Source organism: Lycium ferocissimum, chromosome 1 (assembly GCF_029784015.1).
Source record: "Lycium ferocissimum isolate CSIRO_LF1 chromosome 1, AGI_CSIRO_Lferr_CH_V1, whole genome shotgun sequence".
In the NCBI taxonomy this organism is placed as follows: domain Eukaryota; kingdom Viridiplantae; phylum Streptophyta; class Magnoliopsida; order Solanales; family Solanaceae; genus Lycium; species Lycium ferocissimum.
In genome coordinates, this window is record NC_081342.1 from 4,730,302 (window position 1) to 4,802,390 (window position 72,089).

The 72,089-nt window shown below is 33.0% G+C and overlaps 4 protein-coding genes and 1 pseudogene across 6 annotated transcripts; 3 read left to right on the forward strand and 2 right to left on the reverse strand.

Moving 5' to 3' along the window:
- Positions 1 to 18,029: 18,029 nt before the first annotated feature.
- LOC132067869 (protein WVD2-like 3) lies at positions 18,030 to 23,670 on the reverse strand. Of its 2 annotated transcripts, none has more exons than XM_059461365.1 (7): positions 23,387 to 23,670; positions 20,344 to 20,897; positions 19,815 to 19,903; positions 19,632 to 19,719; positions 19,396 to 19,467; positions 19,155 to 19,265; positions 18,030 to 18,584 (listed from the first exon to the last, which is right to left on the reverse strand). In XM_059461365.1, exons 2-7 carry the CDS (start codon positions 20,890 to 20,892, stop codon positions 18,291 to 18,293), a joined length of 1,203 nt encoding a protein of 400 aa, XP_059317348.1. In that variant the 5' UTR covers positions 20,893 to 20,897; positions 23,387 to 23,670; the 3' UTR covers positions 18,030 to 18,290. The 2 variants fall into 2 exon arrangements, with proteins under 2 accessions (XP_059317348.1, XP_059317272.1); XM_059461289.1 differs by having other exon boundaries at positions 23,476 to 23,669.
- Positions 23,671 to 30,612: 6,942 nt separating this feature from the next.
- Positions 30,613 to 36,345, reverse strand: LOC132061260 (ureidoglycolate hydrolase; the record flags this gene model as incomplete). Its single annotated transcript, XM_059454106.1, has 12 exons — positions 30,613 to 30,926; positions 31,507 to 31,547; positions 31,734 to 31,974; positions 32,194 to 32,256; positions 32,463 to 32,554; positions 33,265 to 33,367; positions 33,472 to 33,674; positions 33,764 to 33,850; positions 34,017 to 34,145; positions 34,643 to 34,717; positions 35,089 to 35,174; positions 36,040 to 36,345. Coding segments are annotated over 12 exons (1,524 nt in total), but the record flags the coding sequence as incomplete, so codon positions are not given.
- Positions 36,346 to 39,493: 3,148 nt separating this feature from the next.
- LOC132067985 (uncharacterized) lies at positions 39,494 to 47,990 on the forward strand. 2 transcript variants are annotated; one of them, XM_059461539.1, is made up of 11 exons: positions 39,494 to 39,578; positions 42,388 to 42,474; positions 42,716 to 43,100; positions 43,206 to 43,357; positions 43,801 to 44,004; positions 44,068 to 44,235; positions 44,558 to 44,926; positions 45,363 to 45,442; positions 45,561 to 45,924; positions 46,309 to 46,521; positions 47,332 to 47,990. In XM_059461539.1, exons 2-11 carry the CDS (start codon positions 42,430 to 42,432, stop codon positions 47,656 to 47,658), a joined length of 2,307 nt encoding a protein of 768 aa, XP_059317522.1. In that variant the 5' UTR covers positions 39,494 to 39,578; positions 42,388 to 42,429; the 3' UTR covers positions 47,659 to 47,990. The 2 variants fall into 2 exon arrangements, with proteins under 2 accessions (XP_059317522.1, XP_059317453.1); XM_059461470.1 differs by lacking the exon at positions 39,494 to 39,578 and having other exon boundaries at positions 42,325 to 42,474.
- Positions 47,991 to 51,967: 3,977 nt separating this feature from the next.
- On the forward strand, positions 51,968 to 54,890 carry LOC132061265 (wound-induced proteinase inhibitor 1-like). Its single transcript, XM_059454111.1, has 4 exons — positions 51,968 to 51,987; positions 52,059 to 52,126; positions 53,043 to 53,165; positions 54,564 to 54,890. Exons 1-4 carry the CDS (start codon positions 51,968 to 51,970, stop codon positions 54,758 to 54,760), a joined length of 408 nt encoding a protein of 135 aa, XP_059310094.1. The 3' UTR covers positions 54,761 to 54,890.
- Positions 54,891 to 62,440: 7,550 nt separating this feature from the next.
- Positions 62,441 to 65,385, forward strand: LOC132068456 (proteinase inhibitor I-B-like; annotated as a pseudogene).
- Positions 65,386 to 72,089: the final 6,704 nt, after the last annotated feature.

Below are 72,089 nucleotides of genomic sequence, written 5' to 3' on the forward strand. Positions count from 1 at the left end.
TAAGTAAAACTATAGATAAAAACATGTATGATTAAGTCTGGTGTACTGTTTTGATGACACTATATATTGTTGAAAAACTCTTAGAGTTGAGGGGAATGAAGCCTGGTCCGAAATAACTCATTATAAAATAATTGTTTGATCGACTTTGATCTGTGACAGATCTAGAATTTAAGTTCTAAAATATATATATGTACTTGTTTTTCGTACATATACAGGGTTCAACGACCCTGAAACTCATGGTTGAATCCGCCACTGACTCTTTTATAGAATGATTTCGAACCAGACAACATTCTCCCCAACAAAATCTCGGTTTTTCCATCATGTTTCACTTTGGAGTAAAGAAGAAAAAGAAGAAGAGGAGGAATATGAATATATAATATTGGAGTTGAGACTCAGAAAGAGAGATATCTTGATTTTGGTTTAAAGGACCATATGCATGACATACATATAGGGCCCTTAATATATATACGTGAAGAATGACTATTTTGCCCTTTTGCTTTTCTAGCTATTATTTTTATAGTTCTTTTCTATTTTTAAGAATTCGTGTTAATTTCGAACGGTAAAAAAAGATTAGGTAATTGAATAATTAATTTTATTAAGATTTGGTATAGTTTTAGTTAGGGGAAGTAATGGCCAGTTGCCTCTTACCAATTGGTCTATAAGTATGGTAAGGGAGAGTCAAAGATCATTTGACTTCACAATTAATTAAAATGAATCTTAATAACAAAACAATACATAGTCAAATAGACAATGGAGTATATATCTTCGCACAAATTAATTCTACACATCAAGGATAAGCTTGGTTAATTAGGGGGAGTTGACTACTTGAGTTAGACCATTTGCCTCTTACAAATTAATTTAGTTGGAGTTAAGACCATTTGCCTCTTAATTACAATTTAATAAAGTCCAAATTACAATTTCTTAACAAGTACGTGGACCATGGTAGAAATAGAGAATCAAGGCTTTTAGCCCTCCTTACCCTGCCCACCCTACAAACCCATGTTCTAAAATGACCCGATTATCATTAGTAAAAAGTGTAGAAAATGAAAAAAAAAAAAAAATGGTCTGGTATGTTTGGTGTAGGCTTAAAATAGTCTCTTGAATATATTTTTAAGCAGTTTTGGTCCTTTAAGTTGTCAAAAAGATTTAATTTCCATCAAGTACTTTAACAAACTATGTCTTAGATTTAAGGGAACCGTGAAAAAAATAAATCACTAGAAATACTGATAAAGTTCCGTTAAATTCTATAGATTGCAACATAAAATACTGCACTGGACACTAAAAAATAGCAAAAGGCTCACCGAACTCTAGAAATAGACCAAGAATTAGCATTAACTATAAAAACTACACGTCAAAATATGAGTTTTCGCTAAAAAAGAAAATTCACAATTCCCCTGATCAATTTTAAACAAAATTTATTACGTAAATATTTGATTGACACCAAAAATGTTCACTTTTAGCAAATTTAAAGAATCAAAATTGATCAAAAGTATATTTAAGGGATTACTTTTGAACCTACCCAAACATAAGGGACCATTTTTATTATTCTCTGGAGAGAGTGTAGCTATAACTATTATCTCTCTCTAATATAACTGTCCAATCAAGAATCATTATCGGCTAATATGAATATTTTTCACTGTTTGGAAATAGAGCGCAACAATTACCATTAAGCACACACGTGTATATATATATAAAGTTAGACATAAACAAGGTGATATGACACATCTCTATGACAAACGCAAATGTATTTATCTTTTATCTCCTTTTTTTTTTTTTGCCTTTTTTAATTTCCTTTTATACTAAAAAACAACACTATAGAAGAGGATAAAAAGAAGAAAATAATGACCCGCTTGGTGACTTTTTAAAGTTGCAGTTATGACATTCTTAATACCTGCATTTATAAATGAAAGAATTAAAGACACGCAAAGAAAGGAGAGCAAAAGCTAGCAGTTCTATTTACAATATCAATCCAAAGGGCAATAATATGTAAAGTCAAGCAGAGAATCACAAAGCATTTCAAAAGGTATAGTAGAAGTTATTCACTACCTAATATTGATGTGTTTATTCTCAACGGAGCACTAAAAATCTGGCGATTTGATCGTGCTTTTTTTTTTCCCGGTCTTCCATTTCTTTTTACGGGTGCGTTTCCACATTTCTGTTTTCTCCCTTTTTGTTCTTTGCAATTTTCAGGCACAACAAACAATTGAGAAGAAAATTCTACAGAGCACAACATGATTTGGAACAGAATGAGTGTATCCTTCACTATTGTAGCAACATGTCACGTACTGATATTGCTCCTCCTTATGGTCTCTCTTAAATGCTTCATGCCTCGACTTTTCATTGGAATGGGGTTGTCTTTTACGGGGGAAAGTAGAAAGGAATTATTTGAAATTAAGTAGAAGAAATATGACTTCCTAAAAATCACTTGACAACCGTTGGACGCGGTAAAGTGGAACGATGTGGTCAACGATAATTGGACGATGACCGGACGACTTTTTTGAAAAGCTTGGGTCATTTGGACTTTGATGTAAGGTTTTGAGGGACTAAGGGGTGCGACTCTGTCAATCATTGGGACATGGTAAAGTGATTTTTAGGAATGACATGGTCGATGATAATTGGACGATGACCGGACGATTTTCTGAAAAACTTGGAATGTAAGATTTCGAGGACCTAAGGGGTGATTTTAGATGGACTTTGGGGTGAACTTTGGAAAGTCTTGGTAAGGCTTGACTATTGAGTTTTGTGTGCTTAATGACATTCTAAGATTTTGAAACCAAATAATGGACCATTCATGTTCGGAGCAACACAGACATATTTAAACACATAAATCAAGTAGGCACGGAGAAAGCATATTATATAGCACATAACATGTAAACAACATATATCGCGTCCTAACATACATGTGACCTTTTATGCCACAGGTAAGCCTATCGATTTGAAGGATGTAGATCTTAGTTAAGTCGTTCCGTTTGCCCCCAAAATTTATACAAAACTTATAAATAAATCAAGTGGGGATATATAATAAGGGAAAAGGGGAGTACCAAAAGGTCAGTCCCACGCAAGGGTACAAATCCTAAACTATGCCACCATGGGAGGTCTTCTAACGCCTCTGAAACTTTCCGAGCTCCTCTCGGATGAAGTTTACAATATGAAGAAAATAATAAAAACTCCCAACCCCGAGAAAAATCGATTCGTATAACTGGCATATACATCCCTCAATTTTTTCACATATTTGGATGTGGTGTCTTTTAGGTCATAGACCGTTTAGACACAAAAGGTAGTCTTGTAATAGATTTAAATACGTCTCAAATATTTAAGCCATCCTAGTTAAGTATGCGCTAAATATAGGGATTTGACTTCGCTCTGTCCCAGGCAAACTAGAGTGGGCTTTGCAAATGACTCGAACTCGAGCGGACTACTCGAGTTAAACCGTTGTTGACTATTGGACGACCGCGAACCAACTGAGTCTTCAACATGCGCCAAAGAAAATATTTGGTTATTTAGTGAAGGATCGACCACGACCCCCGTAGTCACCTTTGAAATCATGCAAATTTTTGCCGTTTGGCGGAGTTTTATGATATGGATGCCATGACAATTATATATACAAAAATTAAACACTTAAGCAAATAATTACAAATAAAGCCACACATATTAAACACTTATGGTTAGAACCTATTTGAAATCCCGCCATCTGTTACGGTTCACTTTTATGCGAGACATAAAAGCTACTTCATAGTTGTGGACTCTTTTTGAATTTACTTATTTTTAGAGTCGCCACCTAATTTATTTATGGAAATTAGGAAACCAATTTAAAAGAGTTTACTCAAACAAAAGATAAAACCTTTAAATACCAGAGTTCGGTTAAGGGCTCAGGTGATTCCCCGGGGAAGATGTTAGGCAACCCCCGTAAGAATCTGTAGAATGCAGGGGACCTTCGAACTACAAAGTGTGGTTTTAGTAATTATTTGCTTAAGATGTGTTTAAAATTGAATATATCAAGTCATGGCATATCAAAAAATGATTTTCATAAAGTCCCTTGTATTTCTTTTGAGTTTTTTCAAAAATACGAATAAGGCTTCAAACGGTTTACTTCACAAAACACATTTAAAGTTTCCCTTATAATATATTTGTCCTTATAAGTTTTGAAAATGTTTCAAGTGTATGTTCTTTGAAACGTGTCATATATTTATATAAAGTTTTGGCAAATTCCCACTTTTGTTTACAAGTTAGGAGAAATCCCATCTTTATCCCTTTTTTGTTTAAATGAAGGTCAACCACACTCTTTATTCCAAATCCCCTTTCCTTAACCTTGTATTTAGGCAAAAATCCTTTGTTTATTTGATTTAAAGTAGGCTAGCCAAAAGACTTTATCCTTTAAAAAAAAAATCATTTAAAAACCACTTGGATCCTTTTCCAATAAAACCCCTTTTTTAAAATGAATTTTTCCTTTGAGTTCCCATGTTCCAAAAATCCTTTAAGTTAACAAAAGAATTGATTTTCCTAAGGAAAACATATTGCAACTGTTCTCCCCTTTTTCTGTTTTTCTTACAAGAAAGAAAACACTACTTTTTTTTTTTTCCAGTTTTTAAGGAAAAGGTATTCATTATCTTTTCATTGGGCCCGGTTTGAAAATACGTTCGGGTTCCTATCGGTCCTAACAATATCACGCATCGTTTGCCTAATCCCAGTTCATTTAGGTTCTAGTTTAAGGGTTTCAATAATACGAGCATCCACATACACTTATGTATACACAATGATACAAACATAAATGGGCTGGTGAGTTTACAGAGCCCACCAATCATAATTTATTCCATTTTCACCCATGGCTGGGCCTTCAATGTATTTGGTCCGACTCGATTGAGTGTAATGTTGGGGTTTGGCCCAATAGAAGTGACGTTCACGGGTTTAGGCCCAATTGGTCCCACGCGAGGGGTGTTCATGCAAAGAAAATAAAGGATAAGGAATTAGCATAGGTAGGGATGTGTAATCATTCAAACAAAGCCAAAATTGAAAATACTTAAACGAGAACATTATGTTAGTTTGCTTATATTTGTTAATAGAACAAAAACACATAAATACCAATAGATCCCTTAATACCAAACAAATTGAAATCAAGTAAGATCGTAGGCTGAATGTCAACTCTTTAGTCTCAAAGATTTTTCAAATCAAACCCTTAACGAACTGCAAACACATGTGTTAATTCTAGACAGGCTGACTTATTCACAAAATCCCTTTCTAGCCCTATTCCTCCTTCATGTTTGGGCAAGTTGGGGGTTCTATCCGGCCCCTCCAACTCGAAGAGTGATGTTGATATAAGTATAGAGCTTGCCAAAGAAGATGGACATGGGAGAAATGAGAAAGAACCTCAGTTGTGTTCGACAAAATCAAAGAGTAAAGAAGCTTGTCAGGAAGGTTCTTGTTCGATAGAATCTAAGAAGAAGATGGGCCTATTTAGTTTTGGGCCAAATAATTCGTTTGGACCATCAATTTTGCCACATCCGTACCCAAGTACACTGAAGGCTATTTTGCCATATTGACATGGAGATATTTTTCCATCTTTTCCTTAGCTGTACAAAAATCAGAATATTCTTTCCTAGTTTGTTATTTGTACTCCAATAATATTTAGCTAGTTGTAGCTAGTTTGTTAGAAATTTCCATTAGCTCTTGTATAAGTATACATGTACAGTGCACAAAATAATCAATCAATCAACATAAATTTTTCCATTTCTCTCTCATTTTTATAAGTCAATGGATGATTGGCTGAACGATAAGGGGAAAAATGTGGAGAATGAATCGTAAAAGGGATTTAATCCTCCGATTTGGACAACAATCCCAAGAAGTCTTTTAGTAAGGTTTTTATACCTACGTTCTAAGATTACACTGAGTATGTTGTTTCTATTGACACATAATTCTCAGTTCCCTATTATTGTGCATATGTTGTTTTACTGCTGCTATGTTTTCCTTAAGGGAAAAGGGTAAAAAATATCCGACTACTTTGAGAAAAGCGCTAAAAATATCCTCCGAACTTATTTTGGGTTAAAAATGTCCTTCCCGTCACGAAACTTTTCACCTATGCTCCTCTGTTAACAGAACTGTCCAATGCCCCAAAAAAACCCATTTTTTGACCCGACCCTAACAGTACCTGACCCAAATAAAATAAGAACCCCTTAGGCTACCAAACACGACTCAAACTTCAAATCCTCTTCATCGAACATCAAAGAGAGAGAGAGAACATTATAGAGAGAGCAAAGTGGCGGTTCCATCTTTCTATTAGGGTTCCACCGATTTGCCTTATTACAACACTATAAAGGTATGATTCTTAACTACCCACCTTCTATTAAGTGTATTTGTCTTCATTTGCTGTAAGTTTTTGAAGTTTTGATGAGGTAGGGTTTTTTAAATGGGTTCTTGAGTTATTGTTCAATTAATGGTTTATATTTTTTGTTAAATCTTGTAAATATGTCTTTGAAAACACTAATAGGGTATAAGGTTGATGATTTAGGGTTTTGATTTCTTGATAAATATGATCATTATGTGTTAATACTTGCATTTATTAGTTGAATATTGTCTTTTGTTGTTAAAAATTATCCATGGATATGTAGAAAAACAATAGAACTCTACATATCCATGGATAATTTTTAACAGTAAAAGACAATAATCAACTAATAAATGCAAGTATTAACACATAATGATCATATTTATCAAGAAATCAAAACCCTAAATCATCAACCTTATACCCTATTAGTGTTTTCAGCACATATTTACACGATTTAACAAAAGATAGAAAATATTAATCGAACAATAACTCAGGAACCCATTTAGAAAAAATCCTAACTCATCAAAACTTCAAAAACTTACAGCAAATGAAGAGAAATACACTTAATAGAAGAGGGGTAGTTAAGAATCATACCTTTATAGCGTTGTAATAGGGCAAATCGGCGGAACCCTAATAGAAAGATGGAACCGCCACTTTTCTCTCTCTACAATGTTCTCTCTCTCTGATGTTCGATGAAGAGGATTTGAAGTTTGAGTCGTGTTTGGTAGCCTAAGGGGTTCTTATTTATTTGGGTCGGGTCAAAAAATTAGTTTTTGGGGCATTGGACGGTTCTGTTAACAGAGGGGCATAGGTGAAAAGTTTCATAACGGGAAGGACATTTTTAACCCAAAATAAGTTTGGAGGATAATTTTTAGCCCTTTTCCCAAAGTAGAGGGATATGTTTTACCCTTTTTCATTTCCTCATCGGTTAACTTACAGTAAAGTAGGAATACTCCTCCTATAATATAGGAGTTATTGTTGGGTGCATCTCTGCTCATCTCTTCAGACTTTTTTTTTTAACTCCCAGTTCCCTATTATTGTCCATATGTTGTTTTACTGCTGCTATGTTTTCCTTAAATTGTGCAGATATTATTTTATTAGTTAGTTATCTGCAGGCTATAGCTCATAGGATTAGTATTGTCATCTGCTAACTTATAGTAAAGTAGGAATAATTCTCCTATAATATAGGAGTTATTGTGGGGATCCATCTCTTGTATATAACTGCTTTTGCACATCATGAATAATAAAGAAATTTTCACATTCTCTCTGCTGCGTATCTGTAGTTTCTTGTTGTAGTAAGTGTGTTGTTATTCTTAGCGTATGTTTTTTTTTTTTTTTGGATCTTTTTATTCTTCTTTTGGTATTTAGTCAAATAGTTTTTTTCAATCTTTTTATTCTTCTTTTGATATTCAGTCAAATTGGGATAGGGATGGAAGCAATCAATCTCCTTGGTGTCGTTCATGAAAATCTGGTTGAATATGACCAAAAAGGAGAAGTCAAAGGTACTGAGGGAGTCATGCTTTGTAGCGATGGTAAGCCTAGGGTTTGTAACTTTATCTACGACGAACCATCTGATGGAACTGATGAAACCGATGCCAGTGCGCCAAAACGACTCAAAGTCGATGAAGGCTCTGGTGCGAAAATTTAGTGGTTTTAGTTTGTCTCGTTGTGTCTACTATATCATTTTTGACTTTCTAATTCGAATTGTTCATGCAGAAATGATCCGCCGTCTGCAAAAAGATTTGGATGATTTTGAAAGCCTAGTTCGTTTAGCCTATAATAAGCATCCACCCCGTTGTTCTTTTCTTTGGAGGTTTAGACAATGAATATCTATTGTTTCTTGAGTTGTTCACCTAGTACGACAGACATGGATATGTTAGGTAATCAAATATTTGATTTTTTTCCGTTACCTTTTTATTGCGAACATAATCTCTTATATTTGATTGTTTTCAGGGAATTTGTTGAAAATGTGTCTAGGTGGATGTACCGTGCAAGTGCATTTTGGAACAAAACTAAAGTTAGTTTGTTCTTTGAAATGTTTAATGAGCTGTTGGATTCCAATGACACTGGAACTGCAAAGTTAAAACTTCCTTGACGAAGAATTCAAAGACTTACAGACAAAAATCATGGTCAGAGATGTACTATCTGAAATGCAGGACTGTCTTAAGTTTGTGTCTAAAGCAAGTACTATGAAACGTAATCCAACTTTCCTCTATAAGTTTCCCCTTGGAATCATAAGATTCATAAGGAATTATAAAACTCATCATAATCAGAATTATGATACTAAAGATTCCAGGCATTATAGTGTTGATAGAGCTTTACAGGAAGTTTTGGAGGTCTTTCCTAGTTTGCTTGGCTCTTATTATGGCGAGCTTTTCTTAGTCCTTAAGAACATAAAACTTTCTGAGAAGAAAGGACCCATGGAGCATCGAGGGATGCCGTAAGATATTGCAATCACTATTTTTAATGTTTTGGACTTATATGGACCTTTTTCTAATGTGTATTTTTTTTTTCATTTCAGTGTTCTTTGATTATTTTTGTAGGAACCCCTCGATTTTTGAGCTTGTAACTCTTCTCCATAATGTTCTTTTTTGTTTTTACACTAATCTAAATCCTAATATACCTCTATGTGATTTTGCAGGATAAACCTTGAAAATGGTTGAATGGTGAATTACTTCCATTATGTGCAAGGGAAGTGGGTTGCTCCAATTAAATCACTTTTTTTTTTTTTTTTTTTTTTTTTTTTTTTTTTATCTATGGTCTTGGCCGGTTGATATTACTTATGAGCACATGCGGATAACTTTAAGCCTATTCTAACAACATTAACACCTATATTTTTATGGACGTCATGAAAGAGTCGACACATTCAAATTAAGATATACAAGATACATAGATCCAGCATCTCAACTATCAATTCATTAGTTGCATAAAATTCAGTCCTCGGAAAGAATGTTTTAAATCATTCTCATTGTGAAACGAGTTTAAGATAATTTTACCTATTAAGACAATTAATTTAAATCAACATATGTTTAAGAATCAAGTATTAATTCAAGAAGGGCAAAGGATACTTCGGTGCACAAAACATAAGTATTATTTTGAATTCTACGACTTTGTTTGGCTGTGAATACAAATTGGATTTGTTTTCGAATTTTTGTGACCAATTTGGAGTGAAAAAAGTGAAACAACCTTTTGGTGTTTTTGAATTTCGAAAAATTCCGGAATTCAACTTGAATTATGAAATTTTATGGCCAAAATGATTTTCAAAATTCAATCACGCTTAAAAATAAAAAAAAATCATGGCCAATCGACCACTATATGTACAAGATTTAAATCAATGAGATCATTCAATTCTTTTTTTTTTTGTCCCTAAAAAACACCAAACCTTTCGTTAATTATGTGAAAAGGGCAAAAGTGATCTCGCCAGGACATGTAACAGGCATAAACCTAGACACTAGTTGACCTTAAAATTGTTGGCGCATTCATGTTGGATCTCCAAAAATGCAAGTCACTTTAAAATCTTGAAAGTGACATTGTGATAAACTGCTAATTTGTATCTACTGGGTCAAATTCGATACTTTAAGTTTCATGTTACTCAAACCCTTCAAAAATGTTGTCGTATTCGTATCAAATCCTTCAAAAATACATAGTTTTTGAAGAATTCGGCACACATTCACAATATTTTTGAATAGTCTGAGCATCATAACTTAAACTTCACTCAATCCGACCCCCAACCTCGACTCCATTGATACGTTAACACAAAAAAAGTTCAGAAAGTAAAAAGTGAATAATGTGGTCCACAATAGCAATGTCTTTAGAGATATTAATCTTGACTATGAGATTGTCATTAACAGTAATTACCTAACCTTTTCCTGTTCATGCTTCTTTTAGAAGCTTAATTATTGAGTGATCACTTCAGGAAAAACTATTGAGGGCTAAGCTCCAAACTTGGGTGCTTAGAGAAACCAATCATAGCCAATAATAGACAATTTAACACTTTGATTGGAGCTACCTAGCATTAAGCAATAATTCTCCTTTCTATGGTTGGTGTTAATTGTCAAATGTCACACATTGGTTGAGAGAATCAACAATTGTCTCCTAATATGATAAATTCGGGTAATTCTTGTCTCATGAATTAATTCTTTGGATATAAGTTAGGTCAAAAATCTACTTTTCTTAACGTGGTGTCAAAAATTTCTTGGACACGAAAAAGAAAGGTGGCACAATTGACTTAACTAGAAAGCTTTCCCTTTCTTTCCCGTCCGTGCTTTCCTCCCACATCATGAGCAAGCTATCGGATTTGAGTTAGACCAAGGTTTAATTTCTCAACATGGTATCAAAAATAGATCCTTTCCTAGTTTTGGTTATTCAATATTGGGCTTCCATGTTATACTATTCAGGAAATTGGGCGTGCAGAGGCGTTAAGTGTCCCACATTAGTTGAAAGAATGGATTGTTGTCTTCTCATATGATCTTAAACAATTCTTTTTTTTTTAAAATCAGTCATCCAACTCTATTGAGAGTGGATGCCTTTTATTAATCAGCAAAAATGTACAGATCAGAGGAGGAGGACCTTCTTGTACCTACTCAGAATAGGACAGTCCCCATTCCATGATAAAGTAGGATTTCTATGTTAGCTCACAAAAATTCTAATGAGGTAGAATCCTCATCTATACAATTTCTTCAAGGGATATCAAAAGAGTAAAATGTATACAAGTCTCTTTCCATAGAGAATGAATTCCTTTTAGTCATCACTCTAAAAGAAGGCATGCCCATCTTGGGGTAATCATTCTAAAAAAAGGCATGCCCTTTTTGGTTCAAGGTCACTTCTCTTCTAGCTTCCCTTGGCAGTTGTTGGTGTTGTGTGATCCAAGTTCTGTTAGTGCATTGAAGTCCCCAGTTGTCTAAACAATCGACTACTTTATTTCCTTCTCTAAAATAATTTTGTATACTCCAATTGTCCATCTGATGCAGTAGATTTCTGATTTTGTTCATCTTATCCCATAAGCTCCATGGTGTGCCTATGTTATTGAGAGTCCAGTCCATCAACACTTAGAATCAACCTCAACTTCTATATTCCTGATACCATTGTTGACACACCATTTTAAACTTATTTCCAGAACCTGTGCCTCTGCCATGTTGTTGGTGATGCAACCAAAAGCTTCGTCATATGCTATTTTCATATTACTGCAACCAAAAGCTATGTCATATGCTATTTTCATATTACCATCTTCATCTCTAATAATGCCCCCTCCTGCACTTGGTCCTGGATGTCCTTTGGTGCAACCATCAGTGTTGAGATTATAGAAACCATGACTAGGTCTTGACCAAGTGACAGTAACATACATCTTCTTGTCTTTTGCCTTCTCAGAGATGTTATAGAAATGCTACCAATGCATAAAAAGGATCAATGTTTTTGAACTGCTTATGAGCAACCATCACTGTTTGTGCATTGATGTGGAAAATGATGCCCCTAGTGTTCATTTTGATGTCTTCAAATCTATGCTTGCACCTGGCCTTCCATATTTTCCAAGCAATAATACTTGGTAGAATATGTAAAATGAGCTTTTGGACATGATTTTTCTCTTTTGATATTCACTAGTTCATCAGTATCAATCTCAAGCAGTTGTGGTTCTGGTTTACTCCAAAAAGCCAGTTGTAGTGCTTCCAGATATATTGAGCAGTTTGTCCAGTGTAGAAAAGGTGTTCAGCATTCTCCTGTTCAAAATTCCTGCAACAAGAACATCTAGAAGGCAGGTGAACTTTGAATCTAGTGAGGTTTAGATCCACTACCACCTTGTTATGCAATACTTTCCATAAAAAGAAACAAATTTTAAAGGGGTTCTTGTTATGACAAATCATTATATTCGCAACAGTGTTGTGTCCTTTTTTCTTAAGAAGATCCCAAGCTGATTTACTAGTAAATTTCCCATCTGAGTTGATTTTCCATATTGGAATATCTTCCAGAGTTGAAAATTTTATAGTAATTCCTTGGATCAAAGTGACTAAGTGGTCAGGAAGACATTGAGTTAATTTAGTAATTCCCCATCAACAGAGCAACCCGATCTCAAAGAATTTTCAAGATTCTTCAGGAAGACATTGCGTTAATTCTCATCTCATGAGCTAGCTTTTGAGTTTGAGTTAAACTCAAGATCCATTTATAAAGCAAAACTCTACTTTGTTGCCTTTTTAACTTCATCATTGTTTGACTATTTTAAGCTGATTATTAATCTACCACAATTCTCTTCCTTTATCCGAAACCGAGACCGGCTATGCTTTGACTTTCAAGACAACAAGAATCAATCAAGTACTTGACAAATTGTTGTCATTTACCCTTATGAAAGAATATATAAAAGACAAACAGGTTTATGTTAGAACAGGGATAACAATATCTTCCAACTGCTCAAACTGAAAGAGTTTTCAATTGACTCGGCTTCCTTAGATAGTAATAGTAAAAAAATGCTCAAACTGAAACATCATCAAATTGTTAGAGTACAGATGATAACAATTTTAGAAACTCAAAATAGGACTTGCTTGGCTTAGAGGCACGTCAAGACGTTTCTTGAAGATAGTTAGAGTCTTGTCCACGAGCAAATGGAAGAACAAATGACAACTCTATCTTTGGGATTCAACTAAGACACACAACAATTAGCATTCAAAAACGTTGCTCTTCTATTCTTGAATCTGTGATTTCACCTTTTGATCAATGTGTCTCAAAGTTTCAGGGGGAATTGTTTTTGGAGTGCTTTCCTTTTTCAAAAGAATGAAACATTATTTATAGGATAAGAAGTCTCGAAAAAGAAGAGTTTCATTAACTAATAGTTATCAATAGGTTCATGAATTTTACAAATTAAAATGTAACTTTCAAGAACCTAAAAAGTAAAAAGACTAAATGAAGAATGTATCTTCAAAGTCACATTCATTTAGTTTGGAAATCAAAACAACTTTTATCGGATGAACTGTTTCAAAATTAATTGAGACATTAATCCTAACAATCCCCCACTTGTTTCAAGAAATTTTAAAAATTTTGAGACATTAATCTAGTAACATGCATCGATAATGGTGTCTTTTGGACTGGAATCATTAGCTAGTGAAGGCTTTCAAAATTATTGACTACTTAGTGAACGAATCTTGAACTAAATAGTTCATTAAATGAAATAGAAGGCATACTCCACGCGCATTATTATGTTCAGGTGAAAATTGAAATCCCTTGACACCTTACGACCATATGTCCTGAATCCTTATCTAAGTGCTTTAAGATTTCCCTGTTAAAATCTTATTGAAGCGGCCTCCACTTCGCACTTAGCGCAGTGAATTCATCAGAGTAACCTTGCATACTCCGATCAAATAGTCTATGAATTCATTAAGAGAATTTAATCTCATCCTCCTTCGCAGCAAAGTATAGGTAAGTCTATTAAGAGGGTTCCTACACACTCCAACCGAAACCGGTTTATAGACTTATTAAGAGAATATAATCTCATCCTCCTCTATAGAAGGAATATTGGTAAATCTATCAAGAGTCTTCATACTAACTCCAACCGAGATTAGTTTTATAGATTTATTAAGATAATAGTATCTCAACTTATGCACATCTACTCACTCTTTTAAGAAATGGAATTTTTTTTTATGTGCTCCACAATTGTAACTTTACTTGTTTTTCCTTTTGAACCTAAGATTGCATCATTAAGTAGAATTCCCATAAAGTACAATTAATTCTCAACGGGCTTTATTCCATTCCTTTACAAATTTTCAGCACCAATTATTTGTTCAAATTTTAGACAAAGGATCTGCTAAATTGAACATGGACTTCACATATTGACGGGAAATAATGCCGTCCTCCAATAATTTTTTCCTATGATTGTGTTGGAGATGAACTTGTCTCGACTTCCTGTTGTAACAATCACTTGAAGCCCGAAATATAGCAGCTTTATTATCATAATAGATAGTCAAAAAGATGGCACCAACTTACTCCATATAGGAATATCTGGCATGATACTTCTAATCCAAACAATTTCTTCTCAAATAGAAGGTATAAGTGTAAATTTGTATTCATCAACTAGTCATCATCAATACTGGACCAGTTCAATGTATCCACCAAAGATTTTTTGGGGCTGACATAACAAAGTTTATGTCCTTATATTCAACAAAATTATATTGGAAAATCTGGTCTACTATTGGCTTTTGAAAGATAGTCAAATACCTCATACTTTCAATATTCCAACAGCTTTCTCATCGTTTGGAGCTCAAAAATCATATTATTGCTGAGTATAATGCACCAAATTCATTATATAAATTCATGAAAAGCCTTCAACTTATAATGGAATCAATATTATTTCCTCTTGATCTCAAAATAATATTCTAACTTTCAAGCATTGATATGATCTTTATAAATAATAATGGGAAAATTTCAATAATGTCCAATCTAGCATACAAATTACATTTGCGTAGTCATAGTTTAAATTACACCCCGCATGACCACTTTTTCACAATATACAACATTATATAACAATATACAATTTTATACATTTGGAGTAGACAATGTGTCAACCTTGTATAAAAGTGTATAACAATGTATAAGAGGTGTTTATACCCAAGAAAATTCAATCAACAATATACAACACCTTTTCAACTGTAGTGAGGGTACAAATATACAACAAGCTTTTGAAGTGAGGGGTACAAATTGGACCATTTTGGGTAATTTTACAAACGTGGGCTATTTCGGGTAATTATTTTTCCTAAATAGTCATAGAGGTTATTTCCCCAATAATATATTCGTATCACTACACAAACTCGAAAGTATATTTTTCATGATTTATGTATGCAACATATATGTACACCAACTTTCAAGTATGTGTATGATGTTTTTAAATTACATGTTTCATATCTACTAACAACCTTAAAAGTTTATCTTGAATAATCACGGATGAAAGTGATAAAATCTCTTTCCGTTTTGTGACAAATAAACCTTCTCATGAATGTTTGTGTAAATTAATCCCAAAAGTGTGAATTTTCTTTCAACTGTCTTGAAAGGTTTCTTAATTAGCTTGCACTTACTACAAGTAAGATACCACCATCATGTTTCTTTTCACATACAATAATTAATCCATTATTTACCAAGAGTCAAATGGATTTAAAATTCACATGATCCAGACGTTCATGCCCTATATCAAAAAACTCCATAATATAAGGAGAAATATTTTCATTTTGTCACAATCTCAAAATAATATTTAGGCTTTCAGGCATATATATTATCTTTTCAAATAATATGCTCCAAATCCTTTCACAAACTTGCAAATTCACATTTTGCAATTTTATGCGAGCAATATCTATATGCAAACCAATTTACATTTTTTTCTTCAAAAAAATCATATGTTATCTCTAATCATGTGCACCATTCAAGATTATCACAAGAAGGATCATCTACCTCGCATTAGATTTCACGAAAAATCACAATAGGCAGAGAATAAATAGAGATTAGAGTTTAGAAGATAAAACCCGAATTTCATGGACAATTCTCCTTTTGAGTATGACTTTGATGTTGTCTAATTGGTCTTCTCAACCGTCAACGTCAGCAACATACCATAAATTTTGATCCCAAGTATTTGGCTTCTATTCAATACCACTTTTTTTATGCTACATTTGGTAATTCCCGATCAACAGAGCAAGATCTCAAATCAATGGAAAAATTAAAAGATTTTGATGGACCTCACATCTTCAAGAGAAAGTTTCAAGCCATAATATAGTCCGTGATTATTTTTTTTTTTTCAACCTTTCCACATGATAGAATTTCCATAGAGATATATATTAACTCTATCATTTCCCCTCACTATTTCATAGATTATTTTAAAGCATTTCATGTCACATACTATATGACAAGTTTTATCCCAAAGTATTCAACATACCAATTGACTCCTCCACATCTATATGCATTCTAATGCCTGGATTTGTTGCTCAACCCATAGAGACAACTATCTTCAAATTGTTAGAACAAAGATAATAATATCTTCCAACTGCTCGAACTGAAATATCATCAAATTGTTAGAGTATAGATGATAACAATATTAGAAACTCAAAATAGGACTTGCTTGGCTTAAAGGCACGTCAAAACGTTTCTTGAAGATAGTTGAAGTCTCCCACGAGCAAACGGAAGAACAAATGACAACTCTATCTTCGGGATTCAACTAAGCCACACAACAAGTAGCATTTAGGAACGTTGCTCTTCTATTTGAATCGGTAATTTCACCTTTTGATCAATGTCTCTCAAAGTTTCCAGGGAGGATTGTTTTTGGAGTGCTTGCCTTTTTCAAAAGAATGAAACACTATTTATAGGATAAAAGTCTTGAAAAGGAAGAGTTTCATTAACTAATACTTATTAATAGGTTCATGAATTTTACAAATTAAAATGTAACTTTCAAGAACCTAAAACGTAAAAAGACTAAATGAAGAATTTATCTTCAAATTCACATTCACTTAGTTTGAAAATCAAAACAACTTTTGTCAGATGAACTGTTTCAAAATTAATTGAGACATTAATCCTAACAGTTAGGGATATCAAGAAGTTGACTAAGGAAAGGGCAAAATCTACAGAGACTAATAGAAATAACAGAAAACAAGAGAGGGACAAAAAGTACTCTAGCAAAGAAATTGTAATAGCATACATGTTTCACAAGCTTAACATTGCAGAATCCATGTACTCATCACAAGGATTAATTTTCTGGAAAACTGTGCAGTCAAGATAATAAAAAATAAAGAAGTACAGCTAGTTTAATTTTTCAGCATTGACATTAATACTGAGTTTGAGACTTTTGGCACCATATCTCAAGCCAACGAGGCTCTCGCCCACCCGAAAACTACGGTGTTGAAACTCTAAAGTTAGAGCAAGTGTACCAACTTGACAAACCAGCTATGGACAATAAGATATTTTCATTGATTACATCAGAATGGTATCTAAATTCAAACTCAAAGACCTTAAGAAACATAGTTTAGAGCCACTTGAAGAACATAAATCCATATACTAATGTTTAGAGTCAACCTAAAATATTTCAATATAGAGTGGAATGCAATACGGATATATAGACTAAGCTAAGTTATTTCAAATGTAAACATAATAATTAGAAGACTAAGAGACATGTTTGACTAGTGATTTTGCTTCCACATATATATTTCTAATGCTTATCTTTTGCAGATTATCCACAGGAACACTTCAACAGAATGTACCTTATACTATATTTGCATTTTTCCTTTTCTTTTTAAAATATTTCATTATTACTTTTTACCCAATTGATTAAAACAACAGTCTATCTACTACTAACATCTTAAAGGGCCTTGCCTCACTTTGTACTCCCGCGGCCACAGACACTTCCATCCTCTCAGAGGTGGATGGAGCTTTTGAACAATGGTTCATCTGAACGCAGTATTTTCGGGAATGGTTCATCTGAACGCAGTATTTTCGGGACAAAACACATATTTACGTGTAAAAAAAAAAAAAAAAAAAAAAAAACTTAAATTCTGATCCAATAACTTCAAAGTTCAATGATAAGAACATCAAAGGCTGATCCCATCAAGTTTAAATCTTGGACACGTCATAATTAAATAAACATGTAACACATGCCGTCAAGTTTAAATCCGAGGCATAAATCTGAATAATAGACAGACAGATAATACTAGGCAGAACTGCAATAGACACGTTACAATTAAATATGCAATGTACAAAGTGGTGGTTCCAAATAAATATGAATTGCATGGTAGCCAGTTTCTTCATAGATAGATTACAAGAAAATGAAGTCACTTTACACAAGCCCGGAAATAACTTACAGAAATTTACACTTCATAAATAAACGTTACACAGACGACTGCAAAAAAAGCTTTTGCAGTTTAAAAAGCAGTCAAATGCACAACCCTTACAGCGGTAACAAGAAGCAAAACCAAGAAAAGAGAAGTTCTTAATCTTATTAAATTAGAAGAGACTCACAAAAGGCTCAAGAATGAACAGTAATGTTCACATTCATTTCTTCACGCATCTTAGTCATATATGACTCATTTATCTCCGCTGCATGATTGGCTTCGTTGTTAAATTTGTATATGGTAGTACCATTCTGAATATTTACGTGATCTTTCCTATTTCTGGAACCAAAGGCAACATTTTCATTGTTAAGTTCAAGACTGTGGCGAGTTCCCCGATCATAAGCTCCCATCCCTTTGTCTAAACCAACCGAGTCATTGCAGCTCTTCCTTCTTCCCAACCTCGGTGATTTTGCACGAGTTGGTGGTGCCTGCAGTCAAAAGAAATAAAAAATTCAGAATTGAAGGTGATCATATCCCATAGACAGCTATGGATATCAATATTGGAGCAACCTTATATGAACTGTGACTGCGGGTGGCAAAATTAGCTCATGAAAACATGACTCACCCAACTAGTTCAAGTTTGGGCTGAGATGTAGCCTATAGTGGGCTAATACGTAGCCCAAATTGACCCATAAAAACCTTATCAAAATATTTTGAAGGACATTATTTTTATTAGATATGTTATATTTAGTCATAATAAAAACAAGTAGTTTTATTAGGTACTTAAAATATTATAAAAGATCAAATAGAGAGATTAAAACTTAGTAAGAATTGAGCGGGTTGGATTATGACCCACTTGTTAGCTCATTTTAGCGCAACTAACTTTTGACCCGCGCATTTATTAACTCAGACCATTTGGACCTGCCCATTTGACACCCCTAACTGTGTCACTCTAAGGCCGCTTATCACAATGTAAAAGTTATACTGCAGATCAAAATTTTGGTGAATACCTTGGCTAAAAATATGTAAGTTATAATACCAGTGACGTTATGCATTACCTTCTTCAATTCAGTCTTTGGTGGGGGTCCCTCATGGTAGAAGCTCGGCATTGGGTTTGCCTTAAACATCAAACTTTTTCTCAGTTGCTTTATAGCTGCTTCTCTCTCTTCCTAATAAGTGAAGGTACACAAGAAAAGTTATGCTATATATTTGAAAAGAAAAGTCTGATAATGCTCTTTTGTTGGTATTCCACTTATACTAAGCATAACAAGTTATAGCTGTAGCTTCAATAACATGCACCTTCGTCCTTGCCTCCCACTGAATTTTCTGGGCCTCCAAAGCTTGATGTTTCTCCTCTAATTTTGAGTAAAACTGCAAAGAGAAAATCAATATAAGAACTAACCAATATCGTCCTCTTTCATTCTTGCTCTTGTTTACGTTTAAAAGGGGCAAGGCGAGAAGAATAACAAGGTAGAAACCCGATCAAACATAGAACTAAATGAGAAGTTTCAGTAATCCAGTAAATCAATAGCTACCTCTTTCCTTTTCTCTACACGTTCAGATAATCGGAATACAGGGGCTGACGCAACAGTGGCCCTGGATTTTCTTGCTGATAGCGTAGCACTTCTCGTAACATAAACGCAGCATCATAAGACAAGGGAGCACATTAAAAATAGCACAGACCTTATTAAGCTAAAATCAGGGGAGAAAGTGGATACCAAGAAGTAACTGAGCATGAGTCTTCTTCATCCGAATGCTTCTTGTTATCAGGTTGTAGCGGCTTTCTAGTTGCAACTGGTGTGGAGACCTGGTCAAAAATACAATATTCACGGAGTCAGTTACTAACAGGCAGTTAGATTCAAAGACCACTAGTGTAATCGTTTAATCGTTATGCATTAACTTCTCTGAAACAGTAACACATTTAAGAGGAAGTTTTCTCATCAACCAAGAGAGAACACGAGGGCAATATCATTTCAAAGATCAAGTGCTATTGATGAATCCTCTCTCCTTAATGATAAGAATTTGCAGATAAGGTAACAAAAAAGGGATAATTACCTTTTTGGACCATACAAAACAATAATAGCCGGCAAATGTATGTCTTGTTTATTAAGAATAACTATACATATAACATACATAATCAGTGTATATGTATTGCATATTTTGGCTAGCGCACCTGATCTATTTGGGCTGATGGACCAGAAATGAAAAAGCTCTAAAAAAAACAGATTATCTGCATGGGGAACTAACCTGGTTTTGTTTCGTACTTGGGACTCGCAAATTATTGGCTTCAGGTGTCTTATAATTGACATTGTCTGCATCACTTCCAACAAGACGAGTTCCATGAGACGCACGCTTCTCAGTTGCCAAAGCAAATGGCTGAGGAACTGTACACTTTGTTTTGCAGTTTCCAGAAACAGATTTGGTTGCTGATTTCACTGAGGTTCTTGATCTCTTGTTATCATCTTTTAATTTTCGGACTTCAGAGTTGTTCTCCTTTGTAGGAGATTCAATCTCACATTTTGAGCTCTGTGTACATTGCTCTTTTGTACTTTCAACTTCACATGGTTTGGATATCTCAACCGATACTTCGGCTGTGCATTCCTTCACTTCATACTCCTTTGTTTCAACGCTCTCTTTCAGCATATCAGTTTCTTGATCCTGAATAATAAGCTTGGATAACTGAACATCTTGATTACTTTCTATTAGGTAACTTGCATCTGGAGAAGCACCATCACAGTAACTTACGCAACCGTTTTGCTCCTTGTCCATACAGATATCAGTAACTTCCAGCTCCATAATATCTGAAATTAAGTAAAACAAATAAGAAAGCATTAAGTAGAAATAAGGGCTTCAACTTGGAACAATGTCTATTTGATTCATCAGATTGGTTTTTTAAATAATATTTGATCCATTACATATGATGGTTAAAATAATTTGGTTATTCGTCTACCAAAAATTAAAGATAGAGCATACAGTTTAGACAACATGAAAAGGTATCCCTACAGTATAAAAAGATGAAAGAGGCACAACCATTTTGTTACCCAACAATTAAAGAAAAAAATGAAGATACTAATACTAGATATAACACTATAGCTCAAGAAAGGAAAGTTAATACCTCAAATGATAACACCAGAACCTTTCTCACACTACTATTTCCATCTATTTACATATAAAAATATCTACCATCAACTTATAAGCAGAAAAACATCCATCCATACAAATATATGCAAACCCATGGCTAAAGAAACCTACATAAGTTAGCAAGAAATTCAAGAATTTGAACGAGTCCAACAACTTGTTTTTGTTAAGGAGGTTCTACTAGACAGAGGCGGAGCTAGCGCTTCAGTTACAGGTTTGCCGAACCCAATAGCTCTGGTCCAAACCCTGTATTTGCATTAAAAAATACATTGAATATGTACAAATTATTAATTTAGAACTCTAATAACTTTAAATGACTAGAATCGTGAACCCATAACTTCAAATTCTGGCTCCGCCGCTGCCTCTAGATACAGTGATTGCAGGAAAGATGGAATCTTTTACACACATTTCAATGCAACGACTATCAATTTTGAAAGTTAGAACAACAGAAGCCCATACGCATGCAATATACATAGGGGATACAAGAACAACCACAATTTTTTTTATTGAAAGAAGCTAATTAATTACCCCCTATGTCCTAAAATCTTTCTCATATTTCACTTCTAAGGAGTCACACTAAGTTCAGAAACATTAAAAATGTGTCTTCTTGCAATTTTGATGCTAGATCAGAGTTTCTAAGTATCTACCGAATTTAAAAATATGAAAAACAAAATTACATACAGTGGTGTCCATTAAAACTAAACATTCTGAATTTTCAGGAACCCCATTAACTTACATATTAAAATCTAAAATCTGAATTTACCTATCTAATAAGTGGAAAAAGAAGTCATTACTAGACTCCAAAACATTTCATCTTCAATGAAAATACGGTGAAGTCAATTGAAAAATCACATTTTTACCTCAGAACCCATTTAAATACTCTACATTCAACTGCTTACACCCACCAAAACTATAGCTAAAAGCCTAAAACCTCAGTATTTAGACACCAAAAAGATTCATCTTTTAAAACCACATTCACCAAAATTATCCAAAGAAACAAATTTTACAAAGAACACATTGTTGAGATCATGTCCTATGTAATTATAGATCTAAAACCCAAGAATTTACATTGCATGAAAACCCAAATTCCCAAATGCAAGAACCAACAACAACAAAACAATGGACTTCAAAAGAAAATTAGAAACAACAAAAAGATCAAAACTTTACCAATAATGTATCAAGAAAACATAAACCCAGGAAGTTATTTACATTGCATTAAAACCCAAATTCCCAAATGCAAGAACCAACAACAACAAATCAATGACCTTCCATATAATTAGAAACAAAAGAAAAGATCAAAATTTTACCAAGAATGTATCAAGAAAACATAAACTAAGGAAGTAAGAAAACATAAACCAAGGAAGTAATTTACATATCATTAAACCCCAAATGCAAGAACCAATGACAAACAAATCAATGAACTTCCAAAAAAAGTTAGAAACCAAAGAAAAGATCAAAGCTTTACCAAGAATGTATCAAAAAAAACATAAACCAAGGAAGTAATTTACATATCATTAAACCCCAAATGCAAGAACCAATGACAAACAAATCAATGAACTTCCAAAAAAGTTAGAAACAAAAGAAAAGATCAAAGCTTTACCAAGAATGTATATCTAAGGAAGTAAAAAACATAAACCAAGGAAGTAATTTACATATCATTAAACCCCAAATGCAAGAACCAATGACAAACAAATCAATGAACTTCCAAAAAAGTTAGAAACAAAAGAAAAGATCAAAGCTTTACCAAGAATGTATCAAAAAAAACATAAACCAAGGAAGTAATTTACATATCATTAAACCCCAAATGCAAGAACCAATGACAAACAAATCAATGAACTTCCAAAAAAAGTTAGAAACAAAAGAAAAGATCAAAGCTTTACCAAGAATGTATCAAAAAAAACATAAACCAAGGAAGTAATTTACATATCATTAAACCCCAAATGCAAGAACCAATGACAAACAAATCAATGAACTTCCAAAAAAAGTTAGAAACAAAAGAAAAGATCAAAGCTTTACCAAGAATGTATCAAAAAAAACATAAACCAAGGAAGTAATTTACATCTCATTAAACCCCAAATGCAAGAACCAATGACAAACAAATCATTGAACTTCCAAAAAAAGTTAGAAACAAAAGAAAAGATCAAAGCTTTACCAAGAATTTATCAAAAAGAACATAAACTTGGGAAATGAGAAGTATAATATGTGTGAAATGTTTGAATTTTTTTTCTTCTTGTAACTGACCTTTGAATAAGAGTCCACTTTGCTTGTTTTATGTTTTGTTGTTTGTGTAAATTTGCTGTAGTTAGGCTTTATCCAGCAGGTTTTGGGAGCGGTGTCTCTGTCTCTATATGTATAGGTCGTCCCTGTAACTGGTATATTTATATGTCTGCTTCTTCTCTAGTATGAACAGTGAACTCTAAATAATTTATTTAATGGAAAATAAAAGAACTGAAACAGGGAATGAGAAAATAATGATACTAGCAATTGTGATAATAAGACAAAAAAAAAAAGTAGTATAATTTTAGGTATTATTTCATAAAAAAAAGGGAAAATGAGAGAAATCTGTACCTTTTATTGTTTTGTTTTATTTCATTCTGTTTGTTAGTATACTTTAGTAAATTCCAAGAAAGAAATATTTTATTTGAAATAATTGGTGAGTAAATTTTGAATACTTCTTGACTTAAAAAGTGTGTGTGGGGTGCGGGGTAGTATTTTTGGAGGGTTCAAATTACCTGCAAATATATTAAAATGAAAAAAGGACAAATTTCCTACTATTTACTCTCTATTTTCATTTTTACCTGTCATGTTTCGCTTCTCGAGAGTTAAACTACATGAACTTTAACTAATATTTTAATATGTATTTTTTCATCATATTAATATGAGAACAATTGTAATTTATAGTATTTTTCGTATAATTTTTGAACATCTATTTAATTTAATTTAGCTCTGAAGATTAATTAAATTGACTCTCAAAAAGCGAAACGTGACAAGTAAAGGTGAACGGAGCGAGTATTATCTAAAATTGAGCAATGTTACCATTCTTTAGACGTTTGGTCTAATATCAATCCCGATATTTAGAAAAAGTTTATTTTTGTGCTTAACCTCTAAGGGGCCTATGATTATTAACTATAATCGAAGTTTGAAGGGTAAGTCTGAAACTTTTTTTCTTGAATAATTTGGATATATAGAGTTCACCTATGTTGAGTTAGAGCTTTGTTAATGATAATGGCAAATACAAGAGGATTTTGTAACTATAAGAGTATGAATGGACCAAATTTAAAGTTTAACATAGAACTAAATTAAATAATTTTAAATAAAACAGAATCGAATTTGAACCATTTTCCATTATTAAACAAACTTGTAATTTATTTAGAAAAAATCATTTTGATCTTTGAAGGTGGCTTATTAAACTTGAAGAACGACATCATTCAACAAACTTCCTTTTACAGCAATTTAAATCCACACTCTCTTGAAATTTGACCCTGAAAGTTATGGAGTAAATTTAGTTTTGATGATTTAAAAAGAACCATTACAGAAATATTCAGGACCGTTTTTCAGAATATATATTCATTTTGTGTGTTTGTCATTTTGAATGAAAACATAGCTTGTCGTAAAAATAAGAATACACATACTTTTAGTACTTAGCAGCAAACATACATTAACAAAAACGAAATAACAAGTAGTACCATATTCATAAACTGACAGCACATATATGCAATATGAGGTAATCTTATCCACTTGCAAAGACATGTATTACCATGTCGGTCAAGTAGTAATTAACTTGGAATCTTAGAGTTGTTGCTTTAATTCACTTTTTTTTTTTTTAGAACGACATTGTTCGAGCCAGCTTGTGTATATCAATTACTTTATTTAATGAACGGTGAATATAACCTGTGGATTCGACTGAATTTGGTATTTTTAGTACGTAATTTCAAAAAATATAGTAAGTTCGACATTGAGAAGTTTACATGTTAAAACCTTTTAAGTTCAAATTTTAAATTTGCCTAACTTCATTAATACATAACTATCTCTTACCAGCATAAATTTCAAGTAACATTGTCGACAGAAGCTTCGACAGATTAGAAAAAATCATCCAACGTTTTACTGTCCTGTTATGATACTTGAAGTTTGAACTCTGGTTTCTTGCCTTTTTTCATTCTTTTTCTCAATTATAAAGAAGAAGAAGATTATCTTGATAAACACAAGTAGATTAGAGAAAAATTTGCCTAAACATGACGCTTTAACCATAAAGAATTAACCAGTCAAGATGACGTTTATGTCTCAACTAAAGAATAATTAGAGACAGAGTTGTACAAACAATTATTGCTTGTTGGTCCCATCTTTGATTACTATTTGCCAACCCTTTTGATAAAGCCCTTAAACCTTTTTAAAATTCTAATTCCAACCACAACTCTTTTTAATTTATTCTTATAATCTCTACAGTTTGACCAATAATATTATTCTCCAAAATATAAAAACTGATATAGAATTTTTGGATCTTTCAAAGATGGATCCATTATTGAACCTATTTCAAGCAACTAGACTGTCACTATGTTGTTGCAATTTTTTTTAAGAATAAAAATCATTACCTAACTTGTTATTTTCCATGCATCTTCTTAAGAACACTTCTCTCTGGGTTAGGGGAGGGCGTGGGGGGGGGGGGGGTGTTGGGTGGAGGAATCAATGTTAGGACGAATTTTATGTGCATAAAATTTGTCTCAACCCGATGCTTGTAAACCAACCTATAATTGCATTCTTGAAAAATAGTGTATTTTCACCTTTTTCTTAATTTTGTCAGAACCCATGTAGGAAAGCTTTCAATTGTACGAGCAGTGGCGAAATCACAATTTTTGTTAAGGATGTTCAAGTATATATAAGATTTTTTTTTTACCATAATATTATTTCTAATATTAGAATATAATTTTTTGATGAAAGATATTTTGTAGCTATGCCACTCACTGAGAGAGACAAGATTGTGCATTTAGGAGTACATGGAAATGCACCGCATGCTGGTAAAAAAAAAAGTACTATGTACACCACATTCTTTAATTTCCTTTTTTCCCCATAAATATTGAATAAAAAAGTTATTACGCATGAAGCTATTATAAATTATTTTGCATATCCATGCCTGGCTAACACAATATTAAAACAGAAATCCTAAAGCTTCTTGGAGGTTGGTTCATCTAATCTAATTCTCCACTCAAAGCAAGCTGGCCCATGAAAATTCCAACATCTAACTAATATACCACTATCATTAGATTTAATTTTTTTTAATTATTTAATATTTAGAACACTTTAATCCCATTAGTGAACTAGTGGTGAATTAAAGCATTCACCCTTATACTCTCTAAAGATGAATATGATCCTAAATATTTTTTATAAAGGTGCTACCTAAATACAACGCATCTAATTGTATATTTTTATTTTAATAATATTCCAAATTCCTTAGGAAAAAGTAAATTAAAAGTTGATTTGTTGGTTGAAATATGGCATGAATGATATTTTTTCTAATAGTGACTTGTGAACTTTTAGGGTCGCAATCATAGGAAGGTTAGGCTTAAAAGCAAATGAATGACAGATGTACACAAATTATATTAGAATTATCTTATATTCTTGCTCACTAAATGACATGAGTCAACTAACTACATACAAATATAATAAAGTTATATTCTAGCTACTTAAAGAAACTGATAGTTTGGTCGATAATTCATATTTTATAAAAATAACACAATCAGAATATAATCTCGATTAGAAAAAACAATTAAATGATGGTAGTTCAATACAATGCAAATGCATAAGTTTCGAGAAACGTCTACCTAATACACAAAAATATGCGTAATACTTATGTATATGCATACAAAATTATAAACATACAGAGTGGAAATATCGTAGAAGTTTGGAGAATTTATGCAAATTTTTATTTTTTATGCCTCTATTTAGATTTTATCTCTATTTTAAAAAGTTGTAAATATAACCCTTGAGACTGACAAAACATTCTAGACTTATTATAATGTTTTCTCATAAGATTTTGAGTGTGCTCAAAATGGGTCTTTAGACTGTGGTCTAAAAGATCCTTAAGTTGCAAGAAAAATAAAAGGAGAGTCATTTACTAAACAGTTATTTGGAAGAATAAAAAAGACAACCGACGAAATATCTGAGTCTTATAAGTTCATCCAAAATAACTTTGACTCAGACCTTATATTTGTGTTAAGAAATTTACTAAGTATAAATAATAGGTTTTTAACCTAGTAAATTAAATAAGATGCAATAGCATTTCAAGCTCGAACCTATAAAATTCGCATTCTGAATCTGCATCTACACGACCACGGGGATATATTTAAAGCAAAATGGTAGTAATATATTGAAGGGAAAAAAGAGAGGAGAGATTTAAATTTAAATAGTTTTAAGAAGCAACAAAATCAGCGAGGTCTTGCTATTATATAACGCACTGCCTTCACATTTTAATACCTATAATTTAATTATCTTACAAAGTTTTTAGAGGGTTTTGGGTATTACTGTATTAGGGAGAGGGGAATATTATGACAATTGATTGCTGATTGATAACAGGAGTAATTATAGATTTATTTGGGAAAATGGATTAGTTAGAGCACATACGTTTGCATCTATGATTCTGGTTAGGTGTTTAAATGATGCAATTGCCATTTGTAATATTTCGAAAGGGGAATATTATCACAATTGGTGGCTGCCTAATTATAGGATATATAAATTTCTTTGGAAGAAAAAAAATGGTATCGGTCTGAGTCATTAGTAAGCTTTCTTATATTTTTATATTGTAAGGAATTGTTACATTAAGAAAAGAACATTATCATGGAATATTGTTTTATTTGCAGTATAATAATTTACATATATTTATCCCGAAAGCCTTGGACTAATTGTTCGCATTCAATCTAATCAAAGCATGAATTTTATGTTTAATTTTAGTGCTTTTTATATTACTGTTGGTTTTTACTCGGCAAAAATTTACACTAATGCATATTAACGTAATATATAGTTTAAAAATAAATTAAGTGAGAATATATATTAAATAACTATGAGTTAGCACTACACCAAAAGAGACTTTTAGTGGCAATATATTTCCTTTTAGCGACAATAGTTATTGCCACAAAAACATTTACCAGCAATTGGTTAAATGTCATTAGATTCAAGGTCGCTAAAGCATTTAGCGGCATTTATTGTTAGGGCTAAAGTTTGGCATTGCCGGTAATAATTGATTCTGGAATACAATTAGCGGCAATTAAGTTATTGCCGTTAACTAATTGCCGCTAAAAGCATATTTTGTTGTAGTGATATAGTGATATAAGTGTATCTCAAAACATATGTCATGTCTTTATTAGGTTGATATATATAAACGCCGATAAAAGTAAGTTTTTACCGATTTTCACCCATTCATATTGTAGTTTTGTAATGTCATGTCATTGTGGATGTGTGTTCCTTTTGAGGTTTCACCAAAATTTTCTATATGATGTGTAGGTACAATACCAGAGTACAAATTCTTCTTTTTATCAGTGTTTTTGTTCCCTTTTCACTTGCTGAACTTCAAATCAGCAATAATTTTAAGTAAAATGTGGCATAGTTCTAAATTATCTGAAACATATGCGAACGAATCCAAACATCCATTCAAAATCTTTAAGGCAAAGAATGGAGTAGTGCATAATTGTCATAAAACCTTTATGGAAACACTTTATACAAGAATTGAAGGACAAGTATATTTTTTTCTAGTTTCCCATCCGGTGTCTGTGTACCCGCATTGGAGCCCGACTATATCCGGATTTACACCGTGTACGGCCCAATTCGGGGGAAACGCTCCCTATTAAGGATTTTTCCATACCCAGAATTCGAACCCGAGACCCCTAGTTAACGGAGGAGGAGCCCCATCCGCTGCACCAGATCCTCAATTTGGTGGTGAAGGACAAGTATATTCTTTAGCATCTCTATGTACCCGTAACTCGATCTAGGAGTTACACGTGGATTTAAGAAGGGTGGCGGGGTGCCGGGGAGGGTGTGTGTGTGTTGGATGCTCAACAAATTAAGGAGCAAATCTGAAGCAATGTTAGCAGCTCGATAGGTTGAAGATAGAGAGAGAGAGAGTCGAAAGCAGCTTGGTATACTGAGCTTTTAGAGAGAGAGGTCTATAGTGATAGAATATGTAACAATGAAACGGTCCTAAAACTAGGCTTCTGAGAGTTTTAACTCTAATATTTTATTTTATTGTGATGACATTGGAACCGCAGCCGCTATCCTTCGGGTGCGCACAGGATAAACCCAGCTCCCGTGCAATAGCTGACAAACATTTAACTTTGATATTTATGTGAAATGATGCACGTATTTAACCAAAAACCTTTGATCAATGAGTGGAGTGGCACACAATAAAACCCTCACGACAAAGGACGAGTGTATTCACTAACAACATATAATAGAGACAAACTTTGAAAGAATACACACTAGTGATAGCCAGAGATAAGTGTATTCTAGTACGCATTAGTAGAAAATACACCAACATATAAGTCGGTTATACACATATATTTTGATAAAAACTTGAAACCTCCAATCTCAGTAAGAACAAGATAAACTACCATGTAAAAATTGTAAAGCGAAGAAGAATAGCATCCAAGATTCCAATACCAACAGACACTTTAATCTAAATCTTGCCAAGGCATATTACCAGACTGATCAGCTCATTTGGCTAGAATTCTACTCGAACGAAAATGTACTACCTACTGTATACTCATTTTGGCTAGACTTCTACACCTGGAAAGGCGATTTGTAATAGTTGTAACTAGTTCATTTGTGGTAGGATTGGCCAGAGGCGGATCTAGTGGAATTAATACATTTTTTTGCGCGGACTGTCCTTCTTTTGGGGTGGTCTTTAATTTTTGTCCCTCAAATTGCTGGTCTTTAATTTTTGGCCTTCGCTTAAAAAGGTGACCGAAAATACCCCGAGGTTTTGGGTTCGAACCTCCGCTCTTAAAAAAAAAAAAAAATTCAAAAGGCTCCTTTGCAAAAAATCTGTCTTATGCGGCTTGTTTTTAGTTATGCATTGGCAAAGTCATTGCCTCCTAAGCATGTAGAACAATAGGTTCTATATAACTTTGCGTAAATAGGCATAAGTTCATAGAAACCTATGCCTTACAAAATTATTATTATTTTCGACTCTGTTGAGTTTCGAAACCAGAACCTCGAGTATTTTCGGTCACCTTTTTAAGCGAAGGGCAAAAATTAAAGACCAGCAATTTTGAGGAGCAAAAATTAGAGACCGATGCCTTTGAAGGACAATCCGTGCAAAAAAAAGCTTCTAGTATAGGCATATTATGTCTCTCAGCTTTGCTTCCTCTGTCTTATGTAAGTAATACACAAGAATTAACGAAGTTGCTTGCTTTTAAATTATTATTCTACATAACTGAAAATGGAAGCAATTGGCTTGTTACAGATGAAGTGAAATGATTTGTTAACAAAGCCAACTACTGTAGAGACATAGGAGAAAAATCCACTCTCTCTAAATTACTTGTAGAAGTAAAAATACAGATGCTCTGAAGCACTAGGAAGTACTGTATTCACTACATTAAGGCATAGGCATTATGAGAGGGATAATTTGGAAAGTGTTAATGCTAGAACTTTTACCCCGTTTGCAATGTCCTCAACCGATGAAAATTCTTCAGGCTTATGGCTATATCCTGCAAAATCGATAATTAAAGAGCATAAATATCAATCCGGACATGCTATGAAGGGGCGAAGTGCCTACAAAAAGACTACGCTAGAAAACTTGCGCAGATGCTTCATCTTTGTCGCTATGCCTAGCTTGTGATAGTTAATTTACTGTGTAAATTTTTTATAGTCATTCAGCATATATCCATCTGAAATTGTTAACCTAGCATAGTTCTTCTAGTGAGTAGAGTAGCCAAGAATTTGAGTAAGGGGATTCAAGAAAGTGTAAAAAGGTCAAACCTAAGATATGCATCTACATCAAGGGTATTCATAGTATATGTATATACAATTTATTTATTTTTTTAACCTTTTCTGCATATCAAATAATTTCCCGGTGGAGAGGATTCAAATGAACCCCCTTCACCAAAGGTAGCTCCGTCACGGTTTCTAGTATCAGAAGTTTCTTATGTTCTAAACTGGAAAATAGGTAACCTAACTAGAAGAGAGTAAGACCAACATCAACTACACAGAAAGAAAATGGAAAGGGATATTACGAACACAGAAAACAGGAAAATAACAACTAGTGCCAAAGAAAGTGAGATGACATACCCTTGTAACAAGGAATGAATATCATGCCCATCGGCGATACTCTGCAAGGATTTTGCATTAAGTTTAGCAGAATTTTTTGGACAGACAACATAGAGATAAGCATACTGTTTTCTACTCAATTAGTGTCCTACTGCATGGGACTTCAAGTTTCATATGGGACCTATGAACTTAAGAAGATAAGATGCTTAAGTAAATACGAATATGGAGGTGCTCCCCCCTTCATTTACCTTGCCATAAACAGGGAATCATGATAGGCTCGACTAATCATTCTCTTGTGAGTCAAATTTAGCTCTTGACATGCTAATTCTGTCGCCTTAGTGATTGACTCATCTGAAAGGGCTGGTGGATCTTGATTCACTATTTCAAATTCTGAGAGTATAACCTTGCGTTTCTTAACGATGGCCAAAGCTGACTGATGGATTTTCTCAATTACAAGATTTCGACGGCTTTCATCAATGTCACGTGTATCTGTCCCACCCAAAAAACATGACTTTGTTATCAGATATAGCAAATATAGATTGTGCACTCAGTTCTGGATAGAATGTATAGTATAATGTGAATACTTAAATCATGAAATGCGACTCTTTCCTTTAAAAGCTGATAAACTAGAGAAGAAACTAGTTTTACGATCATCCTGTCTGGAATGATTCGTCGAGAAAAGAATACATCATTTGGCAGGAAGTATACCTATTTCAAGGTGTGCCATGCTTGGGATGCTGTTAATTGCTCCAGGATGCAGCGTCAGAATGCCTTGAAAAAACCAAATTCATTAGACCTTAATGAGAGATCACCTAATAGTTCTCACGACAATTAGTTGTTCCACACATTAATGAAATTCTTCTGTCTCTGAGATTCCCGTTCTCAGACGCAGATTAAACCATTCATGATTCATCAGAGCACAAAGTAGTTGACCCTAGACCGGTGTCTTCTAGTTTGAGGTAAGAAAATCCACTTACCAACAGTTCCAACAGTGTCAATGGATCCTGAATCTAGTACATGTTTCTCCACAGCTAGAGCCAATTCTGCAGCAGCCAGTCCCGCGTCGTTTCTGTTTCAAATTAGTCGCGAGGAACAAAGAGTCATATATGGGAATAGATTATTAGCAGTAACATTCCACAAAAGAGGTATATAATGTAAGAATAATATTTCCTATTGCAATAGAAATAGGATCAGAAAAATGCCCCTCAACATCTTGAAGAATGTATATGAATCAGATAAAAATCATAGAAGGAAAAATGCTTTACGGCTTGAGAGTCACAACGCATGTCAGTTAACAGAGGGAACTTACAATGAAGAAGATGGTTTTCAAGAAGCATACGACACGAAAAGGTCAACTACATGAGTTAAATGAGAAACACATATATTAAGAAGTAGGCAAGCACATAAATGTTGAAAGTTGATACAACTAATAGCTAGAGTGGATTGTTCATAAGCAGAAAATCCCATAGTAGTGAAGTTTAAAACTTTCTAATGAAATTCGAAGCAAAAGCAACTAACACATGACCCTGGTGGTAGTTATCTGTTTATCACAACGTAGACAGGAAAACCATCTCAATATGTGCTACTTTTTAAGTATGAAAAACATCTTTAGTGAAAGAGAAGTTGTAAGCGGTTACATTACCAGTTTCAAAAAAAAAAAAAAGGAGTTGTAAGTCGGCGGAAAGATTTGCGGCTTGTACAGAAAATTCTAAATAAGAAAGGAAGACCACCCTTGCATCTGCAGAATCATGGTACACATCTAGCTCTTAAAAAATTTACCTTTCCGGCATCAGTGCAGCTCCTGCATGGCCTCCATTGCCTTCAAACGTTACTTTGATGCTTGCTGGAGCGGCAATTGCAGTCACAACACCAATGGAAGTACCTGCATTGACAGATAAACCGGCTTATTTATTCATACGAACTACATCTAAACCGGTCCTTGCATTGGATCATCAAGAATAGGATAACCATTTAACAGCAGCGTACCTTCTTTTTCTAGAATGGGACCTTGCTCTATGTGCAACTCGACGAAAGCAGAATAGCTTCCTTTTTTGAGAAAGACTTCAGATAAATCCCCCTTAGCATTTGCGTAACCAGCAGACTTGGCAGCATCAGAAAAGGAAATATTCTGGCTGTCAACAGTCTTCTTCAGAAGTTCTGCAAGTTCTACACTTCCTGCCAGCAAACGACTGCAAATATGGCAACATAAGCAGTTAAAAACCAAATGCAGTTGCTTATGCTCTTAAGTGCTAAAGTAATTAGTGGTCAAGCTCCTAACCTTCCCAGACAGCTGATCCCAAACCTCGTGGGCTCTTCTGAGGTGAACATAATCACTTCTAGTGACCTCTTAGGCTTGAAACTCGACCTGTGGTAATTTTTAGATTTTAAATCAACAAATGAATGACAGAACTCTGCAGTTTTTCAAAGAAGCAGCCAAATGCAAAGTGTATCGGTAATTGTTGAGCTTTCTTTGTTTAAACAGTCTGATGGTGGAATGATATGTTAAGTTTAAACAGTCAGGGTATGCATACCGCTTTAGCACATTGATGGCCTCTATTGCACCCAAAACACCAACCACGCCATCATATTTCCCGGAGTATGGTATAGCATCAACGTGAGAGCCAGTTAAAACGGGGGCGAGCTCAGGTTCATAGCCATTCCTGTGAACCACAAAATGACAGTCATGTTCAAGATATGATAGGTACAAAGCAAATAGAAGGGTAGATGGGTGCAAATAATGTGCGAATTAGACTATCTTCTAAATAAATGGGGACAAAGTTAAAGTTCCATGTAAATCATATACCTAAATCAATGCTATCTGGAATTTTAAAAAAAAAAAAAAAAAATTGTGCCATTTATTTGACATTTTTCGCTATCGGGGTTCAATACCAATTTTCCAGCTAAACCAAACTACATTGATCGTTTTATAAAAATTAAAATGCAGATATTCAGAAAAAATCATGAAATGTATTTCGTCATAGAAAAAGGAAATAGAATATAGTTCAAAATATTAGTCAAAGTTCGCCTAGTTTGAATCTAGGAAACAGAAAATTGTCAAAAAGTTGTTGTATTCGATTAATACGAAGGTAGTAGAAACAAGAGTCTTAAAACTTCTGCTTTATAATAGATTCAGAAAAGCATCATGATACATACTTACCACCGACCAAAAATGTTCCCGATGGCATCCTCTCTGACAGAGAGACCAGAAAGTTCCATCAAATCTTTAATATACCTGCATGATAGAATAAGCAAACAAGTAAGCTACATGTGCCTATTTTATTACTTATTCAGAAGTAACAAAAATGTTTCCAGTGTTAGTTTTTATGAAATTGGTCAAGAATGAAATAGGCATTTCATATGGATCTATCAGCGACAAGTTAGAAATCTTACAAGGGAATGATAGTGCGGAAAAAGTTGAATGATTTAATTCCACAAGAATAAGTCAGAAAAAAACAACAAACTGGAACTTCAAGCATAACACACAGAAGGAACCTGTACTTCAGTAGAGTTTCTCAACTCTGAACCATAACAATAACACAAACTGAAATAGGCTATATGTAATGTCAAATAAGCAAAATATTCTTATAAGCTGCACATAGATACCTCCTTGCTAATGCATCCTTCTCACTGTATAAGATCCTAGTGACTGAAGGTGCAGGCGAATCCGAGAAAGTTGCTAGCTCATCTATCTACAACGACACAAGCAACAAACTATTATTACATAAAATTTCAAATAACATTGCACTTAATAAGATACCAATTGAGATAAGTTATAGCACATACAGCTACAATACTCCTATTGAATAAAACAGACATTCGAAATGCTTAATGTATCATCCGAAAATTTAAGTTACTGTTTTTCTCAAACATAATATCACAGAAAAGGAGATGCCAATTTACACTTTTCCCATGTACTTGAAAAGACAAACAGTTACAAATCATACTTTAAATTAGGTACTTTAAACTCCACACTACAAATTGCATCCTACTTCAAGTAAGGTGCTTTAAACTAAATACTACAAATTGTAAATCACAAAGGATATCCAACTGTAAACGAAAGTGGTCGAAATGATGGAATAAAAAGAGGTTTTGTTTTTCCCATTCTGTTGTGCACTTAGAGATGCATTTGGTTGGATTTTTGGGAACAATGATTAATAGTACGTAACAGTTGAAATTACCTCCCATGTTTCATCATTCATAGTCCAATGATGCTGATGAAAAAAGTGAACTTTACACAATTCCTTATGCTTACCATTACCAATTTTTCCAGTAAACCAAACAAGATTTTAATCCTTTTCTTTCTTTCTTTCATTCTTTTATGTATTTACTATTCATTATATATATATATATACACACTTTCATCCTACCATAAAGTTTATGTAGAGGTAAGGTTTGCACAGGGTATGTACTTTCAATAAAAAGGAAAAACCCAATTCAGAGTTAACCAGAACTACACTTTCAGAGGCTCTTGTTACTCAAGATTCAATTTTTATGACAAATTCAAGAACATACACAAGAAAGTACACAAAAAGATTACTATTTTGTTAAAATTACCTGTTTCTGCAGAGTTTCAGAGTTGACAGATAAAGAAGATAAGGAATTGGGATAGTTGTTAGGTTCATGAATTGGATATCCAGAAAATTCCTCCATGGTTTTAATGACCATATCTTCATCATCTCTTTGTGCAGATATTGCTGTAAAATCACAGAGGAAGCATAGAGAAAAGATGAAGAGGAACAGAGAGAATCTCAAAGCCATCATTTTTTGTTTTTTTTGCTTTTGGAGTTCTTTGGGACTGAAACTGTACTGCAATTTTATTTTATCATATGATTGTAGTAGCCAACTTCTGGGTGTCACGTGTGGTTACAATAGTTGCATTTTTTACAAAGGACAAAGTAAATTATGAGAATCATTGTGGATTTCCACGTGAAAAGGCCAATATACCTGTCACGTGATCACAAATCCCCACTCTTCGAATATGTGTAACACAAAAATAAAAATGGCGTCACAAGTTTATTCGATTCGGAGTTCTAATTCATTTAAATTATATTAGCTACTAAATTAATTTATACATATTTATTAAAATACTATCAAACTATCTTCCGATGCGATCTGCAAGACTAAATATGATTAATTTGTTCTTTCGATTTAGTTAGTCTTTATGATTTGTATATTTTAAAAAGTATCTTTGCGATTCTCCTTAGTGAGTCTCCATATTTTTTTCTTTTCCCCTTAATTTTTCAATTGTTGTTAAAATTTATCTTATTTTGGTTATGTTCGTTCGCCTCTTTTTATATTTAGTAAGTTGACAATTCAAATATCCTATATGTCAAGTTTATAATCACAAGATTCAAAGGATATTTTATTATATTATACACATTTTTAATTTAGAACCACAAGATTTAAAAGTCTATCTTTATTTCTTAAACTTCGTATGCGAGTCAACGTAAACACTTAAATTGAAGACGAGAGGAGTATATGCCAAATGAAGGAAATGAAATTATAATTGAGGCAACGGACACGTGGGGACTTAAAAAGTAAACACATAAGAGGTAGTATTAATGTTAAACACGAAATGTACACATGTTAGTCCGGCTTAGAGTATAATTTCAGTTGCTTTTCGTACAACTTATTGTTGTTGTGTTCGTCCACTTGGGCGTTTGTTGTTAAAAAAAAAAAAATTTATCTTATTTTGGTTATGTCTGCTTCTTTTTATATTTAGTAAGTTGACAATTCAAATATCCTACATGTCAAGTTTATAATCACAAGATTCAAAGGATACTTTATTATATCATACACATTTTTAATTTAGAACCACAAAATTTGAAAGTCTATCTTTATTTCTTAAATTTCATATCTAGTCAAACGTAGACGCTTAAATTGAGACAGAGGGAGTATATGCCAAATGAAGGAAATGAAAGGACAATTAAGACACTGCGGACTCGTGGGGACTTAAAAAGTAAACACACAAGAGGTAGAATTAATGTTCAACTTTTGAAATGTACACATGTTAGTCCATGCTTAGCGTGCAATTTCAATTGCTTTTTGTACAACTTATTGTTGTTGTGTTCGTCCACCTTGGGCGTTAAATGTGGCCAAGTAATATGGGACGAAGGGACTACTTCATTTATTAATTCTGAAAGAACGTGAAAAGTCAAGTAATGTAGTCAAGTAATATGGGACGGAAGGAGTACTTCATTTATTAATTCTTAAAGAACGTGAAAAGTCAAAAGTGAACAAGTAAAAGTGTACGGAGAAAATAAATATGTGTCAAAGAATTAAAATTGAAGTACATACATGTATACATGAGAAGAGAATAAATATTCAGCAAGAACGTGAAAAATCAAAAGTGAACAAGTAAAAGTGCACGGAGGAAATAAATATGTGTCGGAGAATTAAAATTGAAGTGCATACGTGTAATAAATATTCAGTACTATGACATATATTCATGTGGGATTTATTAATTCTTAAAGAACGTGAAAAGTCAAAAGTGAACAAGTAAAAGGGCACGGAGGAAATAAATTTGTGTAGGAGAATTAAAATTGAACTGCATACGTCTATACATGAGAAGAAAATAAATATTCAGCAAGAATATGAAAAGTCAAAAGTGAACAAGTAAAAGTGCACGGAGAAAATAAATATGTTGGAGAATTAAAATTGAAGTGCATACGTCTATACATGATAAGGGAATAAATATTAAGTACTATGACATATGTCCACGTGGGATAAAAAAGTAGTTGGGTAAAGTGTACAAGTTATATAGCTTTTGGTACAAGCATTCATTGCGTGTACAATTTGTAAAGCTTTTGGCACAAGCATTTGATGTGGTGTTAGTCCTCCTTAGCCACTTATAATAGAAAAAAAATATAAAATTTGAACTAAATCTATCAAAACGCGAATTATATTTTAGCTCTGCATCCAACACAAAGATACCGTCAATAAGTTGAACAACTCGCAATTGGCCACCAAATGAGATTTTATCAGCCACTCGTTTTCATTTTTATCATTACATGGACAGAATTTGCAAATTTCTGCCTTAAGGCAGAATTGCAAAATTTCAAACTCACAGCCTTGGGATGTTAGGCGAAGGACAAAACTTAAAGACCACCAATTTGAAGGACAAAAATTAAAGACCACCCCATCTGAAGAACAATCCGCGCAGAAAAAAGCTCAGAGGATAGCAAGATCCATTGCCATTGAGAGCCCATTTTAGTGGGCCGAAAAGCAGCCCATCCAAGTACAATCTGAACCAACGAAGGGGGTTTAGTTCACATATAGGTTCCATAAGCGGTGGTCTTGATTTTTTGGCTCCGCTTAATAAAGATTTAAAAAAAAAACCTCCACTTCAAAACTTTATACATAAATTAGTTTTGCCTAAAAGACAGAAGTTTAGAATATTTCAAAATAGTGAAACTGCTCAATTGACCACAAGTTTTGCCTTGAGCCCGTAAACTCCCGATTTAGACATAAAAATAGGCCATTTCGGACCTTTTCCTCATGGATCAAGAAGACCGATGTCACTATCGCCTCTTGGCTTTGCTTTCATATAATCTATTCAACTGGAAGGAAGGTTATACGAATGACATTGCAAGATTAGTTTTACTGGTGGAAGAGAGCACCGATGGGAGGGAGACGGTAGTTCGACTGAAGCCCAACCTCTATGATCTGAAATGAGTGTGAAAACGTCCCTTTAAGAAAATAATCTTTACAGAAAAAAGACCTTTACAATAAAAGCTAGATTTATGCCAGATGCACAAAAAAAGTTCTTCCGAGTGATTTTTTTTCAAGTTAAGCTCATTTTATTAAGCGAGAATAAAAATTCAAGACCGGAAGCTTTCGAGGACACCGCGCGTCATTTCCTGTCCGTTCAGACACTCAGAGGAGAGCAAATCCATTAACATTGAGAGCCCATTTTATTTAGCGGGCCGAAAGAGCGAGCAGCCCATCCAAATACAATCTGAACCAACTAAGGCGGTGCAAAGAATTTGCATTAAGCCCAACTAAATCAATCCCATTATACCAACTTGATCGCCGATTTGTCCTCCGCCCAACTCAATCGAATTACCGCCGCTCATTCACCCATAAGTGAAATTGTGAATTGCCAAAACAGTTATCTAATTTTTTTTTTTTTTTTTTTTTTTTTTTTTATTTTAATTTTTTTTACCTCTATCTTGATTTATATAGCATGTTTCTTGTTAGTAACTTTTTGATTTTTATTTAATCATCTCTTCCTCTCACGAGTAAAAACTTTAGTCCCTAATTTCAATGAAAAATATAGGAACTAATTAAGTTTACCTAGTAATAGGAATTGGGAAATTAGGAATTTTGAATTAGGTTGCATTGCTTTTTTTGTTTTTTGTTTTTTTGGTAAGCCTAAAGTATGCTCTTTTCATGTGTATTTGGCTCCAAAATTTTATTTCCAAAATCTCAAGTAAAATTGGAGTGCCGGAATAAAATTGTGAATTGTGAAAACAGTTTTATCTCAAATTTCTTACCTCTACCTTGATTTATATATCATATTTTTTGACTTAAATTTTTCTATTTTTAGTTAATCATCTCTTTCTCACACGGGTAAGAAACCTTAACATGACGCGAAGGGTATTTTGAACTATTTGGATACTTGGAGGGCATTTTTGAGCCAAAAACGTAACGGAGGGTAAATTTGAGCTATTTTGAATAGTTCAGAGGTGTTTTTGACCCTTTTCCGTTTCAAAATTTCTATGATAAACTAGGGATTAAGTTTACCTAGTAATGGGAAATTAGGAATTCCGAATTAGGTTGCGTTGTTTTATTTTTGTTAATCCTCAAATCTGCTCCTTTCATGTGTATTTGGCTCCAAAAGATTTTATTTTTTTAAATACAAAATTATCAGTATATGCATTACAGTATTTTGTGAGGTTTCAGTTCTTGTAATAGAAGCTATAAATCTCAAGTAATTTACCTAAATTATAGTATCTCGCTTCTTATAGTTGAACCTAAATAAAACACAAAATATGAGAAGAAACTTTTTTTTTTTCTTATGTCTAATATATTACTCTCTCCATCCCAGTTTACGTGTCTTAGTTTGACTGGGAAGAAACAAAGGGAGAATTTCGAATCTATTAGTCTTAAATTAAAAATGTGTGTAGTCTTTTAAATCTTGTGGTCTTAAACTTGCCATGTAGAATGTTGGAATTGGAAAACTTACTAAATATAGAAAGAGACACTCTTTTTGGGACATACCAAAAAGAAAAGTAAGACACTTAAATTGGAACGGAGGGAATAGGTGATTTAGGATTTGAATAAGTTACTCGGACTCGGGTGCGGGTGTCCGACACGGGTACAAATCCGAGGGTCGGATCCTTCATGATCAAAATTTTAGGATTCGGGGATACGGATCTAGGTACGGGTACGGGTGCGAGGATTCGGCTAAAAATAAATTTTAAATATAAAAAAATAGCTATAAAAAATATGCATAATTATGAAAAATTAACATGCTAATAATTAATTTAGATATTATCCCTTTTTTCCAAGAAAACTTTTATAAATAGCATAATTAGGTTAATTAATACAATTTGCTTACTTAGAGCATGTACTTATTTGTAATATATATGAAGTTTAGTCCCAAAAAAATAAAAAAAATTCCATCTCAAAAAATAGATATGAAGTTTAGTTAAATGAAAAATGTTTGCCTTCAAAGCATATACAGATGTTTAATTTACAGTTAAATAGTTGTATATTATTTAGATTGAAACTCTAAAATTAAAACTGTAAAATTTGTTTTTGAGAAAAAAAAAAAAAGAATTTTAGTCGTAATTATATGTAATGTTTATCCTCATAGACCAACCAAGGTGGCAGCAAAGGGTTCAATTCCTAAATTGTTTTTTTTGGGGAGCCAACAATTTGCATAGATGTATTGAATCAACAAATTGAGGTAAGATTCCAGTATTGAATTTTGGTCAACACACCCGATCTCGTTTGACTGGATCCCATACCCTTACCCGTGTCAGTGTCGTGGCGGGTCTATTGATCAACCTCTCTCCGCCGTCTGCAACCTCTCTCCGGCCATAAGTGAAATTGTGAATTGCCAAAACAGTTTTGTCTAAAATTTCTTACCTCTACCTCCATTTATATAGCATGTTTTTTGTTTGATTTTTATTTAATCATCTCTTTCTCTCACAAGTAAGATACCTTAGTCCCTAACACAACGCGAAGGGCATTTTGATAGTTGGAGGACCTTTTTTGAGCCAAAAACATAACTGCGAGGCCACTTTTGAGCCAAAAACGTAAAATTACAACTATTTCAAATAGTATTTTTGACCCTTTTCCGTTTCAAAATTTCAATGAAAAACTAGGGATTAGCTTAGCTAGTAATGGGAAATTGCATTGCTTTATTTATGTTAAGCCTCAAATCTGCTCTTTTCATGTGTATTTGGCTCCAAAAGTTTTGTTTTTCAAATACATAATTATCAGTATATGCACTACACTATTTTGTGAGTTTTCAGTTCTTGTGCTATAAATCTCAAGTAATTTACCTAAATTATCAAACATATGAGAAGAAAATGTTTTTCATTTTTTTAATATATTAGGTGATTTTGAATTTGAGTACAGTGTTATTAAGGCTGGCTGGTGACCATGGTTTGGCGGTAAAGTTCAATTTATTTAGGATATAATATAGGTAATAATCATTTATTAGACTCTCTTTACGGGTTCAACTATGCCGCTGAAAGAAGCCTGATATTTAAGTAAAGAAGGGTAGAGGGGCGGGTCTATGATCGATCAAGCTTCAAACCATTCTTCATTGGCCCTCGAAGATTTCTCGATTATTAAAAAAACATAAGTGATAATCTTTGTTGCTGCAATCACGCAACTACGCTAATTTGTTATCTTTTGATCTTGATTTCCAGGGTAGTGTCTGAAAAGGTAATACTCTACTGGACTTGGTGTTAAGAGACAACCAAGAGTATGCTTTCAGGATTGAAGTTCATACCACGCGAAGCGGTAGAAAAGGTAAGCTTAACACTTTCTCTTCAAACAGTAGAAATTCATCGTGAGAAAGTAGCATGAGTCGTTTTGGTGTTAAGATAAATTTTGTCCTTTTGTGTGATTGTTTTCTTGAAATTTGTGGGAAAAACTTTTTTTTTTTTGGTTTGGGTGGATAAAACTTTAACCTTTTCTCTTCTTGGGTTCTTTAGTTGTGTATGAGAAAAGTCATAAATGCCTCTGATGCTCGTGGCTCATTTGGTGTTAGGCAAAGGATGAAAGCTCGGATGATTCTCGAAAACAGAGGAGGAGATCTGGTCATAAGAAGGAAAAGGAGAGAAAGAAAAAGAAAAAATCTCGTTCCACTAGTTCAGATGATGAAGACCTTGAAAAAATAAGAGTGAGGTCAAAGAAAAAGAAGTGGTATGCCTCAGATGAGGATTTGTCCTCGTATTCAGATGGAAGTGACAGTGAGGATGCTTCTGATTATGAGAGAAAGAGCAGTAGTAGGAAGACAAGTAAGAAGAGAAGAAGCAAGGATGGAAAAAGTAAAGCAAGAAGTCGAAGTTCTTCATCTGAGTCTGAAATTGAGAAAAGGAAGAAAGACAGAAAAAGTCAGAGCAAGGGTGATGAACTGCAAGATAAGTTGCTTGGTACGTATCTATTGAGTTATTCTTCACTTAATTGTGGATAGTGCCTTCCCCAAAATTAACTGAAGGGAGTAATTTATTGAGTTATTTTTCTCTGTGGAACTTTAGATAATGACTTTGATGGATCTAAGTCGCGTAATGATCATGAACTCGAGAGAAGAGAAAGGGGGTTGGATTGGATGCTGCGGCCAAAAGACAACATGGATAAGATTCCCGAACCAGCTTCTAACTGTTCAGCTGAGGAGACTCCAGCTGAAGAGGTATATTTCTAGTTGATTTCATAATCTCGTGCGACTTTGGATGCTCGCCTCTTTCCATTTTCATATCTTCATTGTGGGACAATATTGCGGGCTTGCTTATCAAGCCTTATGCCTTTGTTTTATTATGTAATTTGCTTTAATCAGCTCGTTCATGTTAACGATGCAAGAGCTAGAGCTAGTTGCCATGTCATATATTGTTCACATTGAAAAATCCGTCATGCTATGAGTTCCTTTTCATCCAGTCTTCAGGGATTCTTCTGTTTGTTCGTTATTTTACCTATGTCTTTATTCCGATTTATCAGGAGATAGTTTGAACGCATAGTGACTAAACCTCCTGAATCTTTATTATACCAAGTGCTGCTACTCCTGTTCAATTCTCGCACTGCTTGATATTGTTATGTACTTACTGGACCAGATTGGCATCTGTATGCTTCTTGTTTTAGGTGACAAAAGTAAATCCTAGAGAATTGAACCCATATTTGAAGGATGACGGAAGTGGTTATCCTGACGATCCTGAAGGAACAAAGAGTGGTGGTAGCCAGCTTCTCTCTACTACTGCTGTTGGTGATGGAGGTGCAAGTTGGAGGCTTAAAGCCTTGAGACGAGCTCAAGAACAAGCAGATCGTGAAGGACGGAAGCTTGATGAGGTTGGCATTTCAGTAGTTACTTGCACTTCTACTGCAGTCACTTTCTAACTTTTACAATTACAGGTGGCAGCAGAACGCTGGGGCTCAGTTAGTCAGCTTGCTGTTTCTGTGTCTTCCGGTAAAGCTGCACCAAACCGTGCTCATCTTCATGCAATCAATGATAGGAGGAGAGGGGTAATAGATGACAAAGAAACTGGTGCAAACAAAAGAAATCAGACTTATGCTAGAAAGGTAATTTCAGATAAGAGCTGGTGAATTTACTATAAGACAACATTAGTTTCTTTGTATTGCTTTGGTTATTCTTTACAGTTTACACTTGTGTATTTGTAATTTTAGTGTTTGGTTGAATGACTTTTGAATATCAAGTTTTTGTTAAATTAGTATTGGTTTTTTTCTTAACAATGTAGTACTCTGATATCTGAGAACCTGAGCTCGCTCCTTATAAGTTCAGAAGGAAAACTCTGCTGTGCCCTTTATTAAAGAGGAAACAATTTGGCTATTTTTGATTTGTGTTTTATTGGTGTTAGTAGTCTCATAAAGCATGTGCTTGCAGGAGACATCCCCTGGTCATTCTAAAATGCGAGTGCCCAACCTTAAAGATTCTTTTTCATGGCGCAAAGAGAAAATATCCAATGCGGATGCGGGACTTATTGCCACTGCAATTTCTAGTGTAAATAAATTCTCCAATGACGGAAATTTTATGCGTGAATTTATGCATGAAAGGAGTGGTGATTCCAACCATGCTCGTGATTCTTCTAATCTAAAGCCAGGGGTCTTGGAATCAAAACCAGATTTACCGGTATATGAGAAACCAAGTGAAGATGCAACAAATGTCAAACCAGCCTTGACTGCAAATCAGTTAGCTGCAAAAGTGATGCATCTGCGAATGAAAGGGATGCATGATGAAGCGGAAAAACTGCTGGTGAGCAATAAATTCCTTCTCATTTGTGGATTACTCAAAACAACTTGACAGTTAGTCAAAACCATGTGTATCTCAAGTGATATCACTGATTTTTGATGTTGCAGGCTTTTTAAAACATATCAATAGTTTGTAACGTGTTATGTGCTTTATCTAATGGTTGTAGTGGCCATAATGATTCATCCATCCTGGGTCTATTTTCTAGCCAGTAATTTTTCTAATTTGATGGCTTTATCAGATTATATTTTTCTTGCTTCCTTACCTTTTTCTTCAAAAAGTTAGTGATGAAGTTAAAACATCTCCTTGGTAGCAGCTGCCGTTTCTGTAAGCAAGTAAAGTAGGGAGCTTTATTATAAGATTCAATGACACTTATCTCGAGCTGACTGTTTAGGTTTCCATGATTGTGATCAACTTACAATGTCTCACTTTCTTTTTCCAGAAAGAAGCAGAAGAGATGAAAATTAAACAAACTGCTAATGATGTGTTGGGTAGACCACAGATTGATGGGAGCACAAGCAGGTATTTTTGGATCTGAATAGTCAGTTGGGGCTCGCTTGACTTGGGAAATGGTCACTTTTTTTTTTTTTTTGTTTCAATGCCTACCTGTAATAAATGTATTCGCTCTGATTTTTTTTAGATATGTGATGCATGACCTATCTGCTCGCCAAAAGAATAAATCAGAGGATGCAGATGTGCATCTTGCTCAGAAGATAGTGAAAAACAAAAAGTATACTACGTATGGTCAGGCAGATGATGAGTATGATTATGATGATGGGCCGAGGACAAAGTCCCGGAAGAAAGGAGGGTTGGAGAATAAAAGATCTCTTGAGACTGCTAATCATGCAAGGCGCATTTTGACTCAGCAGGAGAGATGCCAATTCTGCTTTGAGAATCCAACAAGACCAAAGCACCTGGTGGTTGCAATTGCAAACTTCACTTACTTATCATTGCCAGTATGGCGGCCGATTGCCCCAGGTCATTGCTGCATCTTGACAATGCAGGTAACTTTGAGCTCTTCTCTGGCCATTTATCTATGAAGTTATATTTTTGTTCATTCATCTGAACTTTACAATCAACCAATTAATTGGATTCTGAAGAAATAATCTTTAGTGTGCTAGATCTCCTTGTGTGGACTGTCTTATTAGCAAAGCTGAGCTCCATATTCGTTATTTGTCCGCTTTTTAGTGTTTCAAGAGATCGTTTATATCAGAAGTTTTTTAATTTGACTTATAACGATAAAAAGAAGAGATCATTTATATCAGAAAACAATTATCTTCTTTTGCTTTAGATCCTGCAGGACATTAAAAATCTTGTTATAGTGCTATCTTTGCTGCCAATTTCTTTGCTGTTTTTGTTATAATGACCGTTGCTTTCTCTCGGAACAGCATGAATCAGCTACAAGATCTTTGGATGATAATGTCTGGGAGGAGTTTAGGAACTTCAAGAAGTGCCTCATTATGATGTTTGCAAAGCAAGAGAAGGATGTTGTCTTCCTCGAGACTGTGATGAGTTTGGCCCGGCAGAAGCGGCATTGTTTGGTAGAGTGCATTCCGTTGCCCAAAGAAGTTGCAAAGCAAGCACCCTTGTACTTTAAGAAGGTATGCAAAACCATCCTATGTGTTGTCCGTTTTATTTTTCTATCAACTGTCTTTCGAATCAAGTTTGGATTGAGTTGGAATTTAAAAAATATGATGTTGCCTCTTCCGTAAATGTGATATGAAGGAAGTTTTGATAAAGCATCTGAAGGGTTACCAGTTGGCTTTTTGTCAAATATGATTAGGATTTGGTCAGGAACTTTGAAATATGAACTGCTGTTATGATGCAGTGGTAGTCTGTCTCGTTTTTTGGTCTTCTACTGTTAACAAATCATAGGATGTGCTTGTAAATTGCCCCAGGATTTGGTCTAGTGGTAAGGACATAACACGTGACGTGGGATAGGCGCGTGTGACGGGGTCGAACCCTGCCGTAGACAAAAGTCTGGTTTTAAGTGGAGAAGGGGGGGAGGGGCAGGTCATTATTCATCAAGTTTCGAACCGTCATCACTGACCATTGGGATTTCTCAGTCATAAAAAGGTCATACGATGTGCTAGGCTTATATTGAAACTGATTTTCTCACGATTGCATATTTTCTTTTTAATTAATGCTCATGTGTCTTTGTGAAAGAAAACATAGAACTGTCTTTTGGCTCTTGATAGTAGACCCGTTGGGTTTTCAGAATCAAGTTGCTTAGGATTTGTTTCTTGCAAAGAATGAAGATAGTCATTTACTGCTAGAGATACTCGTATGGTTATTACTTCCATGCAAGCTCATACTTGTTCTTTTCCCTTTCTTCTAAGTCCAATTTGTCGCCATGACTTATTGAAGTAGTGTTCTTCTCTACACTTGCTCCTAACAAATACTCACTGTAGGCAATTGATGAAGCGGAAGATGAATGGAGTCAACACAATGCTAAGAAGCTCATAGATACAAGTGTAAAGGGGTTGCGGGCTTCAATCCCAAAGGATTTTCCCTACTTCCATGTTGAATTTGGCTTAAACAAGGGGTTCGTTCATGTAATTGACGATGAAAAACAGTTCAGTAGCAGTTTCGGCCTCAATGTGGTAAGAGGGATGCTGAAGTTGCCACCTGAAGACATGCATCAGCGTCAGAGGCGTGAATCAGTGGACACACAAAGAGAAGCTGTTGCAAGTTTTGCTAGAGATTGGGGGCCTTTTGACTGGACTAAACAGCTTTAATTGACTAACATTAGCTGTATGTACCGGTATTCTGAGTGTAAGTTTCTTATTTTTAGCTGAAAGTACGTCGGTGGAGGTCTTCTTTGTAAAGATAAAAGCGATTGATCATATTCATAGTATTACTACACTTGCATCACAGTTATACACTTGAATTTGACCTTGGAAATGTAGATTGATTTTCTTTTTGGGATAAAAGCCTCGTGGTAAGAGTAGCCAGATGGAAGGGAAAGTTTAATGTCTAGCTTTATTGTCGAACCTGCAGTAATTTAAATTTACTTCGAATTTTGGAAAATTGTGAGTTTTACTTGATGAAGTTCCTCACTTTTGCTATCTTTGTTCGAGCATTGTATATCTAACACTTACCATCAAATCCCAAGTGTTAAGCTACTTATTTCTAAAAAAAATCCAAATGATTTATAATAGTAGTACAAGTAGTAGTTTTTGACATCGAATAACCATTGTTCAAAATCAAAATAAAAAAAACAAAAAAATAATAAGTTGTCTTGTTTAGGATAGGCATTTAGCCATTACTATTTGGCTCATTTAGCCATGAGCTCATTTACGATGTAGTTACTAAAATCCATCTATGTCATATTTCATTAAACCCGATTTTACAATACCATATATGTGAAACCATGATTTTTTGTTAAGTTGGGTTGGTTTAATTAAAGGAATTTTTAGTTATAGACTAATACATAATTAGTGGTAATAACTACCTTTTATTTTAATTACTAATAATAACTAAATACTTTTCTAATTTCCCTATTGAAGCTACACAGTAATTTTTGTTACCATTTCACAAATAATAAAAATTAGCAACCCCAATCCCATATCCCCTTTTTTAACAATATTAATACTTAATATACATTACCATTCTCTCTCCTTTTTCATAAATTTCGATTGCAACAATTTCACTTCCATTCTCACCAATCAAGAGAGATTCGTCGTATTCTTTCTCTTTTTTTTTTTTCAAAAAAAAGGAAAAGAAGCCTTAAAGTCTTAGCTCTATCCCATCTCCTTTGTTTCGTGAAATTTTCTATTTGTGTTATTATTCTTCCACAAAATCAACTTGGTGGAAGTGATTGTTTGCTTCAGGACAAGGAACAAGTGAAAAATATATGTATTTTTGAATACTATGATATAACTACCAATTGTTGTGGTTGGTGGTGTATTTTTGTAAGTTTTTCTATATATTTGTGTATTTTGTTCAAATTAACATCAGTTCATATTTTTATCACAAGTTTTCTATATATTTATGTATTTTGTTCAAATTAATCCCATCAAATCTGCAAATACACACACAAATCATGAGATTTAATTTAAAATACATAGAGTTTTGGAAACTTCAAATACATTAGTTTCTATCAAATAATGGGTAAATTAAAAACGAAATCAATATTGAAAACTTCAAATACATTACCACTAAATACATGGGTGAAAATTGTTACTCACACAAATACATGATATTAAATATAAAATACATGAAGTTTGATTGGAAACGTCAAATACATTAGTTATGCTATCAAATACATGGGTAAATCGAAATCAATATTGAAAACTTCAAATACATTGGCTGTTGATTGATCGTGTTTGTTTTGTCAATGTATTTTTAGAGGTGTTGAAGATTTAATTTGAAATTTGAATTTTACGTTTGAATATTGAAGAATGCATGGTGTAAGGAAAGGGAATATTACAGAGATTTGCGGAAAAGAAGGTAAAAAATATCTTAATTTCTCATTTAATACCACCCAGCCTAAAATAAAGGTTCCTTTTTTTACCGCATGCTCATGTATTTGCTGGCAACAAATACATGCGAAAATATACACAAATAGCTGTTTTTTACGAATGGTAATATTAAAAAGGATAGCTACAAATGGTAGGAAGCTACAATAAGGTAGTCATTTGAGAAATTTTACCTTAATTAAATGACGTAGACCTCTAATTGGAGGTCACGTGTCATATCTTGTATTATAAAACCGGCGTTAATGAAAATAGTCATGGATGAGTCAAATTTTGAGTCAAACTATTGTCAATGATTTGCATAAATGAGTCTTTTAGTACTTTTTTCGATAGTTCGATGGATATTTAGTCTTTTTCCATAAAAAAATAATAAGTTGTCTTGTTTAGGATAGGCATGGCGTTACTTTTGGTGGGTGAGCTTTTAAGATGTAGTATCCATAGTTCAAACTCTGAAACCATGATAGTTGGGCTTTAAGTTTAGAGGACAATGATTATGCAAGAAACTCCTCGCAGAGTTCCTAAGAAATTGTTATTAAAAAATTTGCAGGACTTTAATTTAATTTTTGTCCCTCAAAATGGTCTTTAACTTTTGGCATTCGCTAAAATGTTCACAAAAATTTTAAAAAAATATTTTGGGAATTTGCATGGATAGAATTTGAAATACTTTTTTGAAAAAATTTTGCCTTGCGAATCCAAACATTTGTAACATCGAACCCATAAAATCAAAATAAATTATGAAAATTAAAGAAAATGCGCAAAAAAATGAAAATTTGTCCCCTTTTTTCATAAATTTCAACAATAAATTTCGATTGGCCATAGCCATAGGCAACAACTCATCTTAGCTTATCTTCGCATTCAATTCTTTAGGTTTATTTAAGGAACAAGTGAATGATTGAATACCCCAAATGAATCTAACACAGGCAGTGGAGACAAAGATCTGTGTAATACATAACAGTTCAAATGCATGGGCTCATCAGGAGTCGAGATATAGTTGTGAGTCCCATACCGGTGAGAATATTTATTTGCTCCAGTGTCCCGTCCCAATTTACGTGGTATTATTCAGATTTCAAGGGTCAAACAAGTTTTCTTTTATTGCAAATTTTTTGTGTCTTTAAATTTTTTGAATTGTCAATGATTTTGTCTTTTGGCTACGCTTTTAAATATGTAATTTTATTTCAAAAACTTAAAGATTTCATTTTCAAATTTACAATTAAAATTAAAAACTTTAACTCTCGAAATCCCAACGATGCCACATATTTTGGAACAGGAGAAATACTTTGTAACCGTAAATTAACATACAAAAATCATAAATTATGAAAATCAAGGAAAATGAAAGTTTCTATATTCCTTTGCACAAGATTATGAAGAATTTATATAATCAATCTCTTTTTGTTTGGGATTGAGAATTAATTGTTGTTACAAGGCTTTTTTTTTTTTTTTTTTGTTATTTTGCTTGTCTGTAAAATATATCTATTCTTAAAAACACTAGGTTCACGTGAACTTGCTTTTGTTCAAAAATGTATTAAGAAATGCACCAAATATATCTATATGACTGTGAAATCATTTATTATTGATATTAACTTAAGGTGGTTGTACGAACTCATAAATAATAAATTCAAGATCCACCTATGTGTATCTCTCTTCAAGACTTTATCATTTTACGTTCGGCACCATAGCTTTAAGTGTGTGGTAGCTAACCATTAAATTGCAATCGTCAAACTTGTTAAAAAAAACGTGAACAAAATACGTTGTAATTTCTCTATAACAAATATTAATTGTTGAGGGACCAGTACTAAACAAATAATGATACATAATTGAAAAGGACATTTTCCTAAATATCACGTGCATTAGGAATGACACGAAGTCTAGCCTTCGACATTTATTTTCCAGTTTCTACGGTGATCTCCTAAGCCTAAGAATTTGAATGAAATAAATGAGTCTACAAAGATCCTGCATGTGTTTCTATATATTTATAGATCTTTTATGCTATTTTTTGATGTTTTATGTGGAAAAAGTCATATAACTGAAAAAACATTTGTAAAACGACTATAAAACCAAATATCCCGTTTCATTCTCCTGTCCGATTCATCAAACCGGTGGTAAAAACACTACTTAGTTTACAGTCTAGTAGTATTAGCTGATGTAAAGTAGTCGAAAAGAGCTAGAAGATGTCAATATTAATTGAATTCATACACTTTGTAACTAGTTTTGGTTGTTTTTTTCTTTGTTTGAGGTCTGGAGGATACAGTATCCTTCCTAAAAGGTGACTCTTATTCCTAGATGCTCATTCGCTTGTATTACTCTTTTTGTTGGTTACAGTAAGATATTCACAGTTTATTATCAAAAAAATAGTACTATTACCGGGTGTCTCACACGTACTAGAATTGAATTTTCACTATGCCCCATCATCTCCCGTATGTAATTAAAAATTATTCAAAAATCACACTTTAGTCCTAATTAGTGCCTTTAAATGAAAATACCATTTTGTCCCGTATCTTCAAATTGTACTGCATGTGTGGACACCACTAATCCACTATTACTTCACAACAATGAAGGTACCCCTCTGCCTATGAATTTCTTTGATGCCATGTAATCACACAAATTCAACATACCCACACTTGGTTTCTTAATTATATTCCTTCACCTATTCAAAAAACAAGACAATGGAGTCAAAAACTTGGGTCAAGTTTGCTCACGTACGTCATTGCGTTCCTTCTTCTTGCAACTTGTTAGTACCTCCCTTTCTCTACATATACAAACATGCAATATAATGCAAGAATATTATCAGGACAGTAAATGATTATATTGCTTGTGCGGTGGCGGGGACAATTTTTTTACCAAGGATTCATCATCTACTATATATATATATATAAAGTTTGACCTTGTAAATACAATGTGACTATCTGGAAGGGAGGTTCAGATGTAGTGGCGGAGCCACTTGTGACACCCCTTTGCTGGAAAATTACATTATTTATACATACTTACATACATATATACATAAATAATAAATAAACACACATTATTTGTTGAATCCCTTTAAGTTCTTGATGTGGTTACTTCTTTATAATTTGACTCCGTTAGTGAAAAATCGTGGTTTCACCATTGTTCAGGTGAAACTCCTCCCGCCACCTGCTTGTGACGCTATAGGCTTCTAGAGATCATAGTTTTTTGACGTTCCAACTTGGAAAAAGTTTAAGCTTCTATATACTACAAAAATTATTATGTTTCAGTTTGTTTTTTTTAAAACAAATAGTTTTAAAAAAAAAAATTCATGTAGGTGCCATTGTGACATTATTTATCCACGTGGATAACACTTGGCAACATTTTTATATAAAATGGAGAGTGTCGATCACATGCCATTCAAGAATAATTTGAGGTGTGTTTTGCAAACTAGATAGTGATAGTTTAGGTAGTTTTCTCAACCTTCTAATAGTTTAGGTATAAAACTAAAAAAAAAAAAAAAAATGATAGTTGGGATGTGTTTTTGACCCTTATCTCTAAAATATAACTATAAGTAACTATTCATAAAAAATAGATTAGTAATCGAAAGATAAGGCATGTTAACTATCATAACAGGTTATAATATATCGAACGTATAAAGATAATCTTTTCACTAATTGCTATTGTGAAATGTTTTTTGACAGCCTTTGAAACTCTCATGGCGCGAAAGGAAAGAGCCACAATAAGTGATGGTTTAGAAGTCATCCAACTTCTAAATGAATTGAAATCAGTTGAGGGATTTGATGAGTCCAACTTGGTTTGCAAAGGTTTGCCAGTTGCCCCTTTTCTTCTTTTTTTCTTGCTCCTTATATTCCATTTCATTTCTAACAAAATACTATCTCCGGTTCAAAATAAGTGTCCATTTAATCTTTTTCACACTCCTTAAGAGAACAAACTCCAAGAAAAAAAAAAACCAGGTATTTTGAATAAACTATCCTTAATTAATAAGACTCTTGCTTATTTATTGCCTTGAGTAAATAGGGGCAAATCATTACCCTCCACAGCTGCTGGACCTTATCGTTTGGATCAGATTCAAATGACCTCTCTAAGGCATAAACAGAGGAAGAACAATTATTGCGTAAGAGGATGAATTCCAGTTTTGCATTAGTCTCACTGGACTTACTGTATAGTTTTATTAGGGACTTTAAGATCCCCAGGCTTTGTAAGTGAGGTTGGGTCATTTAATGCCCCCTCTAACTATAATTTTGGTGATATGCTAAGGTAACGCCACCATATGGAGGAATTTTTTTTTAAAAAATAAAATAAAAAAATAGGGGCAAATCTGAAAAAATACAGTTAATTCCTTCTTGATTTTGTAAAGTCGACACTTGTTTTGAACCAAAATAAAAAGCCTAAGTGGTCACTTATTTTGAGCCAGAGGGAGCAATAAGTACACAACTCAGACTTAGGATGTGTTTGATTAGTATTTTGAACGAAGGAAGATGTTTTTCACGAAAATTTGTCAACAACCTCTTAAACTTATCATTGAATTTAGACACTCGAACTATCGCATGTTCCGATTGAGCACTTGAACTTATAATAAAATGTTTATATTAGACGCTTTCGGCTCAAATTTTGGAAAAACTTCTTTACGTATTTTCAAGCGCCCATTGTGAAAGGTTCGGTAATTGGCTTGTACATCCCTAAATATGAGTTTAATTTTTACACAAATAGTATTTTTTTTTTTCATTATCAGATCACTAATTATTAAAAAGCTAACTACAAGTAGAATGCGAGAAAATGACGATCCTATCTTGAGATCAACTAAGAAGTAAATAACATCATGCATATTTGAATATAATTGTGTCACGGCTTGAAACAATGGTTTTCCCACTAACATTCAGTGAGAAATTTGTGTTATAAAATACTCCTATGATTTTCCCACCTCATTCTCACAGAATCAGCTCATTGGGAAAACGCATTGTGAAAAACAGGTTCCCATGAAACACTGGAAAATTTCTAATTTTTTTGTGTGAAAACACTACTTATTAAGGTTTTCCCACCGACATTCAGTGGGAATATCCACTGAACATTTTTCAGTGGAAAAATAATAATATTCTAGTAGTGTGTATAATAATCCTTAATTTTCATATTATTACAGTCTCGTATACTATTCTTGTTCTCTTTATTTTCTCTCATTATTATGTGTATAAATATATGTGTAGGAAAACACATGTGGCCAGAACTTATTGGTGTACCAGCAAAGCTTGCTAAAGAAAGAATTGAGAAGGAAATTTCATCAGTAAAAGAAGTTCAGATTATACTGAATGGTTCTCCAGCCCCATTAGATTTTCGTTGTGGTCGAGTTCGTCTTGCTGTTAACATCTTGAATGTTGTTGTCCAAATTCCTGCGGTTCGTTAATTAATGGAAGAATTAAAATAAGCAGCCACACATGTAAACATTTCAGTTAGGGTTCATGTTGATATTAATGTCTCCATGTACTATTTGGAATAAATAATAAATAAGTGTGGCTTTAATATATTGTCATTCAGCTTCTTAATTCCGTTTACATACTGTGCTGGGTTAATAGCATTTTTGGTTAATTTGTTGAAGGTTAAATATATATATATATTTATCGAATACAAGGGGGACTAACATCAATATTTACTAATAATAATTGAGGGATCAAAAGTATTATTATCCCTATAATGCATTATTGCATCTTTGATTATTCTTTGTTTATTTTTTTCAATGTCGGAGGATTTATCGTGAACAAATCAAAGCAAGCTTTCTATTTTTCCAAAGTGTACGTATACGACCAAGAGTGGCACATGTTTTATAATGAAAAGCATAAAATAGAAGAACAAAAGGAAAGGAGGACTAGAAAGTAGAACCAATATTTTTGGAAAGGATACAAATAGAGAGAAAGAGTAAACAAATGTCATAAATGCATGGTTATAATTCTAAACAATCCAATTTAATCTACGGTATATACTTACACGCATCAAACAGTCAATGTAACATTAGCAGCTAAAAACTAGAGTGAAAATACATTTCAATAAATTATGATCAACTGATATGTGGTCGTGACGTGTTATAAAAAAATATTATTTTTCTTTAGTATCTCAAAATAATTATAGTACCGACGGTAATTGACAAAGTTTTATTAGTATTTTATTAGCCTTAAATGGCATCATTCATTTGATAAAATATGGCTGTTGCCAAACGGTCACATCATTTGATGATAACATCCTTCTTGGTCAAATGTATTTACTGCAACGTATCTTACAATTCAATTTGTTGCTTTATGGCTTTTACTTCATATTAAACACTTGGAACGTTGGCAGATGACAGAGACTATGAGAAATCATCTCTTTCTTGGAGTGTATATATATATATATATATATATGATCTTGTGTCATCATATATATATAGAGAAAAAGACAAAGAGCAAATAGTTCTTATTATTACTTTTTTCACTGGTTATTACTTTGCAGAAATCTTTGTTAGATTCGCTTCTAGGTTTTTAAGAAAGGTTTCGTTAAATCCCTTTACGCACCTACACCGGTGAATTATCTCATGACAAAGGTTTCGACACGCCTCAAGCTTTCAAGAATTTCTTACTATTTCCGTGTTTTGTACAACAATTTACAACAATCTTAAGGATAACTCTTGTTGTCATGAAGCACGGAAAATCTAGCCTTGGTTTGTTGAAAGAAATCTGGTTTATGTTCTTGATGATTTTGATATTTTATGTTGTATCCAAGAGTGAAGTATACGAGATTAGTGATGTGATCGGGTGGACATTAACTTGTTGTTGTGATTACAAATCATGGATGGCTGGTAAAACTGTTGGTGTTGGAGGTTCTACTCTTGTTATACTTTCAACTATAATTATCTTTGCTAAACTACTCAACTTTTGGAATTATGCTACTAAAGTAGGTAAGTATATCTCTACTCTTTTTAATGAAAATAAACATGGTTACGAGCCCAAAATTATTAATAGAACTTTCAAGAAAATTTTTGGGAAAATTGACAATCCTGTTGAATCAAAAATTAATTTGGATAAAGTAGATGATATTATTTTTTGTGTCATTTTCTCGAGAGAACATTGAAATCAATGAAAGGACGTAATAGACTCTGGTGCTACTAGACATATTTGTGCCAATAAAAATAATTTTATGTCTTACACCCAAGTCAATAGAGGAGAAGATTTATATATCTTGGTGATTCAAGAACCACTAAAGTTCTTGGAAAAGGAAAAAGTTCTTCTTAAACTCACATCCGGGAAAACTTGGGTTTAATCAAGTATTGCATGTTCCTAATATCCAAGCCAATTTGGTCTCTCGTGGGATTATTAGGAAAAGGGGTGAAGGTTTTATTTGAATACAATATGGTTTCTTTAATAAAAAATAATGTTTTAGTGGGCAAAGGATATTGTAACCATGGTTTATTTGCACTTAATGTTTCTTATGTTGTGAATGGAAAAAATAGATTCTTTTGATTTATGGCATGCTAGACTTGGACATGTTAGTTCATCTTATATTAAGAAAATGCATTCTGAAGGTCTTATTTCGAATGTTAACTTTTCAAATATTGATAAGTGTGAAATTTGTGCTGAGGCTAAACAATTTAAGAAATCGCATGCTTCTGTGTTTAGAGAATCTGATTTATTGGATTTAGTGCACACTGATTTGGGAGACTTGAAACAAACTATGACTAGGGGAGGTAAAAGATATTACGTCACATTTATAGATGACTTTTCTAGATATACAAAGGTATATTTGTTGAAAAATAAAGATGAAGCTTTTGAAATGTTTTTGTTGTATAAATCTGAAGTAGAAAATCAATTGAATAATAAGATCAAAAGAGTAAGATCTGATAGAGGTGGAGAATATATTTTGTTTAATGATTTTTGTGAAAAGGAAGAAATTATTCATGAAGTTACTCCTCCATATTCACCCGAATCGAATGAGAAGTGAACGGAAAATAGGACTTTAAAAGAAATAATGAATTGTATGCTTGTTAGTTCATGTGCACCGACAATCTTTGGGGAAGCTATTTTATCCGCTTGTCATTTACAAAATAGAATTCCTTACAAGAAATCCGAAAAACTCCTTATGAATTGTGGAAAGGTTATTCTCCTAACTTGAAATATTTGAAAGTATGGGGTGTCTTGCCATGTTATGTTAGCGTAATCCTAAGAAAAAAAAATAGGTCCAAGACTTCCGATTGTATGTTTGTTGGTTATGCTAATAATAGTGTTGCGTATAGATTTCTTTTTATCAATAGTGATGTGATTGAACGCAACACCATAGTAGAAACAAAAAATGCTGAGTTTTTTGAGAATATTTTTCCTTTAAAGTGTGATAATATTTCTCATGTTCCTATTTTTCAAAAAAGAAAGTACTTCTAGTGTTCCTCTTCTCCAAAATGATTTTGAAAATGAGGATTTGAGGAGAAGTAAAAGGACAAGGATAGAAAAATCTTTTGGTAATGATTTTTTCACTTATATTGTTGATAATGATCCTTTAACTTTTTCTGAAGCAATTTCTTCTCCTCATGCATCTCATTGGAAAGAAGCCATCAAATCTGAAATAAACTCCATTTTACAAAATAATACCTGGGAATTAGTTAATTTACCCCCGGGATCTAAACCCATTGGTTGTAAGTGAATTTTCAGAAGGAAATATAATCCTGATAGTTCTATTGATAAATATAAATCTAGACTTGTTGCTAAAGGCTTTACTCAAAAACAAAATATTGATTATTTTGATACTTATGCTCCTGTGACTAGAATTTCCTCTATTCGTGTTTTATTTGCATTGTCATCTATTCACAAATTATTTATTCATAAATGGATGTTAAAACCGCGTTTTTAAATGGTGATTTAGGTAGGAAATTTATATGGAACAACCCGAAGGTTGTGTAGTGGTTGGTCAAGAAAATAAAGTTTGTAAATTAATAAAGTCTTTATATGGTTTAAAACAAGCTCCGAAACAATGGCATGAAAAATTTGATCAAGTTTTGTTAAGTAATGATTTTACCTCTGTTGAAGTAGACAAATGTGTTTATACAAAACTTGTTGATAGTCATTGTGTTATTATATGTCTTTATGTGGATGACATGCTTATCTTTGGTTCTAATCTTGATATGGTAAATGAGACCAAAAAAGTTTTTGTCTTCAAATTTTGACATGAAAGATATGGGAGAAGCAAGTGTTATTCTGGGCATGAAAATAATTAGACAATGATGGTTTGATTTTGACTCAAGGACATTATGTAGAAAAAATTCTTAAAAAGTTTGAAAATTTTGATGTGGTACCTGTGAGCACTCCTTTTGATTCTAATAGTCAATTGAAAAAGAATCATGGAGAAGCAGTTTCTCAAAATTATTATGCTCAAATTATTGGTAGCTTAATGCATTTGATGAATTTTACTAGACCCGATATAGCTTATGCGATGTGTAGATTGAGTAGATATACTCATAATCCTAGCAATGATCATTGGAATGCATTAAGAAGGCTCTTGAAATATTTGAGAGGTACTATGAACTACAGTATTAAATATAATGGATTTCCCGATGTACTAAAAGGATACAGTGATGCTAACTGATCTGGTATCTCGTATGAGACAAAATTAGTGGCTATGTGTTTACCCTTGCGGGGGTGCCATAACATGGAAATCGGCCCAAACCATGAGACCATAACCCAGGATCAACTATGGAATTCGAATTTGTTGTTTGGAGTCGGCTATCACAATGAGGCTGAGTGGTTGAGAAACTTCTTCTTAGCAAGTATTCCAATAGGAATAAACCAACACCTTCCGCGTTCTATGCATTGTGATTGTCAAGGCCGATAGCCGTAACGAAAAATAAATCTTTCAATGGAAAAATAGACACATACGTTTGAGACATAATGTGATAAAGCATATGCTAAGAGATGGAATTATTTCCATAGATTATGTAAAGTCGCAATGAATTTGGCGGATCCTCGACTAAACCTTTGCAAAGGAAATTGATAATCGAAACATCGAGGGGAATGGGACTTACTATGTCAACTTGAGAAGATCGATAATGATGGTAACCCAACCTATGTGATTGGAGATCTCATGAATTAGGTTCATATGGGTAATAACAAGTCATTAGTTGATCGAAGGTGCACTATTAAATCATGTCCCTTCCTATGGTGTGCGACTATAGTGCAATATGCTGCAAGGCAAAGTGAGGTTGAGCTATAAACTCTTAATCCATTACCATATCCTTTATAGGTGGTGTATTGCTGCGAATACACTTGATGGGCGGACCTATATGAGTGTGGAGTGGTGCGCTTCTATGAAATTGTGACGGATTTCTAGAGCACTCATGAATACCAGGACACGCGCATGGCCTCTTAGCGCAAAACCGCGATAACGACAAAGATTGTGCGAGTATAATGTGATAGAATAAGACCATGGGCTTACAAAAGAATTCTTGGTTCATAGAAGTTCAAAATTTCACCAATTATTCTATAAGTATATTCTTATTTTGTCTAGGTCTGGTTCATAGTCTACGCGACACCAGATTCGACACATTATATTCATATGTGAAAACCCAAGAAACTTTTTATTTTTTTTCTTATTATTATTTTGATATATATGGGGGATTATTAGGAAAAAAATATTATTTTTCTTTAGTATCTCAAAATAATTATAGTACCAACGGTAATTGACAAAGTTTTATTATTATTTTATTAGCCTTAAATGACATCATTCATTTGATAAAATATGGTTGTTGCCAAACGGTCACATCATTTGATGATAACATCCTTCTTGGTCAAATGTATTTACTGCCAACGTATCTTAATTCAATTTGTTGCTTTATGGTTTTTACTTCATATTAAACATTTGGAACGTTGGCAGATGACAGAGACTATGAGAAATCATCTCTTTCTTGGAGTATATATATATATATATATGATCTTGTGTCATCATATATGGCAGAGAAAAAAACAAAGAGCAAATAGTTCTTATTATTACTTCTTTTTTGTTGAGTTATTATTTTGTTAAATCTTTGTTAAATTCGGCTTCTAGTTTAGACAAGAGCTTGTTGAATCCGGGGATACACCTATACGGGTGAATTATCTATGACAATGACAAAGCCTTCTATGACGTCAAGCCTTTCAAAATTTCTTACTATTTTAGTGTTTTGTACAACAATTTACAACATGAAGTAGATAGAGCTACGACGGAATGTAACAGTGTATCTGGTTTGCTATTGAATAAAAGAAAGGGAAAATAACGATGCTGATCACTTAGTTATTGTTCTCATCATCATAATGGACTAAGGAGTTGATGATAGTCATGTAATTAATTAGTATAAACTGTGGAATAAAAGAGTTAATTTCTTGAATGGTCATCTATATTTTGTAACGGTTTATTAGTATTATTTTTGTTTTTTAGGACTAAAATATCACTCAATTATCACTATTTTCCTAAAAAAATATTAAACACCACAAAACCCTACTTCTGTCCTAGTTGGCATGTCATGTCACATTAAAACTCTATTTTAAAAATAATAAACTAATTTAACTCATAAAATCCATTTAACACAATCCATATCTTATACCCGATTTTGACCCGGTTAATAAACATCCATTATTAAACTTTATGCTAAAAAACATGATAATAGTGATACATCCATTCTTAAATTCAATTCTATTGCTTTCAAATACTTAGTAATTGAATTGACTATCTGAATTTTGACCTTGTTAGTGAAGGTTCAATTCCCACCTTATAATTCTCTTCCCTATATACATTAAAAAATATTTCAAAAAAAAAATTATGGTCCTGAGCGCACCGACGTGAAAGTCTCAAAGTGACAGATACACAATTATATTCTTTTGTCCCAAATAAATTAGGATCGGCTATTTATTATATTATATTATATTCTTAATATTCTTGTGGAATGGAAAATATAAACTTTTATTTTCCTTGATCGTCATATTATACTTTATGTATGTTTATTAAATGCATAGTTTTTAACTTAAATGTTCTTTAAGTTTGTATGTTTGTCTATTTTCAATCTTATCATTTAACACAATGCAGATATAGGCCTTCAAGGTTTCCCAAAATATCATTTAACACAATGCAGATAAAGAAAGGAGTTTGTTCGCTTCTCATTAAGACAGATCAAAAGCCCCTTTTGTCTCAATTCTTGTAATATTTTTCTATTTTTCGAGATTTAAATTATGCGAATTTTGATTAACATTTTAAAGTGTACTTTTCCATTGCATCATATAAGTAGTATATTTTGTATAATTTTTTAATACCTAAATTTTAATTTTAACTATTAAGTTAATCTACTTCTGTACCGAGCATGCCCTTTTTAAGTTAATCTAATTTAATTTAGTTTTGAAGATTAGTAAAATTGACTCTTAATAAGTGGAGTAAAAAATAAAACATAAATTGGGACAGAAAAAGTAATTTAATATCACAAGTTTATAGAGTAAATGCAATATGCATGGTTAGTAGAAAAAAGTTGAATTCAAAAGCAACTCAGGAAATTGGAGGCCATAATAATTAGGAGCTATCAATATCAAGTACGTATCTAGAAAACAAATTTTTTATGTGTTCTACATACTAACAAAATGACTCATGAATAAGAACATTTCACAGGGGACCATAGCATTCTTTCTTTTGGTATTATCTCTTTTTTATTCTTTTATACTATTTCCTTTCGTCCTTTGCATTATTTTCTACATACTCCATTCACTTTAACTATTCATTCTCCGAATTATTTCTTAATTTCTTTTGAAATGCAGAGTACTATAATAAAATATGCATTTAATTTATTATTTTTTTAAAAAATTACAAAGTCCATTATAAACAAGTAAAAAGTGAATAAAGGGAGTAATATAGTATATTATTTCAAGACTTCGATGATATATGACACAATAATGTGTGGTACCAAACGTAGCTCGTAACTGTGAACGGATAATGTTTATATGTATTTTTTATTAAATCAACTGAAAAGAGTAAAATGCGACACTAAAAAAAAATAAAAATATGTGGTGGTTCTTCAAAGAAGATCAAATATCGCACGTAATTGAGGTGGTCACTCTTTATAAATACCCTATGTATGAACCAATGGGTCTTAACACATCACAATTTGGATTTCTTTCTAATTTATAATATATTTATATTCTTGAAAGCACGGCAATGGAGGGAAAGAGGATAGTCAAGTTATCTCACGTTGTTGCTTTCTTGCTTCTTGCATCACGTACGTTTAATTAGCCCCTTAATCCCCCATCTCATGCATATTTTTAAACAATTATGACCACTATTATCACTAAATGATGTTATGGCAGAGTCGTAGTCATAATTTTTAGTTTATGGATTCTGAACTACACTTTTTGTTTATGCTTATTGGGTTTCGAATGGAGTTTTTTTTTTTTTTAACACAAATAATACCTATTTTGAGCTAGAGCTACTAGGTTATGCCGAACCCGTAAGCAACACTCTGGCTCCACCACTGACAGAATGAATGAGATTCCTCCATCCGTAGCCAGAAATCATGAGTTCGAGCCTTGAAAATGAAGATATCCCTACTATTATTTTCCCATTAATAAGCCCTATTTTGTTCCAATGACATATATTGGTTAGTTAAACACCCTTCGCAGGAAGATTGTTTTGCGTATATGAAATTTTTTAATATGTATATAGGTCCAAAATAACTTTTTATACATATGTATTAAACCTTGAATACCCCTCAGCAGAATATCTTATTTGCCCATTGTACGTCTGAATTAGTCGGACCAATAAATTTCGGATATTATATAATTAACAAAACATACCACTATGCAAAAACTTGTTACCTGTGATATATCTCAAATAAGTAATTCATTAATTTGTGAATTATTTATTTTAATTGCAGTGTTTAAACCTCTGACGGCACGAGATCTGGTACTCAAAGGGAATGATGAGGAGATAGAAGTCCTGCGACTTCCAGAAAATGAAAACGCACTTGATGACTCTCAACCATCTTGCAAAGGTTTTTTTTTTTTTTTAATTATTTGTTTATTTATTTATTATATTAATATTAATATTATTATATTTTCTTTTAGTTTCAAAGTTATTGCATTTTTGAAAGTTCTTAGTAATATTTTAAAATCAAACGAAGGGTTTATACTTTTTGTTAGGTCGGGAATGAAAGAACGTCCTTTTTCTAATTCCAAATATTAATAATTTTGGCAAACAGATGGATTAAGTTTAAAATATTTGACAATGGGGAGAGGGGGGAGAAAGTACTCTCTCAATTTTCTACTATATAATAATGTTTTGTAAAACTAAATTTATTCCAAAAATATTTGACAATTGGATGGTTGGATGAAAGAATGTACTACTCTCCCTGCTACCAATTAATAATCGGGGCAAATTGGACTTGTTCAAAAAATATTTGACATTTTTTAAATAAAGAAGAATTTATTACTTTTTCAAGCTGACACTTCTGCTTCAATTATTGGATGGCCGAGTGTGAACTAAATTGAGGCACTTAAGAAAGAGAAAAAGAAAGTTTAGACAACTATTACTATGATCGGAAAAGGATCAAAAATATCGTTAACTTTCAAATATTGTTTACTCATACCCTCCATTATACTTTTCGTCTAATTGCCCCTTACCGTTATACTTTAATATTAATTTGCCCTAATTTAAACGGCCATCCACGTGGCAGCCTTACAACGAAATAACTCATCCCCAATTTTAATATTCGACTCTAATTAACACCCACCCTCATTTTGACCCATTTGCCCCCAAAACTCATTGAATTGATAAACAACCAATCAAACACATGGCAAATCTGGATGTTTCTGAAATTCAACAATCTTCTTCTTCCTCAAGAGATTTGCAGCTGAAATTCATCAATTAGCCAATATAATCCTTCACCAAATTGTCCCAAATTTCATATTGAACCCCTCAAGATGTTCCCTATCTTTTAAAGTAACACCCACTTGAAATAAAGCTCATTTGCGGAGACCCGATTTTCAAACTTCGTTAATGGCTTCCAACCGAGTTTTCAGTTTTCTTCTTCAACTTTCTAAGCTCTTATTCAATGGAAAATTACGTTTTCAGCTTCTAACAATTCACAAGAACTGACTTTGATGTTAAATATTCAAATCCAAAGCTCCGGACAGATTTTTTTTTTTTTTTTTTAAAAAAAAAACATCAAATCAAAGCTTCGATGGGCTTCAATGGCTGCCCAGTTCTTCTTCCTTCATGTGAATCAACAGCGAACCAGGCGTTTGGCATAAACTCATCACCTGACTTGTGCAACTTGGTTTATGATGGTCGGGATGAGTTATTTCATTGTGAGGCTGTCACGTGGATTGCCGTTTAAACTAGGGGTAAATCAACACCAAAAGTATAACAATAGGGGCTCAGTTAAATTTTACCTCAACTTATTTTTTTTTTTTCGTTTATAAACTGCTTTCCCGAACTTATGTTTCGCTTATACCAAAGTTTCCATCCAAACAGGCTCTTACTCTTTCTTGTGAGATAAAAATTGTTGGATGAGTGACCATCTGAGAAATTAACTCTATTATTCTGTGAATAATATTCTCTATAATCGTAATATAGCGTGCATATGTTTTAAATTATCTTTTCTCTCATTATATTTCTGTAATTATAGGAAAGCATTCATGGCCTGAACTTGTTGGGAAACCAGCCTTCACTGCCAAAAAAAAAAATTGAGAAGCAAAATTCTGCTGCCCTAGTTGTGGTTTTACTTCCTGATATGCCTGTGACACAAGATTTTGTATGTGGTCGAGTTAGACTTGTTGTTAATTGGAACCTCACTGTTCAAAGGACTCCCACCATGGAAGTTTGTTGTTTTGTCCAAATTACTGACCCCAGCATGATTTAAATTATTACTATTAGTTAGTAGTTCTAAGGAGTATTATGGAAGATTAAGATAAGCAGCACCTAGAAATATGAAATAGTGTGGAGTCCTATAGTGATTTCATGTACTCTACTATTTCTAAAAAAAAATAAAGTGTGGCTTATGTGTTATCTGGCCTCATTCTCTCTATGTTGTCCAAACATCTACGTTCTTTTCCAATTTTGCTTTTCTATTTCTTTTGCTATGGATTGACGCGACCAAATCAAAGAAGGAGTCGAGGTAGTGGCGGATCAGTGATTTTAAATTGAGGGGTTCGAAAAAAAAACAAAACAAAAACAAGATAAAAAATAATGTTGTTGGTAGGAATCGAACCAAGACATTAGAGATAATTTTAACACACTCAACCACTTGATCTAACCTTTCGCATTTATTTAAGGGTATTTAAAAGTTAATATATATAAATAAATACAAAAAATCTATATATATATATATATATATGTATTCCAATGAACAAGGACCCTCCCCACTCTCTAAATCGTAGTCTTCTGAGATATAGCTCCACTTGATAAAATGTTATAGATACTTACTAGATAAATGAAAAGCTTAACCACTAAAGTTATTAAATGAGATGATCTGATAACCCAATGCGGTATAACATGGCAAGTAGATGTCTTGAGTTTGAATCTCTCTCCACTACCAACTCACATCTAAATATCATCCTTGACTCAAGAAGTAAAAGAGTCAGGGCGCATGTGATGAGAAATAATTAGCTAAATAAACATGTCTGTCTTTGGTATAAATTAAATTTTGGCCAAACCAACGACAACCCTTGTGATCGTTAAGATTTTTCACTTGAACACTTCAATTAAACCTTGATTCATTTCGACATCTGCAATGGGGTCTGACTGGCATTTAGACACTTTTCGCCGACTTAGTCAAATATGTAAAGAGTGTGTAAAACACTCGCCGATGACATGACAAAGCAGCCAATTAACTGATTACATGTGCCATTGAATAAAAATATTTTCTAATCAAACTCCCATACTTTTCGTAGGAAAATGAATAGCTTTTGACGGAAAAAAATTTCGATGAACTCGTTTTTTAAAATTTTCAGATTTGTTTTCTTTTTTAGTTTGAAATTTTTAGATTTGTTTTTTTTAGGTTGAAATTTTCAAAAAAAGGGGGAGGTCGGTGGGGGTGATGAGGTGGGGGATCGCCAAAGAAAAAGAAGAATAAGGGGTGGGTGATTTTATTTATTTCTTTTTTGACTGATTTGTTTTTAAACCTAAAACTCATTTTATTTTTATTTAATACAACATTCTCACATAATGATGGCGGTCTTCATTTTTTGGTGCAATATAGCAATGGTGGAAGGATTGTTAATGGTAGAATATTAAGTGGAGAAGAAAGAGAGAAAGAATAAAGATGAAAAAGAAGAAGGAGGAGTAAATAAAAAGAATTAAAAAATTGAAAAATATGTTTTTTTACTTTTCCCACGTGCCTGTCTTGTGTGAAAAATATGTTTTTAACCGTCAATTAATTGAAATATGCACTTTTATATCTTGTGCTTCTAAATATTTACAAATCACCATGAATACCAGTTGTTCTACCACTTAATTACTCATGTGTTATTTTAAACTCATACTATTACTCCACATTTGATGGTGATATAGTTTTAAATTATTTCAAATAAAACATATAATAAAGGGACCAAACACATCAATTTATTGAAGGCTACATACATTTGTCGAATATTACAAGGACTAAAATCAAAATTTACTAATAATTAAATGACGAAAAGTATTATTATCCCTATAGTGAATTATTCTTCTTTTATGTTTTTCTATTTCGGAGGATTTAGCGTGAACAAATCAAAGCAAGCTTTTATTTTTTCAAAGTGTGCCACCAAGAGTGGCACATGTTTTATAATGAAAAGCATAAAATAGAAGAACAAAAGCAGAGAGAGGACTAGAACCCATATTTTTGGCAAGGATACAAATAGATAGGAAGAGTAAACAAATGTCCTAAATGCATTGTTATAATTCAAAAGAATCCAAATTAGCCCACGGTATATACTTACATGCATCAGACAATGAATGTAACATTACACTACTAAAAATTGAGGCTTTTTTAAAATGACATTGCTTTTATAATTTTCCCACCTCATTTCTACCGAATCAATTTCCTTTAGAAAAAAACACGTTGTGGGAAACGAGTTCTTATCGAAACGCTATTTGTAAAACTTCTTATTTTTTCCATGAAAACATTACTATTTAGCTTTTTTTTAAATCGACATTCAAATGGAGAAATGCCTACCACCGAATATTATTAATGGGAAATCAATGGGAAAATAGAGAATTTTTTGAGTAGTGTTAGTAGCTAAAAACTAGAGTGAAAATACATATCAATAAATTATGATTAAGTGATATGTGGTCGTGAAGTAGATATTTGGATAAAAGAAAGGGAAAATAACGATGTTGGTCCCTGTTTTATTGATTTATCACGATTTTGATCCTTGAATTATTGGACAAAGCGGATTAAACCTCCAATTAAGTGATGGGTGCGAGTTTGATCCAATTATTAACTGAAGCTAAAGGAAGTTTAGTTCTATTAAGACAATTATGGGCTTTACGATAATAACCACTATCTTTCGGCTGCCAAAGAAAAACTAGTTTCTTAAATTTAAAATAGAGCAGAAGTATGGACATACACTGGTATCAAGTGGTACATAATTTAATCTTCTATACATATGATGAACAAATGGATACCTACGATTCTATATTAAGGAGGTCAAAATTATAAATATGCCACAACCCACGATAGAACACGCAACCTGAGAAATTTTCCGATCCCTTAACTGCTATGCTAAACTTTTAGCTTGCTTCAAGATGCATCAAGACCGGGTATATATACTATAAAATTAAAATTTCACCTATTTATACAATGTAATTTTTACCGGGATGTCGCTCGACACTCCTCAAGCAAGGATAGCTCCTGCTCCTCACCTGCATATGAAGGTTTTGGAAAAGTCAGAGATGATAATATTTTGAGCTAAGCGGTATAGAGGGAGATTATAGCAACAGAGCAGCTAATGACAAGAAGACAAAGAAAAAAAAAAAAGATTAATTAAAAAATTGACCCATTGTCATCTTCAACGTTGAAAACCATGAATGGAATGTCTCAGACTTGTTCTTTCCATGTTTTCAATTTATTTCTTCATCAACAAACAATATCACTAACTCACCTATTCCTCGATTACTAATTTGATGAGCAATCAAAATGCATGAAGAGGAACAATATTCATTGTGTTTGATAATGGAAAGAGCTAGCACAGAATACATATATCCATGAAGTTTTTTCCTGCTTGATATTGAAGAAATATTTGTTGGAGTGCCGATTAATTGCGAAATAGAGGAAAAATGAAATGTGAATAAAGTACCTTTTTAAAAAGGAACCTTGCTCTCATTGGATAGGAAAAGAAAAATTAGTATGTTTTTATATAGAAGCGCTTCTTCTAGCTTTTAAAGGGTTGAGAGGAGATTCTCCCCTCACGCCGTCGTCGTCTCTCGGCTTGAATTCTATCCAATGATCTGATTATTTCCGTGCAAATTTTTAATTTAATATCAAAAAAGTTTTCCAACGGTCATTTCCGAATTTAAAATCCTCAACTATAGTACACATACCTTTTTTTATAAACAAGTTTCATTGCACATGTTAGTCTCCACTTGTTTCATAAGCTTCACCTCATTTCATACAGAAACACACTCTGAAAGATCGTCTTGTTCTTTCCCTATTTTGTGTAGTATCGACTAAAAAATTACTATTTTTTCACTGAATTTTCCACTACAAAATGTTCGGTATTTTTAGCTTATTTTGAATGTTGGTGGGAAAATAACCTAAATAATAATAGTGTTTTCACACGAAAAAATTAAGAAGTATCCCAAAGATTTTAATGAAACTTACTTCCATCATGCGTTTTCCCGGAGATTGGTAGGTGGAAATGAGGTAGAAAAAATTATGTTTTATAGCACAAATTTACACCAGATGTTAATGGGAAAAACCTCTGTTCTAGTAGAGTATCATTTTTCAAAAGAAATAAGTATATCATTTTTCAAAAGAAATAAGTGTCATTGTGGTTTGTGCCGTTTATTGAGGTCGCTGAAATTCTGTAATTATCGATTGTCAGTATTGCAGAATATTGTTTTGTTCTATCTTGGGAGGAATTAATCCAAATCTTGGACAATTGTGAGGGAACTAACTTCCTTAAGGAAACACAGTTCTCGAAACTTAATAATTCTAACATTTTTCTGTTCTCACTACTGTATATATTTTTTTAACACATGAATAATAGTATTAAGTGTTTTCTTCAATTTTTTCATCAGATGGTATTTTTAATTTTTATTTTAAAGGATCCTGCAACAAAAGTGTAGTTCGGATACTTGAAATTTGACTGCATTTGATAGAGATGGTATCATAAAACTGCAAGAAGAGAAAGAGAAACAAGAACATAGACGAAAATTATACAATATCAATCTCAAATTAGTGCGAAAAATCATAGTTGCCCCCTAGTTAAGTTAACTGCGTTAGTTTAAATTAATGATTGGATTAAAATCACCCTTCACTTATAGTTTAAATTAATGATTGGATTAAAATCACCCTTCACTTAATTGAAGGTTAAATTCGCTACGTCCAATAATTCAAGGATCAAAATAGAAATAAAGCAATAACTAAGGACCAAAATCGCTACTATCCCTAAAATAAAAATGCAAAAAGTAATTAATATCTGCTCAACTGGATAAAATATGTAAACATGAAGCGTAAAAATTTCAATAAAGAAAGTGTACGGAGGAGTTGATGACTCAAATAGTCATGTTATCATAAACTGTGGAATAAAGAGATAATTGCCTAAATGTCACCCTTGTTTTGGAATTCTCTATTAATATTACTTTTGTTTTCTTAGAATTAAAATATCACTCAATTATCATTATTTTCCTTAAAAAATATTAAACACCGCAAAACCCTACTTCTATCATCGTTGGCATGTCACATTAAAAGTCTATTTTTAAAAATAATAAAATAATTTACTCTTATAAAATCCATATAACCCAACTCATGTCTTATACGATTTAGATCAGTTAATAAATATCCATTCTTAAACTTTATGCTAAAAAAAAGGATGATAATATTGATACATCCATTCTTTAATGTTTCAATTCTATTTCTTCCAAATTCTTAGTATTTGAATTAATTGATTATCTGAACTTTGACCTTGTTAGTGAAAGTTCAATGCCCACCTTATAATCCTCTTTCCTATATAATTAGGAAAAATATTACAGAAAAAATTATGGTCCTGAGCGCACCGACGTGAAAGTCTCGAAGTGAAAGATACACAATTAAATTCGTTTATCCCAAATATATTAGGATCGATCATTTATTATATTATGTTCTTAATATTCTTGTGGAATGGAATATATAAACTTTCATTTTCCTTTATTATACTTTTATTTAATGCATATAGTTTTTAACTTGAATGTTCCTTAAGTTTGTATGTCTATTTTCAATCTTATTATTTAGGGAAAAGGATACTGTGTGTCCACTCAGCCAAACTAATCCCACATTTAATCACTGTTTGGGCTTAATCCCACTAGGTGTCCGGTCGGCCCAAATTAATGCCAAAAAATGGTCAGTCGGCCCAAAATAATACCAAGGCTGGCGTCTAACATAACGGCTTAAAAAAAAAAAAGACTTTTTGTGGCTACATAAACGTCGCCACTTACACAAGCACTACAAGATGTATACATATGTAGGAATTATATATACACTTTATATACAAGAATTATACATTTTATATACATATATCGGAATTAATCTTATATTTATTATACATAAATTATACGTTAATTATACATTTATTATACACATATTATACAAATATTTATTTTTAACATATACAATAGTGATACGGTTTTTATGATACATTTTTTATACGTATGATACACTTTCTATATAAGACTGATATAGTTTATATACACATGCTGGAATTATATATACACTTTCTATGCAAAAATGATACATATTATATACAAAAATGATACAATTTTCTATTATATAATACACATTATATACAAAAATGATACATATTATATACAAAAATGATACATACCTTAGTGATTCATATTTTATATAGTTTTTATTCATTACGTATAGGTACCTTATATATATTTTTATACACAAACGATACATATTATATATAAAAATCGTCTTAATTAATTTTTTGGGATATTTACTAAATATACACATATTATACATGTTTTGGGATATTTAACCTTTAGTGGCGACTTTTTTAATTGCCAATAAAAAGCCTGATTTTTCTGTAGCAGCCTTTTAGTGGCGACTTTTAGTCGCTACAAAAAGTCTGATTTTTTTTTTTTTTAAAAAACGATGGGGCTATTGGACCGGCCAGCCTTTAGTGGCGACTTTTTAAATCTTTTGTGGTGACTTTTAGTCGCCACAAAAGGCTTGCTACATATTTTGGCTACCGGATGAGAATAGTTTATGGGCTAATTTTTGGGTTTGGGAATAGATGGGGCGGCAGACGTGATTGTTATGGCCGGCCGCCATTTGTGTCCTCTCCCCTATTATTTAACACAGTGCAGATATAGGCCTTCAAGGTTTCCCAAAATACTACTCGCATATATACTTTGTAAAGAAATGAGCTTGTCCGCTTCTCATTAAGATTAGATCAAAAACCTCTTTTGTCTCAATTCTTGTGATATTTTTCATTTTTCAATATTCAAATAGTGCGAATTTTGACTAACATTTTAATTTTAGAATATTAAGTTAATCTAATTTTATACAGCTTCGCCTTTTTAAATTA

Bases quoted from the DNA above. Each gene is read 5' to 3' on its own strand.
- LOC132067869 (XM_059461365.1), bottom strand. From the start codon at position 20,892: ATGGAGCTGGAAGTTACTGATATCTGTATGGACAAGGAGCAAAACGGT. The intron at 19,904-20,343 runs GTTAGTTCCCCA...ATTTTTGACCAG, and splicing joins CAAGTACGAAACAAAACCAG to GTCTCCACACCAGTTGCAAC. The intron at 19,720-19,814 runs GTATCCACTTTC...TGTTACGAGAAG, and splicing joins TCATGCTCAGTTACTTCTTG to TGCTACGCTATCAGCAAGAA.
- LOC132067985 (XM_059461539.1), top strand. From the start codon at position 42,430: ATGCTTTCAGGATTGAAGTTCATACCACGCGAAGCGGTAGAAAAG. The intron at 44,236-44,557 runs GTAATTTCAGAT...ATGTGCTTGCAG, and splicing joins ATCAGACTTATGCTAGAAAG to GAGACATCCCCTGGTCATTC. The intron at 44,927-45,362 runs GTGAGCAATAAA...TTCTTTTTCCAG, and splicing joins ATGAAGCGGAAAAACTGCTG to AAAGAAGCAGAAGAGATGAA.
- LOC132061265 (XM_059454111.1), top strand. From the start codon at position 51,968: ATGAATTTCTTTGATGCCAT. The intron at 51,988-52,058 runs GTAATCACACAA...TCAAAAAACAAG, and splicing joins ATGAATTTCTTTGATGCCAT to ACAATGGAGTCAAAAACTTG. The intron at 52,127-53,042 runs GTTAGTACCTCC...GTTTTTTGACAG, and splicing joins GTTCCTTCTTCTTGCAACTT to CCTTTGAAACTCTCATGGCG.